The following is a 50,797-nucleotide window of genomic DNA, read 5'->3' as shown; positions in this document are numbered from 1 at the left end:
GGTGAGTCCAGGAGGGGAAACTTGGGGCAGGATGTCCCCCCAGGTCCTTCCCAGCATCTTTGGCCTGAGGCTGTTTCTTCCTGTGCAGACCTCGCCCACTCCATCCTGGGGGTGCTCTCGTGTTGAGAATCCAATAGTTCCATGTCGGGGGTGTACAGGGCAGAGGGGAGGGTCCGGCTTCCCGGCGGGCGGAAAGGGAAAAAGCCTGGATTCCCTTTCCCTTCTACCAGGCTTCATCCAGCTTCTGCTCGAGAGAGGGCCAGGAACCGGATTCCGGGAGACTGCCTGTCCAGTTCTGCTCCAGAAATGGGAAATAAACTATTTGAATTTGGGGGGGTGTCGAGAAGAAGGGCTCTTTGCCTATACAACCAAGTCGGGGAATGAGTCCCCACATCCGGGGAAGGAAGTCCTTTTAGAGACCCTCCCGGGCTCAGCCCCAGCTCCAGAGCCGCTCCAAATTGCTGCGCTCAGCCTCCTCCCCGCGGCTGGCGAGGGGCGGGCCTGGGGGCGGGGCCGGGCGGGCCTGGGGGCGGGGCCTCGTCCGCGCGCCCGTCGCCTTGACGACCGCGACAAGATGACGACGCTGGAGGACGGGCAGCTGGGGCCTGACCCCGGGGCGCTGAGCCCCGAGCAGCTGGAGAAGCTGCGCGACTACAAGGTGGGTGCGCGCCCCCGCCCCCAGGATAAGGGCCCAGACAGGGAGGAGAACCCCGAGAGCGGGGAGCCTGTTCCCGACAAAGCGGGGGGGGGGGCGGCGGGGCAAGGCCCGGGGGGACCCCGGCGGATCCCTGGACAGAGCTCTGGCGGGCGCCTCAGAGTGCAGGGAGCACTAAAACAGGGACCCGGACCGAGAAATGGACCGAAGTGACTGACCGGTACGTGACCTTAGATACAAACCAGGTGTTCCCGGCAGTGGAGACGCGGCTGCAGTTCAGGCCCTTAAGCCCGAGGAGCAGGCCGCGGGGAGGGGTTGATCTGTCCGACTGCAGGGCTGAGCTGTTCACGGTCCTGCGAAAGCACCGGGTAAAAGCGCGCGTTGCTCCCCAGCCCTTCACACCACCAGGGCTTGGACCCCGAAATCGGCCTCCTCACGGAGCGTGTGACCCTTGGCTCTTGTCCCCAGATTCAGACGCGGATTGCTAACGAAAAGTACCTGAGATCCCACAAAGAGGTGGAGCTGCTGCTGAGTGGTTTCTTCCGGTAGGTGGTGGTCCAGGCCCCACCCTGGGGGTAGGTGAGCGTGAGTGACTCTCTTCTGTAATCACCCCCTATTTGCTTCCTATAGGGCCTGAAGGTTACAAAATATCTGAATGTTTAATTTTCCCCAACTCGGGGGTTTGTGGCATCCAGGGTTTTCTTGAGTTATCGCTAGAGGTTTCCTTCAGTTACCTCTAAAGTCTCAAAAATATTAATATTCATTCACGGTAGCTGTCAGGGTAACTATATACCTTGTGACACTTGGAAGAAGGAATTGGGCATGGTGAAACTCAACGGGCAGCCATTGGGCCTAGAGCATCCTTCTCCATCAGAGACTCTTTTTTTAAAAAAATATATTTTATTGATTTTTACAGAGAGGAAGGGAGAGGGATAGAGAGTTAGAAACATCGATGAGAGAGAAACATCGATCAGCTGCCTCCTGCACACCCGCCACTGGGGATGTGCCCGCAACCAAGGTACATGCCCTTGACCGGAATCGAACCTGGGACCCTTGAGTCTGCAGGCCGATGCTCTATCCACTGAGCCAAACCGGTTTCGGCTCCATCAGAGACTCTTAATGAAATCATTAGAACTTGACAAAATTCAGGTGTCTGGCCCTTCCCCACCTGAGAACACAGCTGCAGAAAGACTGAGAGTTGAGTGACTCCCCTGTAAGTCTTGGGGGAAAGACCATTTTCCTTCGTGTCCTGGAGCGTGCTCTCTCCTTCCCCCACACTGCCGCTCAGCGTGGCATTTGTTGGAATGGAAAAGTCTCCCAATGGGATGAAAGACAAAGAACCGACGGGGAGCAGCAAGGGGTGAAAATAATAGAACGATCTCAAATACTGTTCGGCTATCGACACATAGGCGAGGTTTAAATAATGACAACAATGGCTTCCATCTGCAGGAGCTGTGTCCGACATTAGCAGTTATCACGCTGGATCAGTGATGGCGAACCTATGACACGCGTGTCAGCACTGACACGCGTAGCCATTTCTGATGACACGCGGCCGCTGAGGTGGCCGCATGCCGAGGATGAAACATTTGCGAAATAATGTTTTTTCCTCAAAGTGACACACTACCCGAGTTATGCTCAGTTTTTTGGCGAAGTTTGACACACCAAGCTCAAAAGGTTGCCCATCACTGCACTGGATTGTACTTGCCTTGTCGATCTTCCGTGTCTGTCCCTGGACCAAAGCTCTGAGCTGGTGGAGCCGTGTTTGGTGTTCCCAGGGCCCACACAGTGACGGCATTGGTACACTCGCGGATCCTCCCAGCGACTCTACCAAAGATCGCGTATCATCGCTTCCATTTTACAGGTTTTCAGCTTACGTTCTGAGAGGTGAAGTGCCGCCTCCAAGTTGCTGAACCAGGACCCGAACCCCTGGTCTTCCCACTTTGTTGCCTTGCACGTGGGAGCTGGGAAGCCGGTGTCTTTTTTTTTTTTTTCCCCCAGGCCCCTTGGTTTCTCCCGGATTTCACTGTTCTTTATATTTCAGCCATTTCTCCCAGTGGCAGCAGGTTCTCAGAGGGCAGGAAGGGAAAGAGCGAGGGAAAACGGAAACCTGTCTGTGAAGGTTGGTTTTCGCTGGGTCTGGGGTGAGGCCTGGGCAAAAGATAGTTTAGGGAGTCCTCTGTCAATGTCAGCCCTCGGGGTCAGGCCGTCACTTTTTCCCTCTTAAATATCTTTTTATTGATTTCAGAGAAGAAGGGAGAGGGAGAGATAGAAACATCAATGATGAATCATTGTTGGGCTGCCTCCTGCATGCCCCACAGTAGGGATCGCCCTGACTGGGAATCGAACCTTGACCTCCCGGTTCACAGGTAGACACTCAACCACTGAGCCACGCTGTACCTTTTTTCCTAAAGGGAGATAAGAATCATGGCCTTCCTATCGTGGGGAGCTTGCAATCCAAGTTAGGAATAATTCCATCAGGAGGCAGATGATAAAAGCTTGAATCAAATCACCGTCTGTCTGTGTTGTTCACAAATGAAAGGATTAGAATCCTTGGGGGGGGGGGGTGAGTGAAGTGGGCGTCGATTTTGTCACCCGTCAGGGATGGCCCTGCTTCTCTCCCAGGAAGTTTCCAGGAGCTGGAGCTCCGTGCCTCGCTGCTTAGGGCAGCCCCAGGCACCTTCCCTTCCCTTCCTCGTCACCCCCTTCCCCAGGCCAGGGAGGGCCCCCAGGCTTTTCCATTTGCTGTTCCCCAACTCCCCTACAGGCAGCCCTCTTGGCCCCTTTGAGGCCTTGCTCTTTCTGGGGTGGAGGAGGGAGGGGAGAGGAAGTGTTTGAAGTTTGGGTTGCTCTTGATGTTCTTGTTATTTCCTTTGGGTGGTGCCAGGATGAGCCAGAGTCAGGCCCTTTCTGTACTGGATGCTTCAGAGGGTCCTTCCAGTGAAGGAGAGGGAGGGAGGGGCGGGGGCAGAACCCCGGGCGGCACACCTGTCTTCACCTGTGGAGCAGGTCTCTGCTCTGGGCGCACGCCAAGCCGCCGGAAGCTCCGAGCTGTTTTTGTTGGGAAGCAAGCTCGCCACGTGGGTTTTCTGATCCTAGTGACTTATGGCCCTTCAGCCACAGCTCTCTAGTCTATACGGATGCACACAGTGTAAGAACTCTTTTTAAAAAAGTATGGTTTTTTAATTGATTTTTAGAGAGAGAGGAAGGGAGAGGGATAGAGAGAAACATCGATGAGAGAGGAGCATCAGGGATGGGCTGCCTCCTGCACTCCCCCTACTGGGGGTTGAGCCTGCAACGTGGGCATGTGCCCTGACCAGGAATGGCACCGGTGACCTCTTGGTTCCTGGGTCGACCGCTGGGCCACATGGGCTGGGCCAGAACTCTTACATTTTGACCTTGAATTTTGAACCTGAAAAATGGAAAGAGTAGGGATTTAGGCACCCGGAGAGTTCAGGTTTTAGGCTGGAGATATGATAGCAAAGAGTGAAATTTGAGAAAGGCTTTATTAAATGTTTTTGTAAATACCCAGGCAGACGAATCTTCCCCAATACAACACTGATCATATCAATCCTTGGCTGGAAAAATCTTCCGTGGACCCATACCATTGCTTTAAAACACACACACACACACACACACACACACACACACAAAAAAAACCAAAAAAAAAACACACCACACGTCCTATTGATATACAGAGTACAGAAAAGTGGCATATCCTAACCTGGATAAATTTCATAAGCTGAGACGCATAAGGCACCAGCATCCAGAGCAAGGACTAGAACCCGACTGGTTTCTTTTGCGCAACAGTATCTTGTAGACCCCCATTCCCTTTTCTGTCTTGTATTCCACCGTGGGACTAGGCCACACTTTATGCATCGCCACTGTCTTTTCAATTGAGTATTATAAATGTCTCTCCCAGACCTTCATGAACCCCATAATAGAGCCTCCTTAGCTTTCCACTACTCCCTTCTTGTGCCCCCCTAACCCCGGCCAGACCGGACCTCCCTGATCATTCCACTGACCTCATGGAGGGGCACGGACACGCCCTGAGTGCTCTGCTGGATCCTGGGGGTAAACGGGGGATACAACCCAGTACCTGCCCTCAAGAAGTTCACCATCTATAGAGCACGGGGTTTCATTTCCCAGTCCCTGTGCTTGGGGCTTGCCTGGGTCTGGAATGCCCTTGTCTCTCAGCCCTTGTCCTGCTCTGAAACTCCATGTGCACCTCAAGGGTCCTCTCAAGGGCCAGCTCTGTGGAGATCTTGGGGCCCTGCTCTCAGTAGCCTCCTCTGTCTGACTCCCAGCACTCTGATACCCTCTTGTCGCACTGCCTGGAGGAGGTGGCCTTTTGGACACTCGGGAACTTACCCATTGCCTTTTACTTGACTGTAATTTCTTCCAGGTGGGGCTACATTTTATTTTTATTTATTTTTAATATATTTTATTGATTTTTTACAGAGAGGAAGGGAGAGGGATAGAGAGTTAGAAACACCGATGAGAGAGAAACATCCATCAGCTGCCTCCTGCACATCCCCAGTACCGAAACCAAGGTACATGCCCTTGACTGGAATCGAACCTGGGACCCTTCAGTCCGCTGGCCGACGCTCTGTCCACTGAGCCAAACCGGTTACGGCTACATTTTATCTTTAAAAATATCCCAACCTCATCTAGTACAGTTATTTACACGTAGTCTGTGCTCACTAGTTCGCAAGCTGGATTGGAAGAGAAGGGAAGCAAAATCCTTAGTGCCTGAGGCCCAGGCCCTCTAGGCCGGGGAGGCGGGGCAGCCGTAGCCATGAGGACCGGAGAGAGCGCCGGCTTGGGATCACAGAGCCCGGGCCCTCTCTCCCTTTAGTCACTTGCTTTCTGAGCTCGGGCAAATGATTAACCTTTTGAAGGCTCGGGACTTCCCGGGGAAACCTCCTCAGGAGGTGGCGGGGTTGCCGTCTGCCCCTCCGCCCCTCCTGATGGCAGCATGCCCTCCACCTTCGCTGCCCGCCCTGCCTCGGCCTCTGGGTCTGTGAACACGGTTGCTGAACATGTGATCAGCCTCCTCCGGCTGCAGCAGCACCTCACCCTTAAAGCCTGCTTTCCCTCCCGCCCCGGCCCTTCCTGTTTTCCAGAGAAATGTTTCTGAAAAGGCCGGAAAACATCCGAGAATTTGCTGCAGGTGAGTGAGGCGGGCCGTTCCCAGTGTTTGATAAACCTGCCCCAGGAGCGTTCTTGTGAATTTAGACTCCCACAAGCCCAGGGTTCTCCCTGCAAGTCTGGGCCGCGTCTTCACCCGACGCCCCCCAAGGGAGCTTGGCCGGTTCCTCAGAACGGGGACAGGTAAGAAATGAGGCAGAACTTGCTTGCGGGGAGAGTTAAGGGTTTTGAGATTCCCTAAGGAACCCGGCAGCAGCGCCTTCCCTGGGAATCTGGAAGGAGGGCTCCCCCCGGCTGCACACGAGAACCACCTGGGAGCTTTTAAATATAACACGGAGGGCAGGCCCACCCGGAGGCTGGTATTTAATTAGCCTGGGGTGAGGCTGGGCCTCCGCAGTTTTAAAGGCTCCCCAGGTGGCTCTAATGGGCCCTGCCGCCCCAGACGGCTTAGGGTCAGTGGTCTTTAGAGGGGCCGGGCCGGGCGGTTTCTTGGGCCCTGGGAGCCCTGGGAGCCGGTTCCATCCTCCAACCATTCCCCACGGAACCTCAGTACGTCTGGGCTGCCGCCGCCGCAGATGCTGCCTCTGGTTCACATTGTGAGTCTGAAACCCTCTTCTGCCGTCACTCTCCCCGCGCCTGTCTCCTCTGAGCGGATCTGCCCAGAGAGGGCGTGATGGCGCAGACGGGCTGGCAGGCCCAGCGGAGACAAGAATAACACTTGGCACTTATTTGGGCCCCAAGATGGGCCGGGAGCAGAAAAGCCAGAGCTCAGCCCTCGGACGGCTCCCCGTGCGTCAGCAAGCCCAGGAGGGCGGTGTGGAGGGGGGGGGGGCGCCCTGTGGAGGCTCTTCTCGGGCACCCTGGCGCTGGCAGACCCGGGGCTGCTGGGGGAGGGGCGGCGGGGTGGGGTGGTGGTGGTGGTAAAGGGGGCAGTGGTTTCAGGATTTGCTGTGACATCTCATAGTGGCAAAGCGGGGCCACTAGTCACAGCCTGCCAAGACCGAGCCAGCCTAACTTTTTAGCAGAGCGAGCTGCCCCCCAGCCTTTGTCTCTGGGGCTTAGATGATTTCTTCTCGTTGATTCTTATCCCAGACTATTTCACGGATCCAAGACTTCCCAACAAGATTCACACGCAGCTCATTAAGGAGAAGAAAGGGGCTTAATGAGCAGAATCACGATGCTCAGCTGCTGAGAGCGGCCAGGAAGGATCCAGCCCGGGGGTGGGTGTCACCCTCCTCGCAGACAGAGGCTCCTTCCCTCTTGTGAACAGAAGCACTGGCTTCTGGGCCCAGGGTGTGAAAGAAAGCAAACGGAGAAGCAGAAGTTTCATGCAAGTGTTTCGTTTTCCTGGCACTGTTTTGGGGATCAGGGGCTGAAGAGAGGCGCAGGGTGTGTCTAGCATGTCTCCTTACGTACTGTGGTGAAAGGGAGAGAGGAAGTGGGAGTAGTGAGGGGTAAAGAGAGTGACAGAGGATGGGGGCGGGACCTGCTAGTATCCAGCCTTCTCCCCAGTCCTTGGTGGTGGGGGCCAAGGGGCCCTGGGAAAGGGGGGGGCACCTGCCCTCTGCATCTGGGACTGGGCGCTTTCCTGCCCCCTCCCCTTCGCACCAGGCGAGGCCATTAGGGCCCCAACCTTTCCCAGGCAGGAGGATCTGAAGTGATTTTCAAGGTTGGGGTTTTTTCTCTCTTTAATGGGAGGTGGGAGAAAGCCGCAGTCCTGATTTAGCAGAGCCATTTCTGTCTTGCAGGGCATCTGGAAGTGAGAGTCTGTTGTCATCAGTGTGGGTTTCCAAGCTGCCGTGGGCTCTGTCTCCTTTGCAAAGGCTTTTAAAGACGCTCATTAAAAACAGACCTTCCTGCTGTCTCTGCCTCACTTCACTCCGGAGGAGGGCGGTGCCGGCCCTGCTTTGACCTGGTAGGCAGTCGGCCTGTTTCTCTTTCGGGGGCAGCCCCCGGGCCTCTCGGGTCAGCCAGCTGTTTCCACATGTGCCCCACTAGGTGGACTCCCCACCCCTCCAGACCCCCCACTCCCAGAGCCAAGAGTGGATGAAGAGCAGGGCTGGGGCCCGGAGGACCGCAGCCGGTGGTGCTGAACCCGGCCACCCTTCCGCGGTGGCTTGTTTGCTCTTGACCTTACTCCTGGGTTACTGTTCAGAGCGCGCAGGTGATTCTCTTTCATCTCCATGGAGACCATGAGAGGAACTGGGCTGGAAGGACAGCAAGGGAGAACGAGGCCAGACACAGCAAACCCATTCAGGGCCCACGAATACTGAGAAGTGTGAGCCTGCCAGGTGGCTCGGGGGTGGCAGACCTGTTCCTGAGGATTTTCAGAAACGAGACCTCCGTCCATTTGGTTTTCAGCTAAAAGGCAGGGGCATGGACCAGTTGGTGTTAGGAAGGGAGGCCTGGGTGTTGCCTGTTTATGTCTTCTGGCCTCCATCGCCCACTGGCTCCACTGGATGAAGCACCTGTCACCTGAGTGTCACTTGTCACCGTCACCATGGCAACAGAAGCACAGCCCAAAGCAGAGACGGTATTTCCCTGTCCCTGCCTGTCTTGTTCTCAGCTGCAGTAGTAGAAAGGGCAACAAAACACAGCATTTAGATAACGATTAAAAACCACACATAGTGAGCTATGGAATAGGAACCTGACGCACTGTCTTAAGTGCTCTCAGAATCACACACCAGGGGCTATGGCTCTGTTTAGACAATCCTAACGAAGTCTTCAGCAAAAAAACACATCCACTGAGGGCCTCTGATGTGAAGTGTTGTTTTAGACCAGGCGTCCTCAAACTACGGCCCGCGGGCCACATGCGGGTGTTTTTGCCGTTTTGTTTTTTTACTTCAAAATAAGATATGTGCAGTGTGCATAGGAATTTGTTCATAGTTTTTTTTTAAACTATAGTCCGGCCCTCCAACGGTCTGAGGGACAGTGAACTGGCCCCGTTTAAAAAGTTTGAGGACCCCTGTTTTAGACACTCTTGGAACCCTTCTTGGGAGAAGTGACCCAGCAATAATATAGGAAAAGAGCCCTAACTGGTTTGGCTCAGTGGATAGAGCCTCAGCCTATGGACTGAAAGGTCCCAGGTTCGATTCCAGTCAAGGGCACGTACCTTGGTTGCGGGCACATCCCCAGGAGGAGGTGTGCAGGAGGCAGCTGATGGATGTTTCTCTCTCATCGGTGTTTCTAACTCTCTCTCTCCCTTCCTCTCTGTAAAAAATCAATAAAATATTTTTAAAAAATATAGGAAAAGATAAAAGAAAGAACATGAGGGCCCACAGGAACTGGCCTGTGATGGGTAAGAAAGGATTTGCAGATGTGGGGGGAGGCGTGGGGCAGCCAGGGTCCCACAGGTGCTTCCGTTCTGCTGAGCAGAAGGTGGTGGCAGACCCGTTAGTCACCTGCTCCTCATCACCCCGTTCTTCCTTACTAACAGAACACCAGTTTTGTTGAGGGCAGCAGGAGGCTGGACCCCAAGCCGTGGACTGTATTTAGTATCTCAGCCAACCACAATAATTATATTCCCCAATTTTCCAGGCTCCCTTGCAGCTAGGGGCAGCCACGTGTCCATGAGCTAGCTCCAGGTACGTGTGCTGGGGGTTTCTAGGAAAGCTTTTGCTTTCATAACAAAAATATAGGAGGGGGTTGTGACAGATTAAGCTGGTGTAGCCTGCCCTTTTCTCCCTGATTTGAACCTGAATGTGATGTCGAGCTGAGCAGGCATCGTAAGGCCTTGAAACAACAAGGAGGAGGGTGAGAGCCAGTCCTCTGCAGAAGACTCCGAGACCCTGGCAGCATCGTGGAGCACCCGGACAGCCCAGCACTCACCTGCCTTCAGACTTGGTAAGTGAGGAAAATAAATCTCTAATTTGTTATGAAGTAAAGACCAGATTTTAAATCCTGACACACCACTTACTAGATGTGTGGTCTTGGCCGTGCCACTTAACTGGTTTGAGCATTAAGTTTCTCATCTGTAAACTTCGAGTGTGAATACCCACCACTCAGGGCTGTCGGATTAAGGATGAAGAATGGATGGTACCTGGCACGTGGGAGATGTTCACTAGGGGTGTGTCCTATTGGAAGAGTGTAAAATGCAAGGGTGGAGCAGCGGGGAAGGTGGGGACAAATTGCAAAGGGCACCGCGTATTAGACAAAGGAGGTTCGTTTTTTACCCTGTAGGCGATGGAGGGCCAGCAGAGAATTTTAAGCCAAGGGGAGTCAATGAAGAGATTTGTACTTAGAAAGTGTCACCCTGTGGAAGACAAATGAGAGGGAGCTGAGACTAGCTGAAAAGATCGATAGGGAGACAAGCGCCGTCGTCCAGTCACCGTCGTCTCTCACCTGCACCCAGGCTTAGCATCTCTTTGCTGACTCGCATGCCCACTAAGTGAGCTGAGAATGTATTTAGTTTAATGTAACGGAAAGCCCAAGTCACAGTGTCTTAGGCAGAGAGGGGGGTATTTTTCTCACCCACTAAGGCTGGCAGTAAGGCTGGCTAAGAGGAGGTAAACAATATGGGAGTTCGGGCTGACGTCACACCTGATTCCTCTTAGGCCCTGATCCCATTATTGCCCAAGCTGCCCCTTTCCTCTGCTCTCTCGCCCACCTGTGGTCACTGAGAACAACAGGGGCCCGAGGACAGGGAAGGACCTGGTCCCTGGGGGTGGGAGTGATGTAGGTGAGGAGCAGCGTGTTGGTGGGTTCCACCCTCACCCACCCCCACGTTTTCCCAGGAGATCCTTGACAGTCTAGCTGTAATTTTCCATGCAGGCTGCAAGTCAGAATCAGGTGGAGATTGTCTTATGCAGATGGGGGTTATTTTTTTCACCCACTAAGGCTGGCAGCTGGCAGAAAGGTTTAATGATGCCCACAGGCACCCAGGCCAGGCTTCCAACTTCCCGCTGCCGGCCTTGGCCTGGGACCGCCCAGTTTGAGAGGGGCCTGCACTCCCAGCGGCCATTCCTGTGCTCCAAGCGGGGAGAAGGGAGGAGAGCCAGACCAGCGGAGTCCATCGCTTTCTATCAGGAAACAAAATGTTTCTGAAAATCCTCCCCCCTGGGTCTCATGGGGTCCTGTGGTTCACCCCAAGTGCAACGGAGACCGGGAAAGGGAACAAAAGGTGGCAGGAGAAGAGTGGGAGCAGCTAAGTCAGCCGCAGAGCAGTGTCGCCCACCTGCATCCCTGACTCACTTCCCATGTCACAGCTAGAATGTTCTTTTAAGAAACCTAAGTCAGAGCATGTCATTCTCCTGCCTAAAACCCTTTGGCAGTCTTCCACGCACTTAGAATAAATCCCAGGGGCTACGAAGCTTTGCCAGACCTGAACCTGACTTTACTCCCCTCGCCTTGCTCCCGCCTCGCCCCCCCTTTCTCTCTTCCTCCGAACTTGCCAAGGTCGTCCCCACTTTAGCGTCTTTGGACTCTGCCTGCATCTCTTGCCCCGATCTTCACGGGGCTGGTGGTCCAAGGTGGGGTGCTCTACAGGGATAGGAAGAGAGAACTCCGCTAAGAGTGACTCTGCTAAGCACACGGGGCCTGCTTTCCCGCATGGCAGGTGTGCAAGTGGTGGTGCGGGTGTTGGTTCGGCGCCTGCCTCTCAGCACTTTCCTCTCCTCCTTATGGTCAAGGAGGAGCTGGAGGACCAGGCGGGGACTCCGTAGTGAGACTTGTCTTTCTTTTCTGGAAAGCAAAGGCTTCCCTCCGCCCACTCCCACTAACATCTCATTGGCCAGGACTGTTTACGGAGGCTGAGTATTGAGCAGCCAACAGTATCCCATGTAGCTTCTTGTCACTTTCTCTGAGAGTCCTGGATCCAGCTGAAGAGCCTCCCCCAGGCACTTAAAAATATTTAATTAAACTCCCCCCACCATTCTCTATCATGTCACTGTCTTGTTTTACACAGCACCCACCACTGTCTCTTATTGTCTGGTTTGCTTATTTTCTCATTGTCTGTGGCTCCAGCGAAAGCAGGCCCTGGCAGTCGTGTTCACGCCAAAGCGGCGAGCAGGAAGGACGGCCTTGGTCTCGCTGTTGAAGGGGTGGGAAGGAAGGGCAGCATCCGGAAAGCTAGGCCCTCTCCCGGCTGAGTGGGCCTCTGCTGCCCTCTCCTGGGGGCGGCCGAACTCGAGACACCACTCGGAGAATGCCTGTTCTAGGCCTGGGTGGGAAGAGCAGGAGGAAGAGAAACAGGGCCAGGAGTGGGAAAATATTCACAGATTCCTGTAATAGTAAGTTTCTCCCCACGTTACCAAATCCGGGACCTTATCTCTGGCAGTGCTGCTTTCTGAGCACCTTAGATGTCTCCTTCTTCAAGTGTTGGAAGAAAAGAAACCTTGCCAGATTGGTGATTCATTTGTTTATTCATTTACTTATTCACTCATTTATTCAATAGATATCAGGGCATATTATGTACTCAGGATGCAGTTTGGGGAATAAAACACACTCTTTCCTCAAGGAGTGAAGACAAATCTATCTATATACAAAAGGCTAATATGCCAACTGCCTGTCAGGGTAATGATGTCATGTAGCAATGCCCAGCTTCCTTTCCCTAGCGACTAGCCTCCTTGCAGTTTCTTCAGCCCAGGAACATGACTTGCTTTATGGCCACGTGGAAACATTTCACAATGTAACTAAATGTCTGTGAAGTGTTTTCACTGACAGTCTTCCATGCACTTAGAATAAAACCCAGGTCATCTCGTTTGATCCTCACAGAAGTCCTGCAGTAGATAGATAGGAGACTCATTTTCATTAGCCAGAAAATGGAGACTTAGCTTAGGAACTTGACCCGACTGAAAAGAAGAAATGGTGGACCTTGAAAATGACTTCAGGTTTTCTCACTGGGCAGAATATAGTCAAACACTGCTGCAGTTAAATATTTTACCCTTTGTTCTCCCTGCGTGACCTATAATAATCTGCTTCATGTTGATATTTACTGCTGTGTTGCTGACAATTACCTGAAAGAGAAGTTGGGGTGCTTCACTGGGCTGGAAAAACTAGCTAAATCAGAAAGCAGGTCTAATTAAGCAAGTTTATTCTATAGCTCTAAAAGGCTGAGTTGACTCGCACATGCGCAATACATATAAAGCCCTTACTGGTGCCAATCGCACGCATGTGTCTCCATCTGTCATTGTCGATTGTGAATATGGTTGACACTTCTATTATAGAGAAAGGGCAAACAGTGATATTAAACTATTTATTCTAATTAATTTCCTTTCAATGTGCATGGATTTATGCACTGGGCCACTAGTAGATAGATAATTATAATAGTTTCCAATAGTTTCAGTGAAATGATACAAGGAACATTCAAGCTATTTTGGGCACATAAAGGAGGGCCACTTGACTGGCACTGTGGTGGTGGGGTGGGGGCACAAGGAGGTGGCCATAAAATGTGTCCCCACGTGGGAACTGAATGTTAACAGTTGAATTGGAATTGTAGGCACCAAGTTACTATCTAATCCCATAGCTCTGCATTATTAAACCTGAAGGGCAATTCTTGTTTCCTCCAAGGAAATTCTGCCTGAAGTCTTCCCTCACTTTGACTTCGTTGCCTCTTAATGCCTTGGCTTTCCTAACTGTAAAAAAGAGGGATGTTACCTTCACACCCTTGACATGTCAGAACTCACATCCAACTTGTAAAAGCATCTCCCCGGGAGCAGGTTGGCATGTGCAACGAATGTGTAAACCCTGAAGTTTTTCAGCCTCCCCGGGAAATTCAGCTTGAATCCAAAAGAACCAGGTACTCTGCATACATCAGCCTCTCACCACGGGCTTGTTGGAAAGAATGAACTCGCAGCATTCTTAAACCACTCCTGTTCTCTTGGGTTGCTGAGTTTATCGATAGGGTGATAGCACGTCCCTCGTGGATTTGTTGTGAGAATTGTCACTACACATCTAGCCCACAGTAGGCCTTCATAGATAGCGGCTATTATTTCAGGGAAGGAGCAGGGCCAATTTGACCTGCACAGGGAAGTCACTGAGGAGAGAGTCCCAAGAGTGGCCATGCTGGTGAGAGAAGGGTGTAAACCAAAAGTGTTCATGTTGCAGGTTAGGACCATTTTAGTGTGAAATGGAAAACAGTGCCCATTTCCCCTTGATCACATGGCCCCGCCCCCTCTTCACGTGCCCACTCTAGCGTGATCACGTGGCCCCACTCCCTTGAGACCTTGGATGGTCTGTTTCAGGGGTGCCATCTCCCTGGTTGGCTGTCTACCCCTGCTCTCACCTGTCAACAGTCCCTTTGCCAAAATCCTTCCAGAAAAATCTTTTACACGTGCCATCTCTTTCCTGCTGGGACGGTGACAGCTGGGATTGAAAGGAGACAGGAGAGCAGTCTGTCCAGTTCATGCAAGAGGTCCAGAGGGGCCTGTGCTGTCCCTTCTGAAAGGTAACCAGGGGTGGCTCAGTGATTCTTCTGTCCTGTTGTTGAGTCCATCCACTGAGCTTTTCATTTTGGTTATTTTATAGTTTTTTTATTTTATTTTATTGATTTTAAAGGAAGGGGTGGGGGGAGCAAGAGAAACATTGATTTGTTGTTCCACTTATTTATGCATTCATTGGTTGGTTCTTATATGTACCCCAACTAGGGACTGAACCCACAATCTTGGCATTATCGGATGACACTATAACCAGCTGGGCTACCTGGCCAGGGCCTTGTAGATCTAATATTTGTTTGGTTCTCCTTTATAACTTCTATTTCTTTGTTGAGATTTGCCATCTTTGCTGAAACTATTTTTTTCCATTTGTTTCAAACGTGTTCATAATTGCTTGCTGAAGCTTTTTCATCATGGGTACTTTAAAATCTTTGTCAGATAATTCTAATATTGCTGTCATCTCAATCTTTGCATCTATTGATTGTCTTCTTAAAATTCAGTTTGAGATCTTCCTAGTTCTTGGTATGATTATATTTTTAAAAGTTGCAACTCATTAGGGGGAGTGAACATTTTTGTATTTTTCTCTGAGACTGCTCTGGCATGGGAGGAGGAGGGAGGGGACTTCATGCTTCCAGGTGGAAGTGGAATTTTAGATTCCCTACTTCACCTCCACTGATACCCAAGGTAAGTTGAGCTCTTTACTGCTGGTGGATTGCAGCTCTCCTCATGGTCTCCACTAATATGATGGATGTTACTTCGTTACTGCTGGGTGATGGTGAAAGTCCTAACTCTCCAGTAGGTCTCCTTTGATACTATCCTGTGGGAAGGTGGTGGTGGTGGGGGAGTAGATATCCAGGTTCCCTACTGACACCATGGAGGGGGAGGAGAGCTCCTTACTGGCTGGTGGGATGAAAATCATGGTTCCCTACTTTGCCTTTTGATAACCACCCTGGCAGGGGTGTGGGGGTGACTGCTTTCATTTGAGTACCCCCTCTGGGAACTGCCTTTGTCTGAAGTTGGTAACCTCACCCTAGGTCTCTGCCCTTTCCTAGTCTATGTGGGGGGATATTGGTCTGGCCATTTGTTTCAATAGGATACACATCTCTGCAGAGCCACATCCTAGCTTGAGCTTGTGGGATTGACTGAGATCTTTGTTGATACATCAGCTCAACTTCTCTCTCTACGCAATCCTGCTTCCTTCATTCCCGCACAGGTGTTGATCCAGAAAACTCCTCCCAATAAACTTCCTGCACGCAAACCTCCAACTCAATCTGTTTCACCAGGACTTCACCCTATGGCAAGTATTTAAACACTTTGAGATCGGTTGTGTGTAATGTTGTGCTTATTGCTGTTTCAGAGCGCTTCATGATGTGGGAAGATGCTGTGTTAAATGAGCTTTCCATTTCAATGACAATAGGGATGGGGATCAGATAAATGGCAAATTTCAAACAATACCTGTGCTCCACTTGGGTTATGGAGTTTTGACAAGTGTGAGGTTGGGTAGTTATCAATGCAACTACCGACAGACCTCTCTTTACTTGGGATGGCCTCATGTGGATGAAAGTGAACATAAGTGCTTAATGGTCTTGGAGTGGTAGCTTAACTGGCTCAAAAAGGATGACAGAAACCAAGTTCTGGGTTTCTGGTAAGGATAGCAGTCAGTGGTCCATCTCTAGCCACCTGAATTGCATGACCTCTCACTGTATTTGAGTGTCTCTCACGTAATCCATTTGTTAACAGTTGGGTATTTTTCCTAATGGACCTTGAACTTATGCAGAACTACTTCCTTCATCTCTTATCAAGACACCTATTCGATAATTACCTAACAACCAGCCCCTATCTTAACTCTGGTCTGGAAACCAAGACATTTTCTTTTTCAAAATCTTAGGAATTGGTTCAGAAAACAATACAGCTGTTTTTTTTAAAAAAAAAACTTCTTTCATCCCATCTTTATTTTCACCACCGTTTACCCTTAGGCTTTAATTCAGATTGCCTTAGAAAAGTAGAATCCATTGTGCTTACTCATATTGATGACTTTATCAAAATACCTAATGGGAGTAAGTTTTTGTGTGTGTTTTCTTAATCCTCACCCGAGGATATTTTTTCTATTGATTTTTAGAAAAAGTGGGAATGAGTAAGGCAAGAAGGGAGAGAGAGGGAGGGAGAAGGGGAGGAGAGAGGGAGAGGGGGAAAGAAACACTGACGTGAGAGAGACACATCGATAGGTTGCCTGCCGCACACACAGCCTGGATGATCAAACCTGCAACGCTGTGGTGCATAGGCCGATGCTCTAGCCGTTGAGCAACCGTTGAGCCAGGGTGAAAGTTATTTTTTTAATATATTGATTTCAGAGAAGAAGGGAGAGGGAGAGAGAGAAACATCAATGATGAGAGAGAACCATTGATCGGCTGCCTCCTGCATGCCCCCCTTGGGGATCGAGCCTGCAACCCAAGCATGTGCCCTTGACCAGAATGGAACCTGGAACCCTTCAGTCCATAGACTGACGTTCTATCCATTGAGCCAAACCTGCTAGGGCGAGAGTAAATTTTAAGACTAAAGACGTAACAGTTGAGTAATTTGCCCACAGCAACTGTGAGGTGTGGTCTGCAAATGTATTTTCTTCCTTTTTAGCAGCAAACCCCAATGGCTCAAGAGGACATACCATGTGGATGTCCTGTCCCCAGACTACCCAAGCTCAGTAAGCACCTAAGAAGAACACAACCTCTTTCTTTTTGAGACATAAATGTTCAATTTGGATGATGAGGACAGGCAAGCACTAAAGACAATGGCTAGCTCTTCCATTTATTCCAATGAATTCCAATGGAGGAAGAGGAAATAGGATCTAGACTGTTTTTGATTTATGAATATTTACCTTATCATATCTACAACTTGGTACTTCTTGAGCAGGACTGCCCCAATAAGGCGAGATGTGATAACAGTCGAAGATGGAGATGACAAATATGCAGAATTCAACATATATATGCAGTTTAGTCCGATGTCCCCATATGGTCTCAAATTCCTTATTTGGTCAGAGCTGGCTCGTCTTTGCTCCACTGTGCCTCAGATTCTGCTTCACCACTTTTGAGGGAGAGTAGGTTCAGATGGTCTGGGAGCTGGTGGGGGCCGTTTCCTTGGCAGCTTGCTGGGCCAACCAGTACTTGTATCTTTTTGTCTTGGGTTTCTCAAAGTTCACCACAGACATAGGTACCCTGATCGTGTCAAGCCCATTTACCTGCATACAAAATAGGAATCCCAGAGATCAGCTGGGCAGGTAATAGCTACCACCACCCAATCCCAAGTCAGAAAAAGGAGACAGTATGTAAAATACTCACCGTCACCTCACACCAATACTCGCCCCATCGTGTGATAGGCCCTTCTGGTAACTTTAATGCATGTGGGGCTACCACAACACCAAGCTGGAAAAAGAATCATAGAAAAAGGAGCTCTGTTTACAGGTCTGCCATTATAGGCAACCTCATAAACAGGGTTCTAGAATTTCCTGTATAGTTTATCCCGGCTGATCCCCCAGGAGGGCAGAGAAACTCAGGCCTCATTTCTCAGAAAGAGGTGGACTCACAAAGAGAAACAGGGCTACAGACTAAAATGACAATAAAAATTTTCCAGTGAAGTCATATTTTCTCAGGTTTTCCCTAGCTAGAGAGGAAAGAAATGATACCATATTTTCTTATGTTTTCAGATTCTATGTGACCAACCTTAGTCCTTAGCCATTTCCCTCCCACACCCTGCAAACCAGCCAAGAACACTTTCCCTAACTCTAGCTGGACTCACACCTGTTTCTAGCCAAAAGCTCAGTCCCAGGCTTGCTCCCCACAGGTAGCTTCCACCCTCAGTGGTATAGTGCTGTTTGGGAACACTCACATTTTTTAGAAAATGGCGGGCAACTATTTCAGGGTTTAGCTCCCATTTGACATTGTTCTTCATCCCCACTTCCAGGTGACAGCTTTTCAGAAACTTCACCGTCTGAGAGGAGTTATAAACAGAGGCTACATTAGAGTTAGAAACATTAGCAAGAGGCACAAGGTCTGAGGGCTCAGGAAAAGGGCACAATCTCTGCCTCACAGTCAGCCAAGACAGGTGAGAAGACAAATGGAGAGAGAGAGAACGTTCTTGTCCCAAGGCTGATACTGTGGAGAGATGTTTCTGTGGCACTTTGGAGAAGAATGTACTCTATATCTGGTTGTCCCTAATCAAGTAGCCATGTTTTATCATCAATTGGGGGCCACTGACCCTGCCCAAGTGGCTCAGTTGGTTGGACCATGTCCCATAAACCAAAGGGTTGTGGATTCAGTTTCTGGTCAGGGCACATATAACTAGGCTGAGAGTTAGATCCCTGGCCAGTCAGGGAATGTATAGGAGGCAACTGATTAATGTTTCTCTCTCACATCAATGTTTCTCTCTCCCTAAAACAAACAACATATACTCAGGTGAGGATTAAAAAAAAGGGAGCCACTGGTATATGTCAGGATGAAATGACTTTCATAGGCTGTTTTAATTCAACGCTTCTGGCCCTTCAATCCCACCCCTACCCTATTAATGATTCCTTCTTGCTTACAGCATGAAATGTAAATTCACTAGCGGAGGATTCAAGATGTTTTGTAAATCCTGTCTCAACCCCCTTTCCAGCCATGTTTCCTAATATTATACAAGTCCTCTGCTTTAGTTAAACTAGCCTACTTTCTATGCTAAAGCATGCTTTAACTATCTTCTTACACTTTTTCTCCTTTTAGAATACACCCCCCTGAAGCGAAATAAACCAGTCAGAAATAAACATCACATGATCTTACTTATATGTGGATTCTAATGAACAAAATAAACTGATGAAGAAAATAGATCCAGACACACAGAAGCATGGAAGACTGACAAATTTCAGAGGGAAGGTGGTGTTGGGAGAGATTAACTAGGGAACTTATATGCATATATGTTGCCCACAGACGCAGGCAACAGTGTGGTAAAGGCCTAGGAGGAGTGGGTGCGGGGTGAAGGAGGTCAATGGGGGGAAAGAAAGAGGAATATCTCTAATACTTTCCACAATAAAGATTTTTTAAAAAAGATAGAACAAAGATGGTGGCATATGTAGCGCCTGTACTCACAGCCTCCCACAACCACATCCAAATTATAATACAGAACAACCATCATGTAGAACCACTGTAAAGCTTGCTGAATGGAAATCCTACAACTAGAGAAATAAAGCAGCACACTGAGACTGGTAGCAGGGGTGGAGGTGCAGGATGGGCTGGTCCGACACCCACCTGTACCATGTGTTTTTTTCAATGGGGGGGGGGGGTAGATTGTCTCTATGGAGGCAGCCTGTGAGGAGCCACACCAGACTCCCAACCTGGGGTTCCAGAGTTGGGAAGAGAAATCCCTGCAACTATGAGCTGGTTGTAAAAACCAGCAGGGATTGTGGCTGAGTGATGAGGCTGCTGGAGACCCAGGTGCTCCCCTTAAAGGACCTGCACACAAACTTACACGGTCCCACTTCTGAGCTTCAGCGCTGAGGCATTGCCTGGTATCAGGGCAGGAACTTGGGAGTGGAGCGGGGGAGGGAGGGATGGAGGTGGGGGGGACCTTTCTGCCAGGCAAGGGTACTCACAGGGATCACTGTTCCTGTGCTGGGACCCTCCCTGTCTGGGGGCTGAGTCACAGCTGAGTCTGTTTGCTCCACCCTGGGGATTCCCTGAGACCCTGCCCCATCCAATTTGCAGCCCCACTCAAGCTGTTTGCAGGAGCTTTTCCATATGAATAGGCCTGTCCTGGCTCAGGCTTCAGACTTCGCTAAAATCCAACAAGCTGCAGCTGGTAACAGAGTGCCCCAAACCTATCAATAAAAGACCCACAATCCGGCACTAGTACCAGCCTGCCTTGCTTCACAGCTGGGCCTCGCCTGGGCACCTCCAAGCCCAATAAAAACAGCAAATGGCAGCTGCCTGCAGATCCCTTTGTAGCTCCTGCCCTCCCTGGAGGTCCTAGAGCCAGTGCACCAGGTGGACAGCTTTAGGCCACAGCAGATTACAACTCTATACATCCACAAGGGCACACTCAAGAGGCTGACTCAGTGAGCACCAAAGCATCACTGAAGCAAGTCCTGCTCCACAGGGGCGTTTCCTGCACAGCAGCTCTCCCACTGTAGTCACAGCTGGTCCTCATAGCCAATTAGCCTGGAGGTCAATTCCCCCTTTCCCTACCTTGTGTCTGCAATCAAGAGAGTTCAAGGAAATCAAGAAACCACTCAAGAAGAGGTTGGCGACTCCTGTAGATGATCAACAAATAAAGCCTTTCTGTGCTTCTACTCACCGCCTCACCAACAACAATCAAGGCTCAACTACAAGACTGCACACAGCCCACACAGGGGTGCACCTAGAGTGCCCACTCAGGTGACTGGGGAGGCTGAACCACTGGGCCTTCCAGGACACCTACTACACAAGGCCTCTGTACCAATTCCAGGAGACATAACAGATCTGCCTACACAGAAACAAACACAGGGAAGCAGCCAAAATGTGGAGACAAAGAAACATGTCACAAATGAAAGCAAGCAAACTACTGGATACAGGGTTCAAAACCATGGTTATAAGGTTACTCAAAGATCTTCATGAGACTTTCAAGGATCTTAGTGAGAATGTCAAAGACATGAAAAAGGACCAGTCAGAAATTAAGCATACACTAACTGAAATAAAGAATAATTTACAAGGATATTCTTTAAAAAGGAAGAGATACAAAATATTAACAATAAAATGGCAACAAGTACATATCTATCAACAATTGAATCTAAAAATCAAAATAAATGAACAAGAAATCTAATGAACAAAATAAACTGGTGAATAAAATAGAATCAGAGGCAGGGAAGCATGGAACAGACTGACGAATCTCAGAAGGAAAGGGGGAAGGGGTGCGGGAAGAGATTAACCAAAGATCTTACCTATGGACACAGACAGTAGGGTGGTGAAGGCCTGGGGTGGGTGGGAACCAGGTGGAGGGGGGCAATGGGGACATCTGTAATACTCTCAACAATAAAGATTAAAAAAAAAAAAAAAAGAATACTCTCCTGGCCTATCCAAATCCTATTAACCCCCCAAGGCCAAATTCAATCCCATCTGGACAAAACCTCTCTAATCACCCGAGTCCATTTTGGTCCCTGTCACGCTTATAATTTACTGTCTTATGTTTATTGATTACTTTTGTTCGTGTTTATGTTCTCTCCAACTTGTCTGTAAATATCACGGAGCAGAGCTTGCATCTCACACTCTTACACGTCGGGGCCTCACTCAGTAAGCTAGGGCACTTCACTCAAAAGGCCAGGGTTTTTTCCCCAGGTCTCAATACCAGTTATGGCAGCCACAACACTTCCCCCTTCCCCTACCTGGTGTCTGCAATCAAGAGAGTTCAAGCAAATCAAGAAACCACTCAAGAAGAGGTTGGCGACTCCTGTAGATGATCAACAAATAAAGACTTTCTGTGCTTCTACTCACCGCCTCACCGGCCTTGGTCTGGATCTTTTCTAACTTTCCTTCTTTTCTTAGCTAGGAAAGAAAGATGGGGGGGAAAAAAAAAAGTGAGTACATAGTAAATAACAACAAACTTACTATGCTAGGCATAGGCTGGATTTCTGGTCCAGTCACTATTTCATTTTCTTTCTTTTTTTAAAAATATATTTTATTGATTTTTTACAGAGAGGAAGAGAGAGGGATAGAGAGCTAGAAACATCGATGAGAGAGAATCATCGACCAGCTGCCTCCTGCACACCCCCTACCAGGGATGTGCCCGCAGCCAATGTACATGCCCTTGACCGGAATCGAACCCAGGACCCTTCAGTCCGCAGGCCGACGCTCTATCCATTGAGCCAAACCGGTTTCGGCACTATTTCATTTTCAAATTAAATAGAAAAGGGACAGAAGTTGCTAGAGGAAATCTTAAGGTTTTAGCCCCCGCTCTGCCTTTCTTTGAGCTCACCAATTTCTCCTCTTCAAACAACTTCTTGTTTTCAGGGGATGCATATACAGCCAGTCCTTGAGGAAGAAGCTTGTTACGGCCCACAGATTTCTTCACTGAAACCAAGTCACCCCGCACTCCAAGCTCTGCCAAGGCGAACAGACACTGGGTCAGAACTAGCTAGGAGTCCCTAAAGGGTAGGAGAGGACCAAAGAAAAAAGCGCCTCTAATTCTCTGTTCTTATTCTTCCTAGAAGAATGTTAACACTCACTTGGAACAACATTTAAGAGGCTTCTAATTAGTTAGGGTCCATTTAGAAACTTGATATTCTCCATACAAAGTGAAGCGTTGTCCAATCACAGGAATTCAGTATCTGCGGCACACAGGCCTCCCCGCCCCCACACAAACACACACACACACACACACACACACACTCATGTTCCTGCATTCCTGTTCTAATTCTCCACACAGAGGCCAACATCTCAATCACTGCACTTTTTACGCCTTTCTCCTCTCAACCAGAGAGCTGCCCTTTCCCACAAAGTAGGAAAGGGCAGGAGAACGTTGATGCCAAACAGGCCCGGCCCGTTAGGAGCACCTCCGCCCTAGCCTTACCCTCCACCGACTGCGTGAGGATGAGCTCCAGGCTGTCTTTGGGCCGGTGCTTCGTGTCCTCCACCAGCCTGTAGACGCGGTGCCGCCGGTGCAGGCGCGGCTTCCGACCCTCGCCGGCCAGCGGCACCTTCCACCAGCGCTCCACGATGACCGTGCCCTGGCGGCCGGAGAGCGGGTGAACGAGTGTCCACGGAGTGGCCCCTTCGTCCCCGCTCCGTCCGCCCCTCCAGGGGAGCCCGTCCGCCCCTCCAGGGGAGCCCGTCCGCCCCTCCAGGGGAGCCCGCCACGACTCAACGCGCCCCCAGAAACGCGACGGGCGTAAACGGCCCCACCAAAGTGAAGGATCCCGTAACCCAGGCCCGGTCCTCACCCGGTTGTGAGAGAGGCTGAAGCCGCGCTCCGGGCCGGGGGTTCCCGCTTCGAGTTGCGGCCGGAGCAGCGCCCCGACTCGTCCTCGCAGGAGCTGCTCAGCGGCCACGCGCAGCAGAGCCCGGCCGGGGAGCGCCATGTTCCGGGCGCGGAGGGGGCCAGGAGGCGGCCCGCGCCTGCGCAAGGAAGGCCCCCGCCGGGTGCCCGCGGCGCGCCTGAGGCGGAGCGGATCGCCCCGGCGGAGCCGAGGGGCAGGCGCAGCGCGGGGAGGATCTCGGCTTCCCGGCGTCGCTCCGCGTCTACCTCCCTCCCTCCTCCCTGCTTCTTCTCGGGGGCGGGACGCCCACTGCACTGACAGATAGGAGACACTCTCTCCCTCTGGGTTTCCGTGTGGCTCTGAAGTCCCTGCCAACCCGACAGCCTAGAAAAGGACACCGAGGGAAGGTTCCGCCGCTCTCTCCCCCTTACTTGACAGCCACCTAAAGGTGGTGAAAGGATGGATTTGTCTGGAAAACTATGCCAGCCCAGGAATTGTCTAACTCTTAATCTTTACAACGGCAGTATGTAAGCTAATATTTAAAGAATTCTCAATCATAAGGGAGGCAAGCCTGAGAAAAACTAAACTATGACAAGGCCCAGACGGTTCTCTGTATGGAGGGTCCCAGTCCTGGGTAAATGGAATGAATGGGGTTTGGCAGAGATTATGGAAAGATGCTCTCTGCTTCTTTCCTTCCTGCTTCACCAGTTTTCCTCAGTCTCCTTTGCTGATTTCTCCTTTCTCCCTTCTTAGAGTGCCCCTCAGGCTTTGGATACTCCTCTCAATATACACTCCTGACGACTTCCAAATTCCTATCTCCATCCTAGACTTCTAAGCTCTAGCCTTCAATATCCCACTGCTTATTTATCATCTCCCCCTTACAAGTCTAATGGACTATTCAAAGTTAACATGCTCCAAACTAAACCAATCTCTAGCCTCCTGCCCCAAACTCTCTCACCTGGAGCCTTCCCATCTCAGTTGATGGAAACTCCATTCTTTCAGTTCCGGGACCCAGCTTCTTTCTCTCATACTCCAGGAAATCCTGTGGGTTCTAGTTACAAAATCCAACCACTTCCCACCACCTCCAACGCTTCACCTGGAATTAGACACTATCCTCCTGAATAACTGCATTGGTCTCCTGACAAAGCTCTCTTTAATGCTCTACAGTTTACATGACTCACAATCTTTTGAGAACGTAACACAGATCATGTCACTCTTCCAGCCAAAACTTTGAAATTACTTCCCCCTTTACTCAGAGTGAAAAAGTCCAGGCGATGGTCTGATAGCTCTCTGACCTCATCTCCCTCTATTCTCCCTACAGCTTACACTGCTCTACTCACAGTAGCCTCCTTGCTATTTCTTGAAAATAGGGTTTTTTGCACTGTTGTGTAGGCATGGAATGCTCTTACCTCCAATGTTGGCTTGGCTAACTCCCTCACCTCCTTCACATCTTTGATTAAATGTCACCTTTCCGATGAGGCCCACTTGGATCACCCTATTTATTACTGCAACCTGTCCCACCTCCTTCACACTCCTGACCCTCCTTTATCCTGCTCTATTCTTTCTTCATTGCATATTCTCTTCTAACATATTAAAGGACTTTCTTATGCTTATTACTTAGGTTTGTTCTCTCAGTGTTAGAAGATGTGTTCCATGGGTCAGGGGTCTTTATTTACTGATAAATCCCAGGCACCTAAAATAGTGCCTGGCTCACAAAAGTCCCTAAATATTTGTTGAATAGATGAGTGAGGTCTCAAACTGATGGCTCCAGAACTTAATTTTACTCACAATGTTACTTTAAAACAACAAGTTTTGAGTTGGTAGTATTTTTAAAAAAATTAAATTTACCACAAAAAGATGTCCAGTTTCTGTTGAAAAATCATACAGTCTGGTACCACAGAGTCTGCATTTCTGCATGGCAACTGGAGGGACGGAGTGGAGTTGTGTTGGCTTCTGAGAGACAGGGGTGAGCTCTCCATTTTGCTACAGCCTCACCCAGAAGCTCCACTAATTCCCGTTAGCTGTCCAGAGTCCTGGAGACATTTAAAGGCAGGGATAATAATGAAAACATTGAATTGATAGGAACCAACCAATCAGGTCAGACCCTGGATAAGGATCTTGGGAGCCTCTTGCAGTGTCAGACACTAAGCCTTTAGTTGCTGAATTTTAGGGGAAGTGATGTGTGTGTTGGGGGCGGGGACAGGTTGGGGGCACAGCACATGCCGAGGCAGGGCTGTTTACCACGGGTCCAGTTGTGAAGTACACACTTGGCTAAAGGGAAAGGGTGGGGTAGGGGCGCAGCAGGAAGAGTCCTGAAGTGACATAAGGGCTGACTCCTTGTGCATGTCATAGTGCCCATCAGGTCACAATGGTGCCAGACTGCCTAAACCTTTGTCCCCCATCTCTGAACCTCACTTTGCCACAGGGAGGCACTGAACTGAGAAACTGCCTTGTAACAGGTGGCGCCCCTCTCTCTACTCCCTTTCTTATATCAAGAGGGGAAAAACACGGAACTACTACTACCCAATCTGGTCGCCATACGCCTATTACTTCTACTGTTACAAATACCGGATCACCCTCCGGGAGAAGATGCTGCCTTGGTCTAGAAGGTACTTGTTTTCATCTCTACTTGTAATAGTTTATATAAATGGTACGGAAAAATAAAAGAATTTGGAAGAACTTCTCGAGTGGCAAGAGATAATAGCCAAATAGGGTGGAAGGCTGCCATGGAACTTTAGCATTTTTCCAGCTGGGCTGACCTGGGAAAATGGAAATAGGCTCGTCTAGGGAAGATACAGAAGACAGTGCCAGAGCCTGGTCCTGTGTTCTTGGAAGTTAGGACCCTCTCCCCACCTCAGACTAAGAGGTAAACTAATTTGGGCCTCTTTTTCCCACCCAGCATCACTTATAAGGAACAGGAGGACTTGACACTCCGGCCCCGTTCCTGCCTTCAGTGCTCCTGATTCCCCAGTAGGCCTCCAGATGGGCAGAAGCACCAAGCAGAGTGACCATGACCAGCTTAAAGAACTGTACTCGGTAAGTGGAGTGTGAGCTGGTGTCAGGCAGGCCTGTGCCTACTGTAACGATACCTGGAGGAAAGGAACATTACAAAGAGCTAGATGAGACCTCAAAGCTCATGTGTAAAAACTGCTTGCTTTATAGATATTCTGCCTAGAGATCTTAAGGTGGTAGTGAAAAGCAGGATGGGAAAAGAGTAGGTGGGAACCAAGAACGGAATGTATTGAGACTTGGAGGACATAAGGCTGTTCAGATGCTTACTTGGACTGGAACCCAGAACTCCTGCACTTGTCCTTATATCATTTTGCAATAACATGCTTGTGTGTGACGTTTGCATTTTAGATGAGAAATGGGAGACATTACAGAAAACCTATTATGATGGAAAAAGTGGAAGAGTATTATCAGTAAGACAGTAAACAGATGAGACAGCTTTGTTGCTGGTGTATCTCAGTGGTTGAGCATTGACCAGCATCGTCACGGTTCTATTCCAGCCAGGGCACATTTGGGTTGTGGGCTCGATTCCCAGTAGGGAACATGCAGGAGGCAGCCGATCAATGATTCTTTCTCATCATTGATGTTTCTCTCTCTCCCTTCCTCTCTGAAATCAATTACTATATATATATATATATATATAGAGAGAGAGAGAGAGAGAAAGCTCTCTGATGTAAATGGCAGTTTCTAAAGGGATAGTGCATCCTGAGGTGAGGTAGCAGGCAGCAATCCTGCAATCAGATGTTTGCTATCAAGGAGAACTCCATGACAGGGATGGAGTTAGGTCCTAGGTCTAAGAGATCTATATTGTCGAATAAGACCTTGGCTCCAACTCTCCCAGGCTCTCCATCAGCCCCTTCCTTGCTTCCTCAGATACCCAAATCGGCCCGAGACCTGGTATGTGAGGACTAGAAGCACACAAAAGCAGGGGACTATTAATCTCATTTGTATTCCTTTTCCAGGCTGGGAATTTGACAGTGCTGGCTACTGATGATGCCCTGCTCCACCAGGACCCAGTGCAGTTAGATTTCCATTTCCGCCTCACCCCCCAGACCTCTGTCCATTGGCACGGCCTTCTCTGTGACCGTCAGCTTTTCCTGGATATTCCATATCGGGCCTTGGATCAAGGCAACCAGAAAAGGTGACTGAGCCTGGATGGTAGAGGGGGGAGGGAAGGGGGTTGGGGTTTCATTTTATCATGTCATCATCAGGTACTGGGTATACTAGCCAGTGAGGGCTGATTCAGGAGCTGAATACTTTCAAACCAATGAACTGGCATGCAGACGGCCTGTGACCAGCCTGGATCTGGAGTTCAAGGGATAACAACCCATGGGAGGTTGCTGGCTCAGAGTGAGAAACACAGAAGTGAGAATCCATAAACAGTTGAATAGGATGTGCTTTCCAGCTGTTGACTTTATAGTTGCTTCGCCCAAGACTCCATCCATGGCATGGATTCAGTCTCATAGTGTACAATCCCTTGGCTTAGGAGAAAAAGCTTATCAAACCTAGTTTAGCAACTTTCATTTCTTGGCTTGGGTTAGCAAAAACTGACCAATGAGATTTCTTTTGGGTTCTGAGTTCGCTCAACATTTCCATTAACCATGTTTCTCCCTGGCTCCTAGTTTGACTGCAACACTGGAGTATGTGGAGGAGAAGACCAATGTGGATTCCGTGTTTGTAAACTTCCAAAACGACCGGAATGACAGAGGTGGGAATCTGCTCTGTCCTTGGCCTTTGGTGCTGAAGCAGCTAACAGTGACTTTTCCTTTAAGAGACCCCCTTTCCCCAAATCTTTAAAAAGGGAATGCTCCAGCATTTCAGCCCCCCCGCCCCCCGCCCCGCAAGGAAATGAAGGTATCTAGCATTCTGTTCAAGTTACAGGTCTATTAGGAAGTCCCTGCAGATAGATCTCAGAAGCCAGACTAAAGGACCACTGGTGAAATTAGAATCCATTCAAGGGATGTGGCTGTGTGGCTGGTAGGACAGAAAGGATATTAAATGTATTAAGCACCAACAGTATGAAAGGGTTGGGCATAAGGCCAGGATAGGAATATAACCAGATGCTTGGAGCACATGTTACAGAAACTACAACCTCTTCCCTCAAGGACTTCATACTCTTGTATTTAAGACAAAGGATGGTCAAGAGTTTACAATACCATCATTGTGTTAGGCACTTCATAAACATCTTTCTTTTTTTTAAAATATATTTTATTGATTTTTTACAGAGAGGAAGAGAGAGGGATAGAGAGTTAGAAACATCGATGAGAGAGAAACATCAATCAGCTGCCTCCTGCACACCCCCCACCGGGGATGTGCCCACAACCAAGGCACATGCCCCTGACCGGAATCGAACCCGGGACCTTTCAGTCCGCAGGCCGACGCTCTACCCACTGAGCCAAACCGGTTTCGGCTAAACATCTTGTTTAATCTTTTTTTCCCCCCTTATGGGAGTTTACTGTTTATTTTATTGAGTTTAGAGAGAGAGAAGGGAGAGGGAGAGAGGAGAAGGAGAAACATCAACTGGTTGCCCCCACACATACACCAACTAGGGATCAGGCCTGCAACCAGGATATTGCCCTGACTGGAAACTGAACCCGTGACCTTTCAGTACACAGGACAACACTCGAACCAACTGAGCCACACAGGCCAGGGCCATCTTATTTAATCTTAAATTCTGTGAAGAAAGTTCTATAGTCCTCATTTTACAAATAAGAAAAAAGTTCAGAAGGGTTAATTCGTAAAATGTCACAAAGTAAATGTTAAAGCCAGGGTTACAGTCTTAAGTTTGTTTGAGCCCAAAGCACATCATCCTAATACCTGCATTACACACTCTCCCCACATCCATTCCTTAGTGGAAAAAACCCCACAGAAATCTGGGGGAACAGTGGTATTGAGTTTGAGTTTTCTAATTTGTTCTCTCCTTTCACAGGTGCACTGCTTCGGGCCTTCAGCTACATGGGCTTTGAGCTGGTCAGACCAGGTCACCCTGCCCTCCCTCCCTGGGACAATACCATCTTTATGGTGTATCCCCTTGAAAGGGATTTGGGCCACCTGCCCAGTGAGCCTCCCTGAACATGCTTATTCATACTCTTTGAGGGGCTGGGGGCCTTGATAAGTGGGACCAGGATGTGATTCTGGACACCTCCTTGTATCCTAGGAATAAAGGGTAGTGCAATCCTCCAGTGTTCACTGTTTCTTGGGGGAAAGTTGGGGTTGGCTGGAGTGGAGCATGGGCCTTACAGAGCTGAATGAATTCACTGTAGGAGAAACACTCAATGACTGAAAAGATCAGAGGGAGCTGAACAGAGAGGAAAGGGACACAAGGATTTTAGGTTCCTTTTGCCTTCCCCTCACCCCAAAGCCATTTCCCCATTTATTCTAACATTTACTGAACAAGCTGTCAGGAGCAAGAACCAAGCCTTACTGGGAGATTTTCATTCATAAATTTCAATTCAAATTGGAGACAAGTGCTAATTCCTTCTCTTTGGATGTGGAGATGAGAGGAGGCACATGGGTCCCATGGCTTTGACTCAAGGGATTGCAACAGACAAAATAAGAAATAGGAAGCCTAGGCATTCCGGTAGCAGGAAAAGTACAGGCTTGTGTTGGAAGACTAAGGAACACATCAGAATGGGATGTAAACTGACAAGACTTAAAGGCCATGTAAAGGAACACACTTTTATACACAGCAGCAAATGCAGCTAGGAATGAGACACTACTCACTTTCCACGGCAAGAAGTCCTATGAATGATTTATGTTAGGGGTCCTCTCTACTTAACAGTGAAGGCTGAGGAGCTGAGGAAACTAGGGACTAAGTGACCTCTTGACCTTGTAGAGTGGCTCCAATTCCAGGGCTAGGCCAAGGTCTGAAAGATCAGTGGTAGCCCTGCGTTGAATTTTCTGAAACTACTCATAAGAGCTGCTCCTTCACAGGAGTGCCTCTATTGAGTGGCACTGAGATTTTTAAAAAAATATTTTTGATTTCAGAGAGGAAGGGAGCAGGAGAGATAGAAACATCAATGATGAGAATCAAGGATTGGCTGTGTCCTGCACGCCCCCCCCGCCCCCCCTATTGGGGATTGAGCCCACAACCTGGGCATGTGCCCTGGACTGAGAATTGAACTCAGGACCTTTACAGTCCGCAGGCCAACGTTCTGCCCACTGAGCCAAACCGACCAGGGCAAGCACTGAGATTTTTGAGAAAAATTTTGAAAATTGTGGCTATGGGAAAATAGAATTGCCATGTAATATATGGGTAGACCTAGCTCACTAATTCCTAGATTTTAAATTTTTTTCATAGGGAAAGAGGAAGAGAGAGGGATAGAGATGGAAACATCGATTAGAGAGACATTGGTCAGCTGCCTCCTACAGACTCTCTACTGGGGATTGAGCCCATAACCCAGGCATGTGCCCTGACCAGGAATCAAACTGGGGACCTCTTGGTTCATGGATCAACACTTAACCACTGAGCCACACCGGCTGGGCACTAATTCCTACATTCAAAAAAACCTGCACAAGGCATCCTTAGGTGCTATTTCAAGTTTTCAGTTTACTTTGCTGATCCTTAAAAAAACGTTAATTTGCCATTATCCTACCACCCACATTACATTGATATTTACTTCAAGTACCTTCCTAGTTCTCATTGGATCCTGACAATACTGAGAGGAGAGAGGTTGTAGGGAAACAGGCTCCCTTGAGTCCAGACATGTATTTCTAGAACCCAGGCTTCTAGAATCCTAATCCAGGTTTTTTCTTTCAAATATTTTAGGTGGGGTCTTTTTTTACCCAGCCCAAACCTAAGTTGGTTCTGGTAACTTGAGGGAAAGAATATGATCTATACACAGAGGAACACTTGTTATAGATGGACCCCTTTATGTGAGGTGTTCACAATTTTCACCAGATTTAGGTTCAGAAGAATACCCAAAGGCCTGCTTCCACCTTGTGATTCAACCAGCATTTAGTTTCAGATAATTTTTTGATAACTTTATTCAGCAAAGAACCCCCCTCCCCGCAAAACGCTTTGAAAAACTATACATGTTCTCTTTCTCTCTCTGGGTGTGAGCATACATAAATATATAATAGACACTATACTACCAAATTAGAATATTTCCTGAGCTGCCTCTCTCCTTGCTTATATTTTAACCAAAATGTACAGGAAAATAGAGTAATGTTTTCAAAAAACCTGTCTCCAAAAAAATCAGCAGTTGAGGCTGGGAGGCAGCATTCCTTTCCCAGTTCATGAGGATTTTTAATATACATATGCTGATTTTTTCCCCTTTGCCTCCTGACTGAACTGCAGTCCTTGGGTTAGTTCATCATTAAAAAACTTCCCTTAACCAGAGTCACCTGAGGAGGTGAGTCAGAAGTATGCAGAATCATCACCTCCAATGACCAAACCCTGGCTACTTCCCAGCCTCAGAAAGGACACAGTCTAGCAGGAGTGTGCATTCTGACTGGTGGAGGGAACAGTCAGATGTTGAGCAGCCTGGACATAATGCAGCAGGATTCAGACACTGGAAGGGTCCGGGTGGGGTGGAGAGTGGAGTAGGAACATATATTTGTCTCCTGCCCTACACTCTTCTGGTCGTCCCAAGGAAGGAGAAAACGCATTTGGTCCACAGCAAGCCAGACTGTGTATTAATAATGGAAGGACTGCATAGATATCTTTATCATAGGCTCCTCTCTCCAGGTACCAAATCCTGCCAAAAACACAAAGACACAAAAAGCTTGAAAGGACTCAATCTGAGAGCAAGTTAAGCTACAGGAAAGCAGCTGCAGAGAAGCAGTGTTTAGATAGGCCGTGGGGAAGACAGACTAAAGCAAGGCCCTGTTGGTCACCCTCATTCCTTTTCCTGTTGCTGCAGATAGATGATAGCTCCACTCACAAAGCAAAGCAGATGGCTGAGGCAGCTGAAGCAGACTTCAGATTACGTAGTCCTCTTCAAGGTTATCATCACCAGACATAGAGGCAGCCTCTACATAGCAGGAATGAGGAGAAAGTTAGACACTGCCCTAATCTAACAGGCATCACCACTGAGGCTCAGGGATGCTCAATGACCACCTTGGTTAAGGGCCAAGCCTTACAAGCTCCCTAGTTTGGAGAGACTGACTGAGAAGTGGTAGCTTCCAAGGACGCTCTGGGGAGTAAATGCTGCTTGTACCTGATAAGCTGAGGCAGGACAGGGTATTTGCTATCTCTCCAGGGCTCTTCTTGCTCTCAGTGAACATGCTGCTGAGAGAGGCAGCTGCTTCTGTGGCCTGAGAGGATGAAAACAAGAGAAAAAGGAAGACTATGTTAGCTGGTGGGAAAGGAGTGGCCACTCTGTCACTTTGCTCATAGGGTCTGGTTCAGGCAGTTGAGCTTGGTTGCTGAGAGGGACACAATGCCTCCTTCGATAACCTAGGAAAGCACTCTACAAAATGCCATGCATGACTATGTAGACAGCGCCTGGGAAGGCACATGGGCATTCTTTAATTATTGTCAGCTGAATCCAAGGCGACAGGCAAAGCCACGCCCTGGGAACATGCTTTACCAAAAAGGCAAGGGTGTTATCAGCACTGACTCTTATTTTTGCCCAGGTTCGGATAGTGAGTTTTTGATATGTAAATCCAGTCAAGCACCAGGAATGCTCGGGCCTACTCAAGAATGCAAATAATCTCCTTTGTCTTGACTTTTGGTGAAACTTCCTGGTATTTGGGGGTATAAAATAAACATGCTGCAAGGGCTATTTGGGGGTATAAAATAAACATGCTGCAAGGGCTCTGGGTCACTGTCTCTCCAGCAGAAGAGGGCAGCGGTCCCACCCGGTTCCCAGCTTTTTCCTTTCATTTTGTGTCTTGTCTGTCTGTCTGTCTGTCTCTCTTTCTTTCTATTTCTCAATCCCCAGCTCCTCTACTCAGGAACTGGACCCGCTCTCTAGCCGCAGAAAAGAAAGTTTTACATCATGACTAGAAGCCCTCATGTTTCTCAAGGCACGAGCTTTGCCCCAAAGAAGCACCCTCAATGACTGCGATAGCTCACTCACCGCATCGTGCAACATGCCTGGGACAGTTCCGTTTTCCGCCATGTCTTCAGGAAGCTCAACTGCATATCCTTTACGAACTAATTCTAACCCAATATCAAGTTTCTGAGAAGAAAAACAAAAAGGGAATCGTGTTCTCTCTGTAAGGAAGGGCACATCTGAAGAAATAGGGCCAAAGAGCTAGGATTGATACTGGCAGGATCTTACAAAGTAGGAGTAACATCAGACAGGTTTTCTGGGAAAGAAAAGGTAAACAAATCTATAAATATACTAAAGCTAGTGAGCAATGAGTGAACCCCAATCTTACCTTCCCATTGCTAGTATCATATAAGTAGATCTTGGGCCAAGTTGAGACCCCAGTCTGGACATAGCTAGAGATCTTGGCCACCAAGGGCTTCCAGCCAGCACAGTGAGTAAGTCTGTCAAACTCATCCAAAGCTTCCTCTTCCCACTGTTCACCTGATAAAAGATTGTGGGGAGAGCCCAAGAAGGGGTCAGTGCTGACATGGGTAGGACTATACCCTGGAGGGAAATTGCAACTACATCTTTCTGCTCTGGAAGGCACTTACGTCTGACTGCCAGGCAAGTTTCTGGCTGTTGCTTTCTAGTGCTGGTGAGGAAAAGACACTTGAGCCCCTTTAACTCAAAAGCCTTGGAATGTGAGGATTCCTCCCACGTGCTGTATCAAAGTTATTCTATTTGGAGGCAAGGTCAGTAAGTGTTGTGACCAATTTACCTGAGGGGGCGATCTGCGCCAGACTACACTCAATTGCTTGAAATGGAAGGCTTAGGAAGTCACTCCTAAAGTGAAAGAAATTGAAATTAGACTTCTGGTGCCAGAGAGCCTGCTTATATTCCTTGCTTCTGGCCAACCCAGCAGGAGAAGATAATCTTCTGTTCTATGTATATAGGTTCTCCCAAATCCCCCTGGTGATGAGTGCCAACAGCTAGCTCACCACCCTATGGCCAGGGCTGAGCCAACAGTTGGCACTCCAGCCGGATTCCACTCTGGCCTCCACACTGACCTGAGTGCCCTGAGGTCCCTCACTGGGCAATCTCCGTTATCTCCAAAGTCAACAAAGTAGAGGTCCAGGTTCCCATTCTCCAAGGTGCCAAGGACCCGGGCTCGATACCAGGAACCATTTGTAAATAAAGGAGCTGCTACAATGTCTCCTACATGCACAGTTAAGTCTTCAGGCTATATGGGGATAAGGAGTCAGGAGGGGGTAGAGTTAGGAAGGGGTAAGCTTAAAAATAAACAATGTCAGAAGGAAAAAAGAACAAGTAGTTGATCCACAGGAAAAGGAAAAAAATATACCACAATGAAAAATACATGCCCTTTTTTCATCAGACCAAGCCCTGTCCCTATGGCAACTCACCAGACTATTCGCGTAGTGCTGGGTCATCTCATTGACAAGCTTATCCAATTGCAGGCTTCGGGAGCCAATGATTTGGATCCAGAAATGGTTAGGATGTTCAGAAGCAGAGACGTAGACTTCTAGGAACTCATCAGCATGGAAACTGAAGTCAGGACTGGGGACTAAACATAGGGATAAGCAAGTTAAGCTGCAGAATCATCACCATCTAATACGGTAACCATATCAGAATCATTTCTGGTTGGAATGACTAGACTGCATCAGGGGGAACAAATATCAAGTGGCTATTACCATTTTAGAAGTGGCTGGAGGGACAACTGGATGAATCATACAAGAACATCCTGAAGAGAGGTCTAAGCTATGTTTTGTACCTTCCTATATAAATGAGTAATAAGAGAGTTTACATTCTTAGTCATCAGCTATGTATTCAAATTAGTCACCAATTATAGTGACGGTAAATCCTCCATATGCTAGCTGCAGCATGGACCAGTGAAAAGATACGTGGACAGACAGGGGCTTGTCCAGATTCCATTCTTTCACTGACTCACTGTGTGAACCTGGACCGATTTGTGAACCTCAGGGGCCCTGGTTCCCCTGCTCATCCTATACCTCTGTATAAAAGACAAAGCTGACAGCCTTTTAATTTTTCTTGAATGGTGATTTTTACAAACAATGACAGGCAAGAAAAATCATGCTGTTTCACTTAGTAAGTATGTTTGGTGAAAGAATATAATGTAAATTCATTATCTGATATATTGCAGACTAGTTTCCTATGAACTAGAATATTTCTATAGTGTTCTCCACATTAGCTGATTTATATTCAGAAAAATATTATCTTTAGAACTAATCCAAGTAAAGTATTACCAGAAAGACATATCTGTGATGAAAACTAAGTGTAGTAAAAAAATACTTCCTATTTTGGGTTATCTAAGCTGGTATTTCTATCTTCCATGTAACTATGGGTTCCCTCTCTGTTACATACTTTCAAACATGGACATCTCTGGACTGGCCTGGGCTCCAGACTTCTGAAAGCCGTCACCATTAGGTTTCTCCCAGGAACCTTCTTCTGGCCCCGCAACAGCCATGTCACCACCTCCTTTGTGGGGAGGATCTGCCAGCGGAGGAGCCTGCTCCCGGCTAGTGCTAGTGTTTCTCCATAAAGCTGGCTCTCCAGCTGCACCTGGCTCTGTCACTTCCTCTCTTCTTACACTGATTGGCTGCTTGCGTGGGACTCTGGTTTCTGCAGAATGAGTGATTCTCTTCCGAAGTTCTTCATCTTCTGAAACTTTCTCTAGTATCAAATGCTGTGGAAAGTCAGAAAGGGATGGTAGTTATGTGGCCAGATGTTTTGACCCAGGATGGAATAAAGGGTTCTTCTCATTCTTAGATATGATCCAAGTCTATCAATTACTTGCCTTGGCTGCTGTCACTTCCTTCTGTGTTCCTGAGATCTTTATGAGCCTTGATAGTAGTAATGTCCCCTCTGATTCTTTGTCACAGGTAATTTTGGCTCCAGAGGCCTTACAGATAGAACGAATCGTCTCACCACCTCTCCCTACATTGAACAATACATAAAATCCGGTCCTTACATCCTGGCCAACATTAATTGCTAGAGAAATCACTATTTTGTATTTACTAGAAGAGAGTCAGTGCCCATTTTCAAACTGAACAGAATACAAAATATTGAATGGAAAGCAGGAGCTACTAAAATTCCTACTGTAAGAAGGATAGTTCTGGATATTTGCTCTATCCATTTTATTTAAACTCTAACACTGGCTAGGTTAACTTCTTCATGTCATTTCCACTTTCTGACCACTCAGTATACTTTACATCCTCACTTTATTAGAAGAGATCATACAAGATGTATGAAACATTGGACCAAGGAAAGGACATTTCTCTGCCTCTAACAGCAGCATAAGTAATGCTCTAGAGCAGTGGTTCTCAACCTTTCTAATTCCACGACCCTTTAATACAGTTCCTCATATTGTGGTGACCCCCAACCATAAAATCATTTTTGTTGCTACTTCATAACTGTAATTTTGCTAGTTATGAATCGTAATGTAAATATCTGTGTTTTCCGATGGTCTTAGGCAACCCTGCTAGTGGTTCTCAACCTGTGGGTTGTGACCCACAGGTTGAGAACCGCTGCTGTAGAGCCTAAGACCATCAGAAAACACAGATATTTACATTACGATTCATAACTAGCAAAATTACAGTTATGAAGTAGCAATGAAAATGATTAAAGGGTCGCGGCATTAGAAAGGTTGAGAACCACTGCTCCAGAGGAAAGCATGACAGGTGCTCTATAGAGCACTATCTACAATGATTTGGGATAATATAAGCATCCTCAGCTTTCCCTTAAAAATCCATTATTATGCCCTAGCCGGTGTTCTCAGGGGTTAGAGCATCAGCCCATGCACCCAAGGGTTGTGGGTTCCATTCTTGGTCAAGGCCACATACCTGCAGTGCAGGTTCAATCCCGGCCCCTGTCAGGGTGTGTTCATAAGCAACCAAACAATGTATCTCTCTCATATCAAAGTCTCTCTCTCTCTCTCTTCTTCCCTCCCTTTCACTCTCTCGAAAAAATCAATGGAAAAAATACCCTTCTTGCCCTAGCTGGTTTGGCTCAGTGGATAGAATGTCAGCCTGTGGACTGAAGGGTTCCGGGTTCGATTCCCATCAAGGGTACATGCCCGGGTTGCATGCTCGGTCCCCAGTGGGGGGCATGCAGGAGGCAGCCACTAAATGATTCTCTCTCACCACTGATGTTTCTCTCTCTCTCCCTTCCTCTCTGAAATCAATAAAAAAAAAAAAAAATATATATATATATATATATATATATATATATATATATATATATATATTTTAAAAATCTCCTCCTCAGTGAGGATTAGCAACAACAAAAATCTATTATGAGGTAAGTAACATTACCTGAACCCTTTTGGAACATTTTTGTAAAGTTCAGATCATACAACTTCTTGAGATAATGGGTTTTGCTTTGCCAACAGCTCTGTAAAAAAGAGAAGCTCTGATCTCAATGTCCCTTTTTTTTCCTCAGCAAGGTGAAAGGGAAGTAGGCCAGGAAACAGCCTTGGGCAGATGTGAAAGAAAGGCAAAGGTAAAGAATAAAAGGTAACAGTAGAGGAAGCCGTCCAGTGGTACCTATGATTCTGCCCACAGATCTCTGGGGAACTGAGAGCTGCTCAGACACTGGGGCAGTCTCTGTCAGGATCTGATGGATTGCTGCTTTGGCCTTGCACACCTGAACAGGAAAACCACTGATAAGCAGCACCCGCTCATCGCCTACATCCTCTGTGTCCACATCAATCCGCGCACCTGTCTGTTTCCGCAGCTGCAGAGAAAAGGACACATGGCAATATGCTCTGGAAGAGCTCCCCTTTAGCGAAGGACACCCTAAACCTAACCTGGAGATAGATGGTGGAACTGGACACAATTATCAGCAAAATCAGGCTGTTATAAGCAGTCCTCACTTATAGGTACTTATGGAAGGAAATTAGTGACAAGGGTAACCCCAAATAGCAGTTAATTTAAAAATACTCTCTCTTTGTGCTTTGAACCCTCTTTTCTCCTAATTTTATTTGGATTAGAGAATCAAGTATTTTGCTTGAACACCACCTGAACAATGGAAGATGGTAAGAAGAATCAGGCAGGAATTCAATATTTAATGTCAATTAATGAGAATTTGAAAAGTAAAAAAGCATGGTTCAAGCTACACCAAGCTAAGATGCAGCCAATCCCCATTTCAAGTTAAATCGTCCATTCTCTAGGGAGAATATTCATTTCTAGAAAGTAAACAGCATATTATCTAAAAAGTTCCTTTTTTTTTCTTTTTTATGTTTTCTTCTTTTCAAAATATACATAATGTAGGTGGATTTTGTGGGATAAGGGCAGAGAAGGGAAAGTAGAATCAATCCCTGGAAAAGCAGATTGCTGGCTCACACACTTACCTGTTTAATATTGGCTCCTTGCCGGCCAATGATGAACTTCACAGCCTCCTGGGGCACTCGCATCTCTATCTCAATGTCGTCCTCCCCAACAAACGTCAGCCGCTCTTCTGCACAGATCATGGCTCATCAGATCAGACTTAGATTAACACCCAAAGCTACTACCAGCCCTCCCCTGAATCTAGCTGTCAAAGAGACACTGATCCAAGAGATAAACTGAAAATCTCAACCACAATGACAAAGAGAAGTTGCATCTGAGTGGCAATTAGAAGATCCCCAAAGACCAGAAGATGAGTATCATCTCTGGGATACTGTTTCAGATGCTAAGTGTTTTGGTAAAGCATTTGGCTCTGCACTCAAGAGCTGTTGGATTTTAGGCAAACTATTTCTCTTGGAGAAGAATGAAGGCTAGAAGTTGCCCGAGTAGTCCATTAGGCTCAGAACTTCGCCCGTTTGTACAGAAATAGTTTCTCTAGGTCCTCTCTAGGTCCAGCCCACAGGGAAAATTAAACCCCACAGTTAGCCTTCTCCTAACAATTAAATACAAGGAACATATAAAAAAGATAAGAGTATGGATATCAAAAAAATAAAAAGAATCCACTGCAATGTTGATGTTGCCAAAGGGAACAGATCAATAGAATTATAAAATGAATTCATTTCACATTAAGAATACAGAAAAGAAGAATCAAATAGTTTCAAAGACTCCTCACGCAAAGCCAATTACATCCCAGCAAATAATCCCCAGTCTAGCAAGGACAGTTTTCATTTCAATTTAACAAGGCTGTTAAATTGAATATGGTCTCAACATTTCCATATGTACAGCTGTGTGGTTCACATACCTCTGCTTTCCCTGTATCTGCGGTATAGGATATAGGCAACCGTTGCACTGGCTGGGATCCCGAGGCCCAGTGCTATTTTCTGAGTAGTGGACAAACTTGTCCAAGAAGTCCGTTCGGTGGACATTTTCTACTGTAGTCTGACTTATATCCTAAAATAAGCAAATGAGAGAAAAGAAGGAACTTTCATCCAATACCTTTATGACTGGCAGAGACATATGGGAATACATTATATTATTATTATTATTATTATTATTATTATCATTATTATTATTAAAGAGAATACTACTGCCTACTTTTCCCCATGTTAAGAGCTTGAGCAGACTCAGAATCTGTATCAAGCAAAAGGTCTCGGTATTTTTTAAGTTAGTTAAGGGACACATACATATACAACTAGAGGCACGCTTCATCCCCGCATTGCGATTAGAATTATACATTGACCACAGTTTTAAAAGACAAAGGAACAAAAAATTATTAAATATTTAAAATATTAGATTTTTATTTCAAACTATTTAAAATTTCGTGTATGTGCCCTTCTATGCTTCCAAGCCTTTCTTGAGTAAAACCTTCCAGTGGTTTCCAGTGCTTAGTAAACAGTAGCCCTTCAATAAATATTTTGTCAATAATCATTTGTTGAATGAATAAAATTCCTCTACTTCAGCAACTCGGTTGCCTGCATGTGAACTCATTAATGGCATAAAAGGTTCTTTGTAATCTGATCTCTGCCTACCATTAGATTCTAATCCCAGCTTTACTACAGGCATATGATGTGCCCTCTTATGTATCCTTGCTCTGACATGTGTCACTTCTGTCTTCCTAGTCTTACTCTTTAGTCCTTCTGGTATTCCTGGCAAAATCCTATTCCTTCTTTAGGTCTCATCTCTACCACTACCATGTCTTCTGAGGTCTCTAGGGTTTCCCCTAGCTGACATCAGGTGCGTCTCTCCTTAGCTCACACTGCCCTGTAAAGGATGCCTCCATGACAGTACTTGTTCACACTGTAGGCGATGGTTTATCTGCTGTCTACACCACCGGTTTCCCCAGTGTAGTTCAGCCACATATAGTAAGTAGATGTGCTAGATGCTACAGTATATGTATGAAGATGAAACAATATACACTGAGTGGCCAGATTATTATGATCTCTGAATGCACAATAATCTGGCCACTCAGTGTATATACTATATAATAAAAGGCTAATATGCAAATTGTCCCCTCGACCAGGAGTTCGACCAGCAGGCAGGCCGGCCAACAGCCCATGTCCCCTCCTGACTGGCCGGACCCCACCCATACACGAATTCATGCACCGGGCCTCTAATACACACACACACACACACACACACACACACACACACACACACACACACACTGAGTGGCCAGATTATTATGTGTTCAGAGATCATAATAATCTGGCCACTCAGTGTATGTATTGAGTAAAATGCCACCACACACTTTACATACATTATTTTATTCAATCTTCATACAATCCTGTGAAATAGGAAGTAACCCATTTTGCAGAAGAGTACACCTGATTGAAGAGGTCACCTAACCTCTTACCCAGAGTCTGGGTTATTATTTGCATATTTAAAAACTTTTAAAGTTACTTTGGAAGCACTCTCAGCGAAACAGTACCTGGTATCTTTATTTTGGTCAACACACTCGATTCAAAAATGAATACTGTTGGAAAACACTGTAGGTGCCAAAAATAAACAACTAAAGACAGTCTCTATTTCCAGATATTACAATCTGTAGAATAAGATACAATTCGGCTTTTGATAAGATTTGCTTTAAAATGAGTGAGGAAATGTAATTTATGCTACAATTTGCTTCAGGTAAAAAAAATTCAACCCTTATATCCAAGAAAAAAATGATCGTATCCTGGTAAGCCTAAAAAAACACGTTCATTAATAAAGGACCTACTTGGGAATAAAACTTCGGTTCCATATGTGCTTTTCCTGAAAGCCTTTCAGGAGGAGTGACAAGGAACAGAAGACCCAGCACAGAAATCTCATTCTGAGGAGCATATAAACATGAGGAGACTGTAGGTGGATTTCTTACTCTGTCACTCAGGGGACCCAGTTTTGCATCTGGCCTCAGAGAGCTTTACTGATCAGCAGAAATGAATAAAGATTGTCAAGAGAGGTACCAGAAGTTTGACAAATCTATTTTTTAATAGAAATGTAATACACTCTTGCCCAGACTCATGGCTTTAACAGAAAAAACAAAACCTCCTTTTATCACCTCAGTGAGGGACTCTTTTCAAGTATCTTGTTATTCTAGGCAATTAATTACCCAGTAAGTGGACCCAGTATACTATATCACATTTATTTATTTATTTATAATCCTCACCCGAGGGCATGTTTATTGATTTTTAGAGAGGGGGGTGGGGAGCAGAGAGAGAGAGGAAGGGAGGGAGGAAGAGGATAGAGAGATAGAGAAACATTGATCCGTTGCCTCTCAGTCACTCTGACCATGGATTGAACCCACAACCTAGGTGTGGGTCCTGACTGGGCATCAAACCTGCAACCTTCTGGTGTATGGGACGATGCTCTGACCAAGTGAGCCTGTATCACTTGTAGAGATTGAGTTTCAACCCAAAAGACTGTGGCTGCTCCGCACGCCCGCCCACCTTAGAGTGGGCAGGAATGAAGGGTTGAGTTTCAATGTGGGGTTATTAGAGATATGCGGTTCCTTCCCTAACTGGATAAACATCAGTTTCTCTCTCCCCCGCCCCCTAAGTTGGCTGCAAATAAAACCTTTCAACATTTCTGTGAAAGTTTGGGTGGTATCATGTAAACATCTTTTTATATACCAAAGGAAAGGAAACAAACTTGGTTTCATAAAGGAGATTTCTCTTTTGCTTACTTCTTGAGCCAAAAGAACTACCATTTTCCTCTATGAAGATATGGTTTATTCTGGGTGTCTAGAAAAGATTTCACTTCTTTTATCTACTGGCTACTTTGTATATTTCCTCATATCGTCTCTAAAATGCAAAGCTTGTCTTCACTATTAATGTGCACCAGTTAATTAATAGTTGTGGGCTGAGCATGCTCCGGACACAACAAGAAATAAGAACTAATGCCCTGAAATGGTCTAGTAGGAAAGATCAATACCAAACCAACTAATTACATGGCAATGAAAAATCAATATAAATTTCTGGTTAATGCAACAGCTGGGAGGAGCTAGAATTTAAACGATTTATTTCTTAGATGGTGCACAGGTGAAAAACCACCCCATTAAAATGCAAACCACTTATCTCCTGCATTCAAAGCAATAAATACTCGTATATGTGCTTGGCCCTGGGGATACAACTCAGACAATCTTAGTAGCTACCTTCAAGAAGCTACCTATCAGGCAGGGAAGGTCTTATTTTGACAGACAGCAGTTTGCAGTTATCAAAGGTTTGGGGAAACTGAAACAAATCCAGTTTGTGAACAAGATCAGTAATAACTCGATCCGAACTCTAATGCTGTCTGCCTTTAACACCACCTTTCTGGCCATAATTCATGCTTATGGGACAAAGAAATCATGGAATTTTAGAACTGGAAGGGACCACAGAAATTATCTAATTCCACTAATAATGCTGCAAGTGGGGAAACTGAGGCCCAGGGAGATAAAGAAATTTCCCTAAGGATACACAGCTAATTAGTCATTTCTATACAATGTGGTTTGAAGACCAGTCATGAATGGCACCTCTTTAAAGGAGACTCACAGCATTTTTTCCCCCCTCCAGTTCAGAAACTATCAGGATCAAGGCAAAAGGATGCCTGATATTCCTCTGGCTCTGCAACCAAATCCCCTCAGTCCTGGCCCTTCTACTATTACTGGATTTCATCGCTATGGGCTTCCGTAGTACGCCAAACATTCCTTCACAACACATACACTGCTTGTAATTTCTGACTAATGGCTGTGTCTGTAGTGAGAATGAATTGAAGGCAGGCAACAGCGGAGGTGGGGAGGCTAATTCCGAAGCTAGTCCAGGTGTCAAAGATACAGATGGAGAAAAGCAGCTGGATCAGTGAGTTTTTAATAGGTAGCATACGTAAGACTTAGGAATTGATTACGGAAACGTTGGAGGGTGAGCCCGGGAGCTGGCTACCCGGTTTCCCATTTGAGCACCTGGTAGAGGTAGCATCTAAGACAGAGAATATTGATAATTTGGTGGTGGGAGGGGTGTGTGGGGTAGGCAGGTGAGTATCTGTGACAAGGATACATACATTCATTGGGTGACTTCTATTTGAACCCAAAGCTAAATTTTACTAACTTCTCTTTGGATATCACAAATGAAGTTTGCGCCAACTGAGTTATCAGCTGATGTCGCCAAGAATGCCTATCTACTTGATTGATCTAGTGTTTGTTTATTTTACAACTGACCCATTCTTTCACACTGTTGTAAGGTTCTCTTTAGAAGAAAGAAAAGTGGGAAATAATACGATGGAAATGGGGACAACTGTATAGGACTGAATGTTAGCTTGTGTTTGATTTCATGACTTCAAATTGAACGTGATGCGGAGGCGACCAGAAGTGAAGACCTTAAGTCCTGGAGGGGGGAGCTGGGTAAAGGAAAAAGGAGACTTGGATCATTTCGAGATGAGAAGTGTAGCTCCATGACGGTTTTCGGTCAAAGCTAACTTCCAAGTTTCCGGACATTTGTATTAAAAAAAGCTGCTAACAACGATCAGACAGGGGTTCCGCCTATATTATCATTTCAAAAAACATAGGAGTCAAGTTACACTGAGTTCCACAGGGAAAGGATCTCGTATCTCCCAACAACCAGAACCTGCAAAGCACCTAAAAGGCGGTGATGGGCTTGTGGAAGGACCCCATTCCATTTCCTCATCCTCGCTACATTTATTTTTAAATCCGTGCAAGAGAGAGAGAGAAAAGCCTCAATTCATTTCCCGTAAGCTGAGCAGAATCTAAAAAATTTAACGTTGGCACGGGACTCTCCAGCCAAAACCCACGATGATACCTGCAGGAAGGAGTAGGGAGGGGAACTGGAAAAACAACAGCCCCCCACAATTTATTATTCTGACTGCATATAGTCATTTTATTAGAGATAATGGAAGAAAAAGCAGGGGGAAATAAAAGGCAAACATCAACTGAGAGCGGTTTTCAAAAACAAGCGGTCCGTGGGAAGTGTCCGAACTGGCAAGCCCTCTCGCACCGGGTCGGCTGTGGCTTCACCCTGGGCCCGGGGCATCCCCTTTGGCTCCGGGGGTGGGGGGGTGGGGGGTAGGGGGTGGGGGGGTGGGGGGTGGGGAGGTAACACTGTCCCGACAGCGCCTCACCACCAGGGGCTCCGACCGCCCCCGGGCCCCACACCCTAACCTCAGCCTCGCCCGGGGGGCGCTCGGATGCTTTCCTTCCACAGCCCCACGTTTTCCTCCCTTCGCTGCCAGGGGTGCCCCCCTGCCAGCCGCTCCCGGACCCCGCCCTTACCACTCCTCGAATCAGCGGCCGCGCACTCCTCGCACCTCAGCCCGGCGGCCGGCGCCTCCTCCCGCTCGCAGCCGCCTCGCCGCTCCGCGCACCACGCTTCAGACGCCGCTGCCCCGCCCCCGCAGCCCGCCCGCAGCCAATCAACGCCCGGCTCGCAGCCCGACCAATCGCATTCCCCGCCACAACCAATCCCTCCGCGGGTTGCCCCCCGAGCGACGGGCGGCTGCGGATTGATACCCAATTACCCGGAAGGAATTCGAGGCCGGCCCACCCTAGCAGCCCGCAGGACGCGGGGAAAGCGCGCTCTGTTAATTGAAGCGTGCACCGGCTGAGAATTAAACAGCCAATGAGAGGCTTCCCGGAGTCCTCCCGGCCCGCCTCCAGGCCAATTGCCGAGGAGGCTTCCACCTGTGACGCTTGGGAGAAAAATCTGCGCTCCCGAGGCTGAGACCCAGGTGCGTGGAATCACGTGCGTGTCTTCGTTCGCACAAATTAGTGCCTTTGTACAATCAATGCCAGTGCCACCCCTCGACCCAGTGACCATTGGGGAAAAAGTCTCACGATGGGCCATGCTCCGCTACCGGTTTTGCTCTGCGATCTTTTCCCAGGGCTCGGGAGACATGGAAAACATGGGGTGCGGCATAAAAAATAGGCTTCGCAGAGATGGAAAGTGAAGGGGAAGGAGCTGACAGTCAAGAGCGAGGGCCCGCTCTTCCTCTGCTGAGGAACGAATAGCCGAGGAGGATGGACACGCAGCAGGAAAGATGAAGAACCCGAGATCCGAGCGCCACGGGGTAAGGGAGCTTGCGGGCCCGCCCTTCCCTGGGCCTGGAGGGAAACGGGTCTGGCGACCGGCGCAGGGGCCCGTTTCTGTGCGGGAGGAGAAAGGGGGTGGGTTTCCGAAAGCCGCGGTTTGCTTTGGAAAAATGCATTCCAGCCGCCGTCCGGGTCCCGGACCGTTAGGGACCGTTGGGCCCCGCTCCGGCCTCTGCGCGCGGGTAGCTTCTCCGGCAGCCTCGCGGGCGGCCCTGCGCCCCTCCCAGCCCAGCCCCTGCCCGGCATAAGGACTCACCCCAGGGACCAGGGGGTGGGCGCCCCTTGGAAGGCGGAGGTCTTTCGCACTCGCTGCTATCACAGTGCCTGGCGCGTGATAAACGTTGAATGAACGCAAGATTATATCTTTGGTCAGCTAGAGAGATACCTTTGAGACTCAGTTTTTCGTTTGCATCCATTTAAAAAGGCATACGTGTTTTGAATAACACAGACACAGTCTACAGAATTCAAAAGGAATAAAGGCTATTACAAGTGAACACATCTTCTTTCCCTCAGAAGCAACCAATATTACCAGGTTTTTGTGAATTTTCACAAGATATTCTAAACATGCATATATACTATTTAACCAGTTGATAACCTATTTTACATACTATTTTGCAATAGAGTCTAGATGTCTTTTCATAGCAGTACATACGTGTCTGCCTCATAGGAAAGTTTCATAGTAAGCCTGAGGGATATACTGATCTATTCAACCATACTTTATTATTGAGCAGCAGGAATTCTTTATTATTATATTGATACCCAAGTCTATTTGGCGCATATCTGTATAATAAATACTTGGGACTGCAAATACTAGGTCAGAGAATTGTTGTTTTTGTCCCACTTGGATAGATGCCCTTTGCAAATTCCTTTCCTCCCATGAAGATTTTTCTCATTTTCATTCCACCAGAAATGATTAACAGGATATTGGTATAGATAGAATTGCATATTGCCTTCCATGGAAGTTTTAATACGAATTTTCTCTCCGATCAACATCCTTATGCAATTTTCCACCAAACTTTCTGATGTTTGTCAGTCTTCCCAGCCTTTTCTCCTTGCCTCTAATGGTTCCTGGGGCGCACAGGCCGCCTAAGCCCTCCCCGTCCCCCTGCCACCTGGGGCTTGTCACAGCAGAGGTTCTGTGATGGCTTCAGGATGACTGTGGACAATGTATAAACATGTTTCTTCATAGCTTGCACCGGGTATTCTCAGAGGGATCTGTGACTCAAAAAAGGTTGACAGGCTTCTCACCCTTTGATCAGGGACCCAGCACAGCGAAGGGAATAGAGAAATTAAAATATATCAGGGACCAACATGGGGAGCACTGAAATGCTGCCAGCGTATCTCTGGGTCCCAGTGTCTCTCAGGGTAGGTGACACCCTGTCTGAAACGGAAGTGGGGGGGGGGCGTTGAGGGAGGGTGGATGGAATGACCTCCGGCAGGTTCGGTCAAGCAGGGGTAGGCAGAAGGCGGGCAGCGTCAAATCCCCCTCAAGGCTGAAACAGCTCACAGATTGTTCCACCACACAAGAAATTCCTGAGCAGCCTCTCTGTAACCGAAGAGGTTGAGGTTAGAACCCAGAAAAGGACCTAGGAAGTCTGAAGCCCCTGTTTTAATCATGAGAGGCTCTGCCCCTGCCAACCAGGCATTGCAGTTGAGTCCATCTGATCCCTGGAATTCCTGCTGCTCTCTGCTGGTCCCTGGGAAAGAGGCAGCAAGGACGCTGGGAGAGGTGACTGAGAAGAAAGAGTAAAAACCAACCAACCCTCAGCTCCTGAATCAGTCGCATTACAGTTACTGAAGGAAGTGAGGATTAACAGTTGACCCCAGCCCCCCCACCAAAGAAAGTTGTTGAGAGCTAGTGGGGTGGAAGATGACCCTTGATTTTGCCTTTCTCACAGGTCAGTCCTGCAGCGGAGAGGCCCCGGGGAAGAGTTACAGGAACATGCGGTGACTAGAGCAGCATCGCAGTTTGGTGGAGGCATTTGGGTTTTGAGTCAGCCCCGAGTTCAAATGCAGCTCCCTCGCTAACTGGCCCTGTGTACTCGAGCACGTTACTTAATCTATTGGACCTTTAGTTCCATGATCAGCTAAGAGCCTCACATCAGTCTTATAGGATTGATGTGAGGATTAAATAAGAAAGCAAAGATAAAGTCATTGACAGAATAGGCCCTCAATAAATGTTATTTTTCTCCTCTCTCCACCCTGGGGAGAGCTCCATTGATTATCCCAAAGATGTGGACCATAAATAACATTGCTGCACATGCACACACATGCACACAGCCACCTGTGTCCCTGGCTGCTACACACACTTGTCCTCTCTCTCTCTCTCTCTCTCTCTCTCTCTCTCTCTCACACACACACACACACACACACACACCAGTCAACACAGTCACACCTGAGCAGCCTTCCCAGACAGGTGTGATGGGGAAGTGGAAGTGCTCATTTGAGTAACCTCCCAGGTCTCTGGAAAGCAGTTACAAAGAATAAGGGATGGCAGTCGGGGGGAGGGGGGCGGGAAGGGCCACTCCATTCCCCCCACCCCCAGCTCCAATGTGTTTCTTGAGCGGTACTTGCCCATCTCTGCCAAGAAGGTCCTAGTCTGTGCTCAGATGTAGTGATTGGAGCTGTGCTGTCCAACACAATGACCACTTAAAAGATAGCTAGTGGGCCCTGGCTGGTTTCCCTCAGTGGATAGAGCATTGGCCTGCGAACTGAAGGGTCCCAGGTTCGATTCCGATCAAGGGCACATGCCCGGGTTGTGGGCTCAATCCCCAATAAGGGGCGTGCAGGAGGCAGCCAATCAATGATTCTCTCTCATCATTGATGATTCTGTCTCTCTCCCTTTCCCTTCCTCTCTGAAACCAATTAAAAAAAGTGTGTGACTAGTGTAACTCAGGAGTGGAATTATACATTTATTCAATTTTAATTCATGTAAGTGTGAAAACCAATTCTTGATTTTGTTATTGTAAAACTTTTAATATGTTTGGGACAGGTTGGATGTGTAAATCGAATTTTTCAACAGTGAATTTTATGAAACCTAAATACAGATTAGATATTTCTGGTGAAAATTTACTGATTGAATTGGAATGTGCTGTAATGTGAAATGTACACTGGCTTTCAAAGACCTAATATGACAAGACAATGTAAAATAGTTCATCACTAATGTTTATATTGATAATATGTAGAAATAATTGTCTGGGTAAATTAAGTAAAATGTATAGTATTAAAATAATTTGTGTGTGTTTCTTTTTGCTTTTAAACGTGACATTAGAAAATTTGAACTTACACCTGAGACTCGCATTCTATTTCTGTTGGGCTGCCCTGGAGCCTCCGGGACACAGGCAGCAGCACCTCCTGCTCCAGACGCGCCATCTGTGCGTGTCCCCACCGCCTCAGGGGGCTGCTCTGACAGCAGTGCGGCTTCCGCTCTCCTCTGCATTGCAGAGCAGGCAACTCAACTCAGTGAGAAACACTAGCACCTGACACCCTCCCCTCCCCCCGCCCCCCTGCTCCCAACCTAATCAGATGCTGGTGGAGAACTTGGACAGGAGGGACAGGGCTGCGACCCGCCAAGGAAGCCTTTCTGGGGTCTTACGAGCTGGAGAGGGAGGTTGTTGGGATGCGAAGAGAATTGTGTGCATGGTGGGGGTAAGGGTTGGAGGCTCAAGGATATCCATTTCTGAAGATGGTTGATTCTCCAGCTTCAGTCTCCAAACTGCAGGTTCTCACATTCACTTCTGCCCCATTGAGGAGCTCTCCTGGCGGTTGAGACCCCTGTGTCCTGGTGGTGCCGGCTCCTCGCCCTCCTTGGGGGTTGTAATGAGTGGTCTCCGCAGGACAGGGCGGCACAGCAGGAATCAGCTGGGAGGCTCACGGTGCTGTGTGGGTGGTGAGGGTGGTGGGGGCTCCTGGGGTGGGGGCTCCTGGGGTGGACGCCCTGCAGATGCTGCTGCGGAGGCTGGCCAGGGCCGTGACTCTCCCCTCTTGGCCCCTCCTCCCTGCTCCTTTTCTCTCCCTTCTCTCTTCCCCTCTCTCGGCTGCTGTCCCTTGAGCTCTCAGCATCTCTACTTTTCCTGGCTCCGCTTCGCCCTCTATTTGAAGCACACTCAGAGGCCGTCAGCATCTCGGCTCCCGCCCCGCCTCTGCATCAGAGGTCTCTGTCTGACAGTGACCTCACTCCGGAGACAGCCTCCTGCTGGGGCTGCACTAATCCCGGCCTGGACCGACCGAGGGGACCGCGGAGGGCAGTGAAGGGAACCTGGAGGCTTTCCTGCAGCTGCCTCTACCGCTACTTTTCTTTCTTTCTTTTAAACGTTTTATTGATTTTTTACAGAGAGGAAGGGAGAGGGAGAGAGAGTTAGAAACATCGATGAGAGAGAAACATCAATCAGCTGCCTCGTGCACACCCCTACTGGGGATGTGCCCGCAACCAAGGTACATGCCCTTGACCAGAATCGAACCTGGGACCCTTGAGTCCGCAGGCCGACACTCTATCCGCTGAGCCAAACCAGTTAGGGCTACCTCTACTTTTCACTACAGCTCGCAGTCCCTCCTCCCTGTCCCTCCCTGTCCCTCCAAGCCCAGTCCTGCTGTGTTCTGGGTCTCTCCCCTTTGACAAGGGCAGGTTTTGCTTTTGTTAGTCATTTTCTAGGAGTTCCCCTCTTGCCTTCCCTGAAGGGCAGTAGGGATCTGGGACATGGGAATGAGAGGGAGATCCCAACGAGAATGAGGAAGGACGGTCGGAGCTGGGTGTCCTGGATTGGAATTTTGCAAAGGGACCCCTTGGGAGGTGGAGGATTGCCCCGCCCACCCCAGAGATGGAGAGTATGTTAAAGGGTTAAAACGGAAATGGGCTAGGAGGGCTGCCCTCCCCAGACCTGGCTGGTCACCTTTTACACAAACCCCTGTTTATTAAATTTAGGCAAGGCTATTGGGTTACATGCTCAGTGGGCAGGAAGGAGAGGACGGGGGAGATTTGACAGCAATAAGGGGCAGGGAAAGTCTGAAGTAAAGAAAACGCCAGAGATCACATTTAGTCTGGGCTGCTACTGCCAGGGCCTTGGGGCAGCAGGTTTAATGATATGACAGACAGAGGCAGGAGGTGGAGGCTCATGCGGACACACTGCCAGGGTGTGGTCTGTTCTCCCCCATCCCGCACTCACCTCCTCTTCTCCTCAGCTGAGGTCTCCTCCGT

General features: G+C 48.0%; 4 protein-coding genes and 1 long non-coding RNA gene across 10 annotated transcripts; 3 read left to right on the top strand and 2 right to left on the bottom strand.

Annotated features, from left to right (window-relative positions):
* The first annotated feature begins 570 nt into the window (after window positions 1-570).
* Window positions 571-8,770, top strand: RIIAD1 (regulatory subunit of type II PKA R-subunit domain containing 1). 4 transcript variants are annotated; one of them, XR_013812977.1, is made up of 5 exons: window positions 571-658; window positions 1,124-1,200; window positions 5,779-5,825; window positions 6,896-7,023; window positions 7,552-8,770. XR_013812977.1 is itself a non-coding variant. In XM_079761666.1 (4 exons), the coding sequence occupies exons 1-4, from the start codon at window positions 575-577 to the stop codon at window positions 7,632-7,634; spliced, it is 291 nt and encodes a 96-aa protein (XP_079617792.1). In that variant the 5' UTR covers window positions 571-574; the 3' UTR covers window positions 7,635-8,770. The 4 variants fall into 4 exon arrangements, 2 of the variants coding, with proteins under 2 accessions (XP_079617792.1, XP_079617793.1); XR_013812978.1 differs by having other exon boundaries at window positions 6,896-7,133; XM_079761666.1 differs by lacking the exon at window positions 6,896-7,023.
* Window positions 8,771-8,931: 161 nt separating this feature from the next.
* LOC307093873 lies at window positions 8,932-21,653 on the top strand. Its single transcript, XR_013813005.1, has 3 exons — window positions 8,932-9,646; window positions 15,386-15,469; window positions 18,921-21,653. It is a non-coding gene; the product is annotated as an uncharacterized lncRNA (long non-coding RNA).
* MRPL9 (mitochondrial ribosomal protein L9) lies at window positions 15,489-23,276 on the bottom strand. The gene is made up of 7 exons (XM_079762173.1): window positions 23,105-23,276; window positions 22,735-22,891; window positions 22,141-22,265; window positions 21,660-21,710; window positions 18,052-18,153; window positions 17,505-17,588; window positions 15,489-17,404 (listed from the first exon to the last, which is right to left on the bottom strand). Exons 1-7 carry the CDS (start codon window positions 23,240-23,242, stop codon window positions 17,270-17,272), a joined length of 792 nt encoding a protein of 263 aa, XP_079618299.1. The 5' UTR covers window positions 23,243-23,276; the 3' UTR covers window positions 15,489-17,269.
* Window positions 23,277-23,382: 106 nt separating this feature from the next.
* OAZ3 (ornithine decarboxylase antizyme 3) lies at window positions 23,383-31,524 on the top strand. The gene is given in 7 exon segments (XM_079762174.1): window positions 23,383-23,667; window positions 25,600-25,749; window positions 26,040-26,100; window positions 26,102-26,176; window positions 27,112-27,290; window positions 27,772-27,857; window positions 29,079-31,524. Coding segments are annotated over 7 exon segments (762 nt in total). The 5' UTR covers window positions 23,383-23,599; the 3' UTR covers window positions 29,222-31,524.
* A 56-nt stretch (window positions 31,525-31,580) lies between these two features.
* On the bottom strand, window positions 31,581-44,894 carry TDRKH (tudor and KH domain containing). 3 transcript variants are annotated; one of them, XM_079762170.1, is made up of 14 exons: window positions 44,788-44,894; window positions 39,352-39,500; window positions 38,516-38,622; window positions 37,710-37,899; window positions 35,963-36,102; window positions 35,530-35,851; window positions 34,551-34,711; window positions 34,197-34,369; window positions 33,908-33,972; window positions 33,479-33,630; window positions 33,175-33,276; window positions 32,311-32,407; window positions 32,035-32,124; window positions 31,581-31,848 (listed from the first exon to the last, which is right to left on the bottom strand). In XM_079762170.1, exons 2-13 carry the CDS (start codon window positions 39,473-39,475, stop codon window positions 32,072-32,074), a joined length of 1,686 nt encoding a protein of 561 aa, XP_079618296.1. In that variant the 5' UTR covers window positions 39,476-39,500; window positions 44,788-44,894; the 3' UTR covers window positions 31,581-31,848; window positions 32,035-32,071. The 3 variants fall into 3 exon arrangements, with proteins under 3 accessions (XP_079618296.1, XP_079618297.1, XP_079618295.1); XM_079762171.1 differs by having other exon boundaries at window positions 35,963-36,067; window positions 37,810-37,899; XM_079762169.1 differs by lacking the exon at window positions 32,035-32,124.
* Between the last annotated feature and the right edge of the window lie 5,903 nt (window positions 44,895-50,797).

Source organism: Cnephaeus nilssonii, assembly GCF_951640355.1.
Source record: "Cnephaeus nilssonii genome assembly, chromosome: 21".
Classification (NCBI taxonomy): Eukaryota; Metazoa; Chordata; class Mammalia; order Chiroptera; family Vespertilionidae; genus Cnephaeus; species Cnephaeus nilssonii.
Note: the sequence above shows the minus strand (reverse complement) of the source record. Positions and strands in the feature narration are given on the sequence as shown.

Excerpts from the sequence above, each read along its gene's own strand:
- MRPL9 (XM_079762173.1), bottom strand. The coding sequence starts at position 23,242 with ATGGCGCTCCCCGGCCGGGCTCTGCTGCGCGTGGCCGCTGAGCAGCTC. Across the intron at positions 22,892-23,104 it reads TCAGCCTCTCTCACAACCGG|GGCACGGTCATCGTGGAGCG; the intron begins GTGAGGACCGGG and ends TCCGGCCGCCAG. Across the intron at positions 21,711-22,140 it reads TGTTTGAAGAGGAGAAATTG|CTAAGAAAAGAAGGAAAGTT; the intron begins GTGAGCTCAAAG and ends TTTCTTTCCTAG.
- TDRKH (XM_079762169.1), bottom strand. The coding sequence starts at position 39,475 with ATGTCCACCGAACGGACTTCTTGGACAAGTTTGTCCACTACTCAGAAA. Across the intron at positions 34,712-35,529 it reads AGAGATGTCCATGTTTGAAA|TCCCCAGTCCTGACTTCAGT; the intron begins GTATGTAACAGA and ends CCCTATGTTTAG. Across the intron at positions 33,277-33,478 it reads ATGATACTAGCAATGGGAAG|AAACTTGATATTGGGTTAGA; the intron begins GTAAGATTGGGG and ends TTTTCTTCTCAG.
- RIIAD1 (XM_079761666.1), top strand. The coding sequence starts at position 575 with ATGACGACGCTGGAGGACGGGCAGCTGGGGCCTGACCCCGGGGCGCTG. Across the intron at positions 659-1,123 it reads AGAAGCTGCGCGACTACAAG|ATTCAGACGCGGATTGCTAA; the intron begins GTGGGTGCGCGC and ends TCTTGTCCCCAG. Across the intron at positions 5,826-7,551 it reads CATCCGAGAATTTGCTGCAG|GGCATCTGGAAGTGAGAGTC; the intron begins GTGAGTGAGGCG and ends TCTGTCTTGCAG.